Raw genomic sequence first — 72,089 nt, 5'->3', positions numbered from 1 at the left:
CCTCCCAATCGAAACAACGACCACATCGACTATACACCCATATAGTGATCCCACACTTATATATAAAAATTCTTCTCGAAATTCTTCCACCTTTACCGACACCTCCACCACCACCACCACCAGCTCTAAGAGGCGTAAAAAACCTCGAAGATCTGGCAACACTTCACGGAAGAAAAATACGTGAACGGCGAAGTTGTCACGAAGACTAGATCTGGATGCTTCCATTGGGGTTGCAGTTGGAAATTTGCTGTGCAAAAGGGAGGAGGAAACCGCCACATGATGAGGCAAATGTAGAGGCACCTCAAGCATATTGAACCTTTCCCATTAGCCACCAAGAACTCATCACTTAAGAACATGCAACGGCTACTAATGGGCTATTATTTACTTCCTCCGTATCGATTTAATAGGCGCGCACGCAGTTTAAGACAAAATTTGACCACTAATTTGGTCAATAAAATATAAATTATATGTATACAAAATATATACCATTAGATTCATATTCAAACAAGGTTTTCGACGATATAATTTTTGTAACATATATTTTATATTTTATTGACCAAAATAATGGTCAAAGCAAATTCTTGAACTACGTGCATACCGCGTGCCTGTTAAACCGATACGGAGGGAGTACTAGGGAAAATGACCAACACACAAACCGTCACCAAAGATGTGACTAGTAGGTCTGAAGATCTAGAACTGGAAAGACGCCTCCTTCTCTAGCGCCGGTGTGCCACCGCTGATCGAATTGCCAACCTTCCCGTCCATGGCTGGCGCGTTGCCGCGACCGCGATGCCTCACCGCCCTGCCCCGTCAAAGCTCCTTCTTCGCCGGTCCATCGCCGCCCCCGCCCCCGCCATCCCTCTAAGCTCCGCCCCCTTCTTCCCCGGTGCCGGCACCCCTCACCAGCACCCAAAAACCCTAAGATCCATCCTCGTCGTCGTCGTCTCTGCTGCGGCCAGCCGCGCCATCACCGGCTCCGACTCAGCGGATGTTCCCCCGCTCCCTCCCTCATCCCGCTTGGTGTGTGGACGGTAGAAGATGACCGCACGAATCTTGGCGCGATTCAATGACCGCAGATTTTGAGATGCAAGGTAAATCTCAATGTCGTTGCCTAATCGACGGTACCCCGGAGGAGGGATCCTCACGAGGGGGAGAAGAAGTAGGGGCCATAGGGCGGAGTGCTCTCGGGACGGTGGTACGCGATTTACCCAGCTTCGGAACACCTGCACGATGACAGGGCCTACTGCTGCTTGTCTGGAATTATCTGGGCGCTTTCGCGTTGTTACAATGAGTTGTCGTTCTGCCTCTAGGGCTCCCAGGATCCGGCTTATATAGGCGCACGGATCTAGGGTTTACATGGAGAGTCCTAGCCGGAATACAAGTTACCTAACTACGGTACAATATCCTGCCGTGTACGTCAAGGATCCGCCTTCCTTCTAGGCCGTGCTGGATCCGGATACTATATGGGCCTCCACGGATCCGGCCTCCTTCGTAGGTCGGTTAAGATCCGGCTCCTCGTTCCTGGGCTGGACTTCATCCTTCACGATCAACAGCAACTGGGCCGCCCGATGGGCCACATGCCTCACCACCAACTATGGGCCACCCGGGCTTGCCGGATCTAGGCCATGCCGTTGATATACCCATAAAGTATACCCACAACAGTAGCCCCCGAAGTTCTCCGAGATTCATCATTCCTCCGACTTCATTCAGCTCGGATCCGAAGAGAATCTTGAAGAGCTTCAAAACTTTTACTTGATTCCGGGTTCATTCACTCGAAAATCCTTCATCTTCAGATTGGGTATTGCAACGGAGATTCCGCTTTTCCCGCGTACAACCTCCTTATTTCCCGCGCTAAATTTTCGCAGATGCAAATCTTTAGCCGGAACTTTCGGGAGTGCATGGTTAAGTTACCTCCACGTCGTTTTACCGCACTTGACCTAAGACACGTGTCATCCATCCCACGGTGCGACCGTTCCGTTTCCACCATTGGATCCGAATCCCGAATCTCCGCGAGTGGCCTATAAATACCCCACGGCTCGGTAATTCTTCATTGTTTCACCGCATCTCACCACTTCATCTTCTTCCTCGCGCCGCGCCGCCCGACGGATCTCAACTCCGGCGAACCTTCCGCACGGGAGCTTCACGCGCCGCCGCCTCAAGCCTCTCCTCCAACCAAGATTGCCACGGTTGATCAAGAAATCAACTCCGCCATCGATTCGTGGTCATCGGAGGCTCAAAACCGCCAGTTCGTCGACCTCTACTTCGCCGGAACTTCGCCGGACCGTCGCGCCATTGCCGGTACGTGCACCGGTCTTGTAGAAGAAGAAGTAGCTGTAGCGTAGATTTTCCGGTTACTCAACTTAGCTCGCATGGGTGCAGCCGGAAGCATGTCTCACGGTTCTCCTCACTGCACTGGTAGTTCTCCGAGTAGCCCGGATCCCAGTGCCGTGGAACCATTTTGCCCGGATCCCATTGCGTATCTACCACCATATGTTTCCGACGTTAGGCTTGCTCAACCGTTCTCCGCCTCTTCCAGTACTTTACTAGGCCGGATCCCAACAGCCCAAGAGCTCGAAGAGGAGCTACAAGGCCAAGCTAGAATGGCAGCCAAAGTACAAGAGGTGGAAAACAAGAAAGCTTCCAAGGCCCGGAGCCGTGAGGGGGTGCGGGGTCAATGGTGGCCCTGCGAGACAACTGACGCGGAGCTCCGGGAGCTTCAAAACGAAGGCATGATCTCCGAGCATTGGAGTTTCACGCGCGACTCCGACATTCCCAATCCCGACGCGGACGAACGCGTCATGACAAAGGCGTGGGTCGAGCGCGGATTATCACTCCCTTGCTCGGAGTTTTTCCTCTCCGTCCTCGACACGTACGGGCTCCAGCCCCACAACATCTGCCCCAACTCCTACCTCCTGCTCTCGAACTTCGCAACTCTCTGCGAAGGGCATCTAGGGATCCGACCTGATGTCAAGCTGTGGCAGTTCTTTTTCCGAGTGAAGAAAGAGACGAAGGACAAGGCCATGCTGAACTGCGGGAGCATGACTTTCATGCTCCGACCTGGCCGTTTGTATCCGCCTCACGATTCCCACGAGTCCGTCCGGTACTGGAACGCCGGATGGTTTTATGTGAAGAACGCGTCAGTTCCGAACGTCCACGATGGACTCCCGCCTTTCAGCAACACGCCTCCGGAAGAATTGGCGAGCTGGAGCTTCATCCCCACGCTTGCCCAAACACCCATACTGGAGAAGGCCGCGCGGAGGATTTCCTGGTTAGTTCATGATGGACTAACCGGGGCCCAGCTCACCCTCAGCTGGTTTACCCGGAGGATCCAGCCCCTGCGCTACAACGCACGCCTGATGTGCGCTTACACTGGGGCGGACGATCTCCTCCGAGTCACTCGCCACGATCTTCCGGCCGACTCCCTCAAGAGAAGGTCCAAGACGTTGGTGAAAATTCCTAGGGGCCAACAGGTCCCGGAACTGATCAAGGATATTAGCACACACGACAAATGTCCTCCGGTAAGCACTTAATCCTTCGCATTCCTTTATCCTTTCACAATTTTCTAAGTGTTTAACTTGTTCTGCTCACCCTTTTCGCAGCTTGACTCTTTGGCGGAAGAAAACCTACGCACCATACTCCGAGTTCCCGTTAGCGGTGACTCGGTGGAAGAGGATCCGGAAGACCCTGAGGAGGAAGAAGAACGAGTGCCCCGAAAGGCTGCTCCTCGACCTTCAAAGCGTCCCCGCGCCAAAGTCTCTGGCTCCGACGCCGGAGGCAGCGGTGAGGCTTCCGCCAAGAAACCCAGGGTGGTCAAACCACCTCCGCTTGACTCCAGGAAGGCGGAGCGCCAGCGCCTGAAGATGCTTTCGACAGCAGGGAGACCCTCACGTCCCAACATTCCGGGCGCAGCGTAAGCTTCCGAGTAACATGCGCTGTTTATCTTGGTAAGATGTGTTATGTATACTTTCCTTTTACTTGCTCACAGGAATCCGAACCCTACCACCGCGCGGACCAATGTTCAGGAGCATATCACTAAGTATATGCAGAAGAAATCTCCCGCCGTTGGTCCTTCGACGCCAGTTCCGCCGAGCGCTCCACAAGCCCCCCTGCAGCCTTCTCCTCCTCCCGCGGACCAATCTCTGACTCCTGCCGCACCCACTCCACCAGAAGTAATTCCGGTTAGCAGCGACAGAGCGAGCGGAGATGGTTCCGGCGGCAAGGGTCCCATCAACGACGAAACTGAAGGACGAAAACAGGGGGATGCAGAAGTTAATTCTTCTGGCAAAGCTGAAGCCACCACAGGTGATATGGTCGTTTTCCCCAAAAACTTTGGAGATCCGGCTGATCTTACTTCCACCCCGAAAGCCTATGCCACGAAGTTTTTTAACAAACTAACGGAGGCGGAGAAGTGGGAGCTGGAGCAAGATTTGCTCAATGCTATGCTGAACAATGCCTGGGGCAAACCGGACGTTGAAACGTCGGAGATCCAGGACGTCAAGAAAAACATTGGCGAATTCTTCGACAAGCTTGTTTGCAAGCAAAAGGTAACTCCCTCAAGAGGCCCCCAAGTATTTAGGCGGAAACTTTATCAGTTAGCGTCTGAATACTTTTAGAGAACTTAATCTGAAAGGAAAATTTGAAATGTCGTGGTAGCCCCCAAGCATGATGGCGGAAAAAATTTCCAGCGACAAAACCATGATGGCGGAACTCACTCCATTTCTGACTGTGTTTGCAGGAACAAAAAGCCCTGCATTACGAGTTGCACAAAAACATTGCGCTGCAGCGTCGTGTGACCATCAGCCAGGCGGAGAAAATCCAATGCTTTCAGGCGGAGAATGCGGCTCTGAAGAAACAACTTTCAGAAGCTCAAGGTTGGTTTCCGATCATCTGACGATTGTTGGTTATGTCCCGCACTTTCTGACTTTGACGCTTTATAAAACTATGAGCAGGTGCCTCCTCTTCTCTCGCTGCAGCTTCCTCCGAGTTGGAGACTCTACGTGCTGCACACAAGAATCTCGAAGCAAAACTCGCAGTGGCAGAGCAGAAAATTTCTGAGAAGAACTCGGAGCTTATTCGGAAAACTGGTGAGTTTGAGCTGAAAAGACAAACTGACAGCGACATCATCCAGAAGCAGCAAAAGAAATTGGAGGTCTTCGCAAATATATGGAAACAGCAGAGAGCTGGGGACCTGCTCAACTCCGACGTCATGGGTACGTCCTCGAAACTTGTACGACAAAGCATGTGTGTAGCTTGTTGTTTTTAACAAAATTTGCGTCTTCCAGATCCACTCGGATATGACGAGGAACGTCGGAGCCAGTTCCCGCGCGATGACCTGCTTCAGCTGGCCGGAGAAGACTGCAAGGATCTCATCTCCGCCTCCAGGAAAATTTGTCACAACCTCAACATTAAGAAGAGCCGAATCTGCGATGTGCGCAAGCTCATCAAGAGGATGGATTTGCTTCCGGAGCTGGTTGTGGACCTGCAATCCTCTTCAGCACGGGGTGCAGCTGCCATGTCCTTGGCTATGTGCTTAGCACATAATCCGAGTTTGAACCTGGACCTGGTGACTTCTGGCGTTCCTCCGGAATGTGATGTCAATGCGCTGCTTGACGCGGTTAGCGGCTATGATACACGCATTGCTCGGAGGATCCGCCATGATGAATTTTATGAGAAGGTGGTTCTTCCTGCTGACGAACCTCTCGAAGCTGAGCATTTGGAGGATCGCGAAGCGGAAAACAGGCCCGCCCAATCCGGAAGCCAGTATACATGGACAAGCTCAAAGAACCAAGGTGGCGCTGCTTCTCCGACTGCAGCTGGAGCGGAAGAAGATGAAGATGTCTCTTCGCCTGCCAAAGACGCAGAGAAGGAAACTCCGACTTACGCAGGGGGAGCTGATGCCAACGTGGAAACTTCTCCGGTTGAGGAGAAGTAAAAACTTAGTCCTGCGGAAAAACAATGCATCATTTTGGCCCCAGCGAGGGTTTGTAATATAACTGTAATTCTTAAGTATCTAGGGACGAAACAAATATGCGTGGGCGGAAAACTTATCCTGCTATCCGTTAGAATTATTTGCATGTTTCGTTTGTTAAAAGCAAGTGCTGGTTTGTTAATTTTCCGGCTTACTCGTTTGACCTTCCACGAGCCGGAAAACCTTTGGCCGGAAACGCTCGCCTGCGGTGACGAAACCCAATGGCGTCCGTCCATAACCGCGGAAACAAGCCCCCCAGCCTAGGTGCCAGAAGTCGCTACCAGGAATCCGCGAGTTCGCAACGAAAATTTTTTCCACCAGAAAACTTTATGCTTACGTCCTAAAGGACGATTTTGAAAATCACAACTTTCATACACGCCTAGGCGGAAACATCCAGCTCTGCGGTTTTAGTCGGAAAAACATACACGATCTAAAATGAACAAGTAAAGGAGGTAAAAGACTCAAAGAGTGAACCATAAGCTTTATTTCATTGATCATGTATAACTATTACAGAGTTTGTAACTCGGAAAAAATATGCTAAGTGTAGAAAGGACGTAGCTGTGCGATGTTCCAAGGGCGATCTGTCTCGTCGTAGATATCATCCGGATCCTCACGCTTGCGTTTCCGGTGCCAATTAGCAGGTCTATCCTTCAGCTCGCGGAAATCAACAAGGTAGTACGACCCGTTATGAAGCACTTTGCTAACGGCATTTAAGGGTCCTTCCCAGGGAGATTGCAGCTTATGGTCTTTCACCTGTCGAAGGCGGAGGACCAGGTCTCCTGCCATGAAGGAGCGATTCCGAACTCGACGACTGTGATAGCGTCGGAGCTTCTGCTGGTAGATGGCGGAGCGCTGGTCAGCTAGGTTCCGAGCTTCCTCGATCAGGTCCACAGATAGCTGTCTGGCCTCGTCAGCTGTTTCTTCATTGTAGGCGGAAACTCGCGGTGAATCGTGGATGATGTCGGAGGGAAGCACGGCTTCGGATCCGTATACCAGGAAAAATGGGGTAAACCCTGTTGATCTGTTAGGGGTAGTTCGTAAACTCCACAAAACAGCTTCTAACTCATCAGCCCAAGCTCCAGCTGCTCATCGCAGCGGTTCTTCAAGGCGCGGTTTAATTCCTGATAATATTAGGCCGTTAGCCCTTTCAACCTGACCATTGGATTGTGGGTGAGCCACAGAAGCAAGGTCCAGCCGAATCCCTACTGTCTCACAATAATCCCTCAACTCTCCTTGAGCGAAGTTTGTGCCATTATCTGTGATTATGCTGTGTGGGATGCCGAATCTCATTACGAGGCTGCAGACAAATTTTAGTGCCGTAGCACCGTCGGCTTTCCTCACTGGCTTTGCTTCGATCCACTTGCTGAATTTGTCAACAGCGACCAGAAGGTATTCAAAACCGCCAGGAGATGATCTTTTTAACTTACCAACCATATCGAGCCCCCAGACCGCGAATGGCCAGGTGATAGGTATGGTCTTCAGCTCTTGGGCTGGAGCGTTTGGTTGAGTAGCGTAGTACTGACAACCTCGGCAGGTCTTGACTATTTTGTCAGCATCTTCTTTAGCTGTGAGCCAGTAAAAACCTAGCCGAAAAGCTTTTGCAACGAGTGACCTGGAGGCGGCATGATGCCCGCAGTCCCCTGCATGGATCTCTCTGAGGATTTCAATGCCATCTTGATTGGAGACACATTTGAGAAATACCCCTGTTGCACTTCGTTTGTAGAGCTGTCCATCAACAATTGTGTAGGATCTTGCTCGCCTGACGATCTGTCGCGCAAGGACCTCGTCCTCTGGCAACTTCTGATCGATGAGGTAGTCCAGGAAAGGCTGGGTCCAAGCCGGAATGATAACCATCACTTCCTTTGCCGGAGATACTGCCACCTCTGGGTTTTCCGGGTTAGCGCCCTTAACTGAGGGTATCCGTAGGTGCTCCAGGAAAATACCAGGCGGAATTTGCTTCCTGCCGGATCCGAGCTTGGATAGCATGTCTGCCGCTGTGTTATCGTCTCTCCTGACGTACTTGACTTCGTATCCGAGGAAGCACTTGGCAATCTCATCAACTTCGTCTCTGTAGGTCGCCATGACGGAATTTCTGGCGTTCCAGGTTCCGGCTACTTGTTGTGCCACCAGGTCGGAATCTCCACAGCATATAATGTGCTTGATCCCGATTTCCTTAGCGATGCGCAGACCGTGTAGTAGAGCCTCGTATTCCGCCATGTTGTTTGTAGCTTCGAAGTGGATCTGCAGAACATACTGCAGTTCTTCTCCGGTAGGGGACTTCAAGGTGACTCCGGCTCCTGAGCCTTGATGCTGCTTGGATCCATCGAAGTGCATGACCCATGTTTCTGGTTCCGGCTCCAGACTTGCATCCGGAGCTTCTGTCCAATCTGCGACGAAATCTGCCAAGACTTGGGATTTAACCACAGTCCTAGGCATGTAAGCGATGTCGAAGGCGGATAATTCGATGCCCCATTTAGCCGTACGTCCTGTTGCGTCAGCGTTGTTGAGAATTGTTGACAGCGGAGCCTTGCTCACAACTGTTACTGGGTGCTCTTGGAAGTAATGTCTCAGCTTCCGGCTGCCTAGGAACACTCCATAAGCTAGCTTCTGAAAGTGAGGGTATCTTTGCTTTGACTCTGTCAGTACTTCGCTAATGTAATAGACAGGTCTTTGGACGTCATATTCATGACCTTCTTCCTTTCGCTCCACCACGATGACGAGGCTGATGACTTTGTTGGTAGCTGCCAGATAAAGGAGCATTGGCTCTGACTCTGCTGGGGCTGCCAAGATAGGTGGGGAGGTGAGTATTTCCTTCAACCCCCGAAGAGCTGCGTCGGCTGCGTCGTCCTGCATTTAATTTGTCTGTTTTCTTCAGCAGCTTGTACAAAGGTAGCGCCTTCTCGCCAAGACGGCTAACAAACTCATCGATTGCTGCGACGCAACCAGTTAGTCGTTGCACATCTTTAAGACAAGTTGGCCGTTTGATACACAGGATTGCCTTGATTTTTTCCGGGTTAACCTCGATGCCTCTATGAGAGACTATGAAGCCAAGGAGTTTTCCGGCTGGCACGCCAAAGACGCACTTCAGCGGATTCAACATCATCTTGTACCTGCGGAGGTTGTCGAAGGTTTCTGTGAGGTCGCTGATCAAGTTGGATCCTTTCCGGGTCATGACTGCGATGTCGTCGACGTAAGCGTGCACGTTCCGGCCGATTTGGTCCTTCAGGCACCGCTGCATCGTACGTTGGTAGGTGGCACCTGCGTTTTTCAAACCAAAAGGCATAGTAACATAGCAGTAAGTACCAAACGGGGTAATGAATGAAGTCGCCTTTTGGTCGGATTCCTTCATCCGGATCTGATGATACCCGGAATACGCATCAAGAAAACACAGAAGTTCCGCCCCCACCGTCGAATCAATGACTTGGTCAATGCGCGGCAAGGGGAACGGATCCTTCGGACAATGCTTGTTCAAGCCGGAGTAATCGATGCACATTCTTAGTATTTCAGTGTTCTTTTTGGGTACAAGGACGGGATTTGCGACCCAATCGGTGTGGATAACTTCTATTACAAAACCTGCCTCTAGTAACTTAGCTAGTTCCATTCCTATGGCGCGGCGCTTCTTATCTCCAAAGCGTCGCATAGCTTGCTTCACCGGTTTAGCCCCCGGATTTATGTTGAGGTAGTGCTCGGCGAGTTCCCTAGGTACTCCGGACATGTCAGAAGGTTGCCATGCGAAGATATCCATGTTAGCGCGGAGGAACTCGACGAGCGCGTCTTCCTATTTGGGGTCCATGTTGGCTCCGACTGAAACCTGCTTGGAAGGGTCGCCTTTGATGAGGTCGTGCTTCTTGGTTTCTATCGCGGCCTTGAAGGAGGTTTTCTGCTCGGAGATCTGCTTCTTGGTGGTCTGCATCTCGCCGGATCCACCGCGGCTCAGAGCCTTGCAGCTCCTCTCCAGATATCACAGATTCTCGCGAAGGCGGCTTCGCCTAACTCGCACTCATGAGCCTTTTGTAGTCTCCGGATACGGTAATCATACCCTTAGGACCCGGAATCTTGAGCTTGTTGTAGATGTAGCACGCTCTCGCGTGGAACTTGTGGTAGGTGGGCCTGCCGAAGATGACGTGGTAGGAGCTCTTGAAGGGCACAACTTCAAACGTGATCTTCTCTTCGCGGAAATTATGAACATCGCCAAAAGCCACGGGAAGTGTGATGCTGCCGAGGGAATTCGCCTTCTTACCCGGAACCACGCCATGAAACTCAGTGTTGCTGTGTTTGAGCTGTTCCTTGGTGAGGTTCATCCGCTCTAGAGTCTCCAGGTACATGATGTTCAGGCTGGCTCCACCATCCATGAGGCACTTGGAGAAGTCATACCCGTCTATGCGGGGACTTACAACCAAGGCGTAGCATTCTTTTGGCACAATGGCAGGGTGATCCTCCCTATCAAATGTGCACGGAACTTCCGACCACGACATATCATGCGACACGGCCGGAATCGTGGCGTTCAGGATCCGGGTAGCTGACTTGGCAGCGCGGACTGTTGGGGTTCTGAGGAAAGTGTGGTAAGCCCCCACGCTCTTTTTCTCGAATGGGTTGGATTTACCTGTGGATCCTACCTTGGGATCCGGCGAGTTATCATCCTCATCCATCGCCTCGGAACTATCTTCCTCTTTGTCCTTGTTCTTGCCCTTGCCTCCCTTGCCGCGTGGGCGGTGCTTCCGTGCTCGCTTGTACCCTGCCTCCGGGTCGTTCTTTAGATCATTGACCCACTTGCAGTTGCGGTTGGTGTGAGTTGACTTCCTGTAACCGGATCCGTGGGCCGAGCAGGGCATGTCTCTGTACTCCTCGTAGGTCTGCGGGCGCGGGATCCGCCACCGTGTGACCTCGGTGGCATGCTGCTGACCCCTGCCGGCTCCGCCTCCACGGCCGCGTCCTCTTCCGCCTCCCGAACCTCCGCGTTGAAACGCCATGGCGACCATCTCGGATCCGCCACTCTTCCGGTCATCGTGGTTCTTGCGCTTATGGCTGCTGCGTTGCCGTTATCACGGTTCTTCTTTTGTTGATGTAGGGGATTGCTGTAGCTGAGATCACCGCCTGCGTCATCATCGGCGGCAGTATGATCACTGGCAATGGAGATCATTTCATCCAAAGTCAGCTTGTTTGAGTTAGCCAAACGAGTGAGCGTATGCCTCAGCAATCCTCCCCTCTGCAGTCCACCAATGAAGGCGTACATGGCGGTGGTGTGGTCGACGTTTTCGCACTCGTTCCTGCATGCCAACCATCGTGTGAGGTAGTTTCTTGAGGTTTCTCCCTTCTTCTGGATGCAGGCTTGCAGGTCGCTTGCCGTGGCAGGTCTTTTGTAGGTGCCTCTGAAGTGTTTCTCGAAAGCGGTCTTCAGGTCGAACCAGCAAAAGATGGAGTTCTTCTCGAGGTCACTGAGCCAGATCCGGGCTGGACCTACAAGGTACAACTGGAGCATGCGGCAGGCGATGTTAGGGGTTCCTCCGGCAAAGGTTACTGCATTATAGTAATCCTCAATCCAGGAATCCAGCCTTTCGGTGCCATCATAATGCTTCAGGTTTCCGGGTAGCTTGAGGTTCATCCTTGGCTTTGGTTCCTCTCGAATCATCCTGCCAAAGCACTTCGGACCAATGTAGTCGGTTCTGTATTCGTTAAGGCGTTCCCACGCGTCGCGCGGGCCGTGGCGAGGAGATTGTGAGCGAGAGCGAGATCTCCGGCCGTCGCCTCCGCCTCCACCTCCGCCGCCACCGCTAGGTGGTGGTGAGGGAGACCTGCGAGGTGGTCGGTCCGATTTCTTGCTTCCGCCTTCCGATTCTCCTCGGCCTTCCCGGTGCTGGCTCCGGCTTCTGTGGCTGCCTTCGCCATGGCGCTGGCTGCCCTGGTCGTTCCGGCTCCGGCGAGGCTCCGGGTCGCGGCTCCGGCGAGGCTCTGGGTCGCGCTCCTCGTTCCGACTCCTCCTGGGCTCGGGCTCACGATCGTTGTTCTGGTTCCGGCGAGGTTCCGGCGAGCGCTCCCTGTTTCTGTTTCTTGGCAGCACGTTGTCGCGGATAACAATCCCACCATGCCCTGGGGGCCTGGTGTTTCTGGCTGGACTACGGCGGCGAGGGGGTCGCGGGTAACCATTAGGCGGAGGAGAAGGGTTGCGATATTTGTCTCGTCCAGAGTACATTGCATCCTTTCCCTTTCTTGGATCTGACGAAGGCGTCTTTGACGGAACGGGGATCGGATTTGGGTGTTCCCTGGTTTTTCTTCTGCGCTCCGAGGACCCGGTGTGTGATTCATCGTCGGGATGCCGATCGGCGCGAGCGTCCTTCTGCGCGGTAGATACACAGTTATCCGGATTGGATTCTAACCTGCGCGAGGTATCCGCCTTGCTTTGCTGCTGCATTGCTGAAGCGACAAGTTGCGGAGGTAGTTGATATCAACCTCTTCGTCCTTCTTCTTCAATAGCTCCGCAGCTTTTAGCATGTTGTCCTTTGGGGTTTCCAGCGGCTGCTGCTCTGCGGGCGTGGCGAAGTTGATTCTGCGAGGCGGAATTGCTTCTCTAACGATTCGATCAGCCTCCGCCTGCGCATAAGTCATCTTTACTTCCCACTCTTGCCTCATGCTCTTGACATGCTCGAGTGTGTCAGCAATTTCGCGATCTTGTCTGTCGAAGTGGTCCATCAAACTTGCAGCTTCTGCCCTTTCATCCCTTAATGCGGCTGCGGTATTGGCGAGCTTCTTGGCTGTGGCCAGCATTTCCTTACTAGTGGCCTCTAGAGCCTCCGGATCTGCGGCGTCGCCCGAGGTTATAGGTTTGTTAAGAACTGCTCGTGCAACCATCTCTTCAGGTGACAGGAGTTCCTCCGAGGAAGAGTCCCTGCGGGGTCGCTCCCGTGACATTGGAGATCCTTGGCGGGATGGCTGAGGGTCAGATTGGTTGGTTACCTCTTCTGATCCAGGTTGTCCCAGCGCTGCTACGGTTGCGAGAACCTGCTTAGGCTGGGCGGAGTCGACTTCAGGCTGATCACTGAAACCGTACTCCCCTAGCTTGCGGTTAAACTCGTCAGTATCCATGGAGGGGGTATCTCCGGAGATTGGGCTCAGATTGCCCAAAATCGACTCTTCAACCGGAGTTTCGCTTTCTCCGACAGGCTCAGCCTGATCCGGATCCGCGTCGTTTTCCGGTGCCTCTACCTGCTCAGGACCAGCTCCGTCTTCTTGAGGGGCGGTTCCGGCGGTATGGGCCAAGAAGTGTACGAAGTGGCACCTCTGCTTTTCTAACACCTGGGAGACCCAGGCGGATCTGCATTGGTCTTCCACCGTTGTTTCCTGCTCAGGGGCGGATTGTAGGATAACGTTGCATAGAAAACAAAAAATTTCCTACCGCGAACACGCAATCCAAGCCAAGATGCAATCTAGAAGACGGTAGCAACGAGGGGGTATCGAGTCTCACCCTTGAAGAGATTCCAAAGCCTACAAGAGGAGGCTCTTGTTGCTGCGGTAGACGATCACTTGCCGCTTGCAAAAGCGCGTAGAAGATCTTGATCACGATCGGTTCCGGCGCCACGAACGGGCAGCACCTCCGTACTCGGTCACACGTTCGGTTGTTGATGAAGACGACGTCCACCTCCCGTTCCAGCGGGCAGCGGAAGTAGTAGCTCCTCTTGAATCCGACAGCACGACGGCGTGGTGTCGGTGGCGGTGGAGAAGTCCGGCGGAGCTTCGCTAAGCTACGCAGGAGATATGGAGGAGAGGGGGGCGGCTAGGGTTTGGGAGGGGGTGGCCGGCCACTTCAAGGGGGGCGGCCAGCTTGTGGTCTTGGGGTGGCCGGCCCCCTCCCTTGGCCCCTCATTATATAGGTGGATCCCCAAGTGTTGGTGTCCAAGTCTTCGAATAAGACCCGAACCAAAACCTTCCATAAGAGGGGAAACCTAGCCAAGCTAGGACTCCCACCAAAGGTGGGAGTTCCACCTCCCATATGGGGGGTGGCCGGCCCCCTAAGGGGAGTCCACTTGGGACTCCTCCCCCACTAGGGTTGGCCGGCCATGGAGGTGGAGTCCCATGTGGACTCCACCTTCCTTGGTGGTTTCTTCCGGACTTTTCTAGAACCTTCTAGAACCTTCCATAGAACCTTCCGCGACATTTTATTTCACATAAAATGACATCCTATATATGAATCTTATTCTCCGGACCATTTCGGAACTCTTCGTGATGTCCGGGATCTCATCCGGGACTCCGAACAAATATTCGAACTCCATTCCATATTCAAGTACTACCATTTCAACATCCAACTTTAAGTGTGTCACCCTACGGTTCGTGAACTATGCGGACATGGTTGAGTACTCACTCCGACCAATAACCAATAGCGGGATCTGGAGATCCATAATGGCTCCCACATATTCAACGATGAATTTAGTGATCGAATGAACCATTCACATACAATACCAATTCCCTTTGTCTCGCGATATTTTACTTGTCCGAGGTTTGATCTTCGGTATCACTCTATACCTTGTTCAACCTCGTCTCCTGACAAGTACTCTTTACTCGTACCGTGGTATGTGGTCTCTTATGAACTCATTCATATGCTTGCAAGACATTAGACGACATTCCACCGAGAGGGCCCAGAGTATATCTATCCGTCATCGGGATGGACAAATCCCACTGTTGATCCATATGCCTCAACTCATACTTTCCGGATACTTAATCGCACCTTTATAGCCACCCATTTACGCAGTGGTGTTTGGTGTAATCAAAGTACCTTTCCGGTATAAGTGATTTACATGATCTCATGGTCATAAGGACTAGGTAACTATGTATCGAAAGCTTATAGCAAATAACTTAATGACGAGATCTTATGCTACGCTTTAATTGGGTGTGTCCATTACATCATTCATACAATGACATAACCTTGTTATTAATAACATCCAATGTTCATGATTATGAAACTAATCATCCATTAATCAACAAGCTAGTTTAAGAGGCATACTAGGGACTTCTTGTTTGTCTACATATCACACATGTACTAATGTTTCGGTTAATACAATTATAGCATGATATATATACATTTATCATAAACATAAAGATATAAATAATAACCACTTTATTATTGCCTCTAGGGCATATCTCCTTGATCTCCCACTTGCACTAGAGTCAATAATCTAGATTACATTGTAATGTACCTAACACCCATGGCATTCTGGTGTTGGTCATGCTTAGCCCTAGGGAGAGCTTTAGTCAACGGATCTGCTACATTCAGATCAGTGTGTACTTTGTAAATATTTACTTCTCCATCTTCGATGTACTCGCGAATCGAGTGGTAACGCAGCTTGATATGCTTCAGCCTCTTGTGTGACCTTGGCTCTTGTGCATTGGCGATGGCACCCAGGTTATCCCAATAAATGATTCAGGGGTCCTATGCACTAGGAACCACACCGAGCTCTACACTGAACCTATTCATCCATACCGCTTCTGATGAAGCCTCTGAAAGCCGCTATGTACTACGATTCTGTTGAAGACTTCGCCACCGTGCACCGCTTTGAGCTTGCCCAGCTTCGCAGCACCATTCAATATAAACACGTACCCAGCATTGTGACTTAGAGTCATCGGGATCGGTGTTCCAACTTGCATCGGTGTAACCGTTTACAACGAGCTCTTGGTCACCTCCATAACAAAGAAACATATCCTTAGTTCTTTTCAAGTACTTCAGGATATTCTTGACCGCTGTCCAGTGTTCCATTCATGGATCACTTTGATATCTGCTAGTCAAACTAACAGCATGTGCTATATCCGGTCTAGTACATAGCATGGCATACATGATAGATCCTACTGCCGAGGCATAGGGGATATTACTCATCCTTTCTCTTTCTTCTGCCGTAGCCGGTCCTTGAGTCTTACTCAATACCTTGCCTGGTAACATAGGTAAGAACCCTTTCTTACTTTCGTCCATTCTAAACTTCTTTAGAATCTTGTCCAGATATGTACTCTGTGATAGCCCTATTAGGCGTTTTGATCTATCTCTATAAATCTTGATGCCTAATATATACGATGCTTCACCAAGGTCTTTCATTGAAAAACTATTATTCAAATAACCTTTAACACTGCTTAATAGTTCTATATCATTCCCGATCAATAATATGTCATCTACATATAATATCAGGAATGCTACAGAGCTCCCACTCACTTTCTTGTAAATACAGGCCTCTCCATGACACTGTATAAACCCGAAGTCTTTGATCACTTTATCAAAGTGTCGGTTCCAACTTCTTGATGCTTGCTTCAGTCCATAGATTGAACGCTGAAGTTTGCATACTTTGTCAGCATTTTTAGGATTGACAAAACCTTTGGGTTGTACCATATACAACTCTTCCTCAATGTCTCCATTAAGGAACGCCGTTTTGACATCCATCTGCCAAATCTCATAATCGAAAAATGCAGCTATTGCTAACAAAATCCTCACAGATTTTAGCTTCGCTACTGGTGAGAAAGTCTCATCGTAGTCAACTCCTTGAATTTGTCGGAAACCCTTTGCGACAAGTCGAGCTTTATAGACAGTAATATTACCATCAGCATCTGTTTTTCTCTTGAAGATCCATTTATTTTCGACAGCCTTTCGGCTATCAGGTAAGTCTACCAAAGTCCATACTTTGTTATCATACATGGATCCCATTTCGGATTTCATGGCTTCTTGCCATTTGTTGGAATCTGGGCTCATCATCGCTTCTTCATACGTCGCAGGGTCCTCATCATTGTTATCCACAATCATGACATTTAGACAAGGATCATACCAATCAGGAGTGGTACGTTCCCTTGTCGATCTGCGAGGTTCAGTAGTTTCCTCGTTCGAAGTTTCATGATCATTATCATTAGCTTCCTCTGTTGCCGGTGTAGGCGGTACAGGTACAACTTCCGGTACTGCGCTACTCTGATCAACGAGTATAGATTCATCAATCTCATCGAGTTCTACTTTTCTTCCAGTCACTTCTTTAGTGAGAAATTCTTTCTCAAGAAAGGTTCCGTTCTTAGCAACAAAGATTTTGCCTTCGGATCTGTGATAGAAAGTGTACCCTATAGTTTCCTTAGGGTATCCTATGAAGACGCATTTCTCCGCTTTGGGTTCTAGCTTGTCCGGTTGTAACTTCTTTACATAGGCTTCGCAACCCCAAACTTTCAGGAACGACAGCTTAGGTTTCTTATTAAACCATAATTCATACGGTGTCGTTTCTACGAATTTTGATGGTGCTCTATTCAAAGTGAATGCGGCTGTTTCTAATGCATAACTCCAAAATGATAACGGCAAATCAGTAAGAGACATCATACTACGAACCATATCTAAGAGAGTTCAATTACGACGTTCGGACACACCGTTACGTTGAGGTGTTCCCGGCGGTGTCAATTGTGAAAGTATTCCGCATTTCTTTAAATGCATGCCAAACTCATAACTCAGATATTCACCTCCACGATCAGATTGTAGAAATTTAATCTTCTTGTTACGTTGATTTTCTACTTCACTTTGGAATTCCTTAAACTTCTCGAAAGTTTCGGATTTATGTTTCATGAAATAGATATACCCATATCTACTCAGATCATCTGTGAAGGTTAGAACATAACGATAACCACCGCGCGATGCTACGCTCATTGGTCCACACACATCGGTATGTATGATTTCCAATAAGTCAGTAGCTCGCTCCATCATACCAGAAAATGGAGTCTTTGTCATTTTTCCCATTAGACATGCTTCGCATCTATCAAGTGACTCAAAGTCAAGTGATTCAAGTAATCCATCAGTATGGAGTTTCTTCATGCGTTTCACTCCAATATGACCAAGACGACAGTGCCACATATAAGTAGAATTATCATTCAATTTAATTCGCTTAGCATCAATGTTATGTATATGCGTATCACTACTATCGAGATCTAACAGAAATAAGCCATTCTTTTGTGGTGCTCGACCATAAAAGATATTATTCATAAAAATAGAACAACCATTATTCTCAGACTTGAATGAATAACCGTCTTGCATTAAACAAGATCCAGATATAATGTTCATGCTCAACGCAGGTACATAATAGCAATTATTTAGGCTTAAAACTAATCCTGAAGGTAGATGTAGAGGAAGTGTGCCGACTGCGATCACATTGACCTTGGATCCGTTTCCAACGCGCATCGTCACTTCATCTTTCAGCAGTTGTCGTTTATTCTTTAGTTCCTGTTTCGAGTTACAAATATGAGCAACCGAACCACTATCAAATACCCAGGTACTAGAACGAGAACCAGTGAAATGAACATCTATAACATGTATATCAGATATACCTTCTTTCTTCTTCTTGACAAGGCCGCTCTTTAGATCAGCCAGATACTTGGAGCAATTACGCTTCCAGTGTCCCTTCTCCTTGCAGTAATAGCACTCAGCATCAGGCTTAGGGCCGTTCTTAGGTTTCATAGGAGGCGTGGCAGCTTTCTTGCCACCCTTCTTGAATTTTCCCTTAGACTTGCCCTGTTTCTTGAAACTGGTGGTCTTGTTGACCATCAACACTTGGTGCTCTTTCTTGATCTCAATCTCAGCAGCTTTTAGCATGCCAAAGAGTTCGAGTAACTCCTTGTTCATGTTACGCATATTGTAGTTCATCACGAAGTTCTTGTAACTTGGTGGCAGTGATTGAAGGACACGATTAATCCCCAGTCTGTTAGGAATCACTATTCCCAAGTCACTGAGTTTCTTTGCATGCCCGGTCATGGCGAGCATGTGCTCACTAACGGAGCTGCCTTCTTCCATCATGCAGCTGAAGAAATGTTTCGATACTTCATAGCATTCCACGGCCGCATGAGTCTCGAATATAGCTTTCAGCTCATTCATCAACTCATGAGGATCGTGGTGCTCAAAACGTTTTTGAAGATCGGATTCCAGACTGCACAGGATGGCACACTGAACTTGAGAGTACCGAGTTTTCCAGTCGCGTAAACAGCTTTTACTTCATCGGTTTCGGTTTCGCAGAGGGTCACCTAGCGGTGCATCAAGCACAAATTGCAGATTTCCGCCGAGAGGAAGATCCTCACATGACGGAACCAGTCGGTGAAGTTGCTACCGTTGCTCTTAAGTTTCTCTTTCTCTAGGAACTGATTAAAATTGATTGAGGACGCCATCTCTACAACATATATTTGCAATAGTTTAGACTAAGTTTATGACAAATTGAGTTCAAATTTTAATTCAACATAATTAAAAATCTAGGTGAACTCCCACTCAAAACAATATCCCTCGCATTGTCTTAGTGATCACACGAACCAAATCCACCGCACCTAAACCCGATCATCACGAGAAAAGGTGTGATTTCAATGGCGAACACTCAAAGTGTTCATCATATCAACCATATGATTCATGCTCTACCTTTCGGTATCAAGTGTTCCGAGACCATGTCTGTACATGCTAGGCTCGTCAAGGCCACCTTAGTATCCGCATGTGCAAAACTGTCTTGCACCCGTTGTATGTACTTATTGAATCTATCACACCCGATCATCACGAGATGCTTCGAAACGACAAGACTTGGTAACGGTGCTACTAAGGATGAACACTTTATTATCTTGAGATTTTAGTGAGGGATCATCTTATAATGCTACCGTCGCGATCTAAGCAAAATAAGATGCATAAAAGGATTAACATCACATGCAGTTCATATGTGATATGATATGGCCCTTTTGTCTTTGTGCCTTTGATCTTCATCTCCAAAGCACGGACATGATCTCCATCATCTTCGGGCATGATCTCCATCATCGTCGGCGTAGCGTCAAGGTCAATGGCGCCGTCTTCATGATTGTCCTCCATGTAGCAACTATTACAACTACTTTGAAATACTACTCAACATGAAATTTAAAGACAACCATAAGGCTCCTGCCGGTTGCCACAATACAATAATGATCATCTCATACATATTCATCATCACATTATGGCCATATCACATCACCAAACCCTGCAAAAACAAGTTAGACTTCTCTAATTTGGTTTGAATATTTTACGTGGTTTAGGGTTTTCGAGAAAGATCTAATCTACCTACGAACATGAACCACAACGTTGATACTAATGTTTTCAATAGAAGAGTAAATTGAATCTTCACTATAGTAGGAGAGACAGACACCATAAAGCCTCTTATGCAATACAAGTTGCATGTCGAACGAGGAACAAGTCTCATGAACGCGGTCATGTAAAGTTAGTCTGAGCCGCTTCATCCCACTATGCCACAAAGATGCAAAGTACTCAAACTAAAGATAACAAGAGCATCAATGCCCACAAACCATTGTGTTCTACTCGTGCAACCATCTATGCATAGACACGGCTCTGATACCACTGTAGGATAACGTTGCATAGAAAACAAAAAATTTCCTACCGCGAACACGCAATCCAAGCCAAGATGCAATCTAGAAGACGGTAGCAACGAGGGGGTATCGAGTCTCACCCTTGAAGAGATTCCAAAGCCTACAAGAGGAGGCTCTTGTTGCTGCGGTAGACGATCACTTGCCGCTTGCAAAAGCGCGTAGAAGATCTTGATCACGATCGGTTCCGGCGCCACGAACGGGCAGCACCTCCGTACTCGGTCACACGTTCGGTTGTTGATGAAGACGACATCCACCTCCCGTTCCAGCGGGCAGCGGAAGTAGTAGCTCCTCTTGAATCCGACAGCACGACGGCGTGGTGTCGGTGGCGGTGGAGAAGTCCGGCGGAGCTTCGCTAAGCTACGCGTGAGATATGGAGGAGAGGGGGGCGGCTAGGGTTTGGGAGGGGGTGGCCGGCCACTTCAAGGGGGGCGGCCAGCTTGTGGTCTTGGGGTGGCCGGCCCCCTCCCTTGGCCCCTCATTATATAGGTGGATCCCCAAGTGTTGGTGTCCAAGTCTTCGAATAAGACCCGAACCAAAAACCTTCCATAAGAGGGGAAACCTAGCCAAGCTAGGACTCCCACCAAAGGTGGGAGTTCCACCTCCCATATGGGGGTGGCCGGCCGCGTAAGGGGGAGTCCACTTGGGACTCCTCCCCCACTAGGGTTGGCCGGCCATGGAGGTGGAGTCCCATGTGGACTCCACCTTCCTTGGTGGTTTCTTCCGGACTTTTCTAGAACCTTCTAGAACCTTCCATAGAACCTTCCGCGATATTTTATTTCACATAAAATGACATCCTATATATGAATCTTATTCTCCGGACCATTCCGGAACTCCTCGTGATGTCCGGGATCTCATCCGGGACTCCGAACAAATATTCGAACTCCATTCCATATTCAAGTACTACCATTTCAACATCCAACTTTAAGTGTGTCACCCTACGGTTCGTGAACTATGCGGACTTGGTTGAGTACTCACTCCGACCAATAACCAATAGCGGGATCTGGAGATCCATAATGGCTCCCACATATTCAACGATGACTTTAGTGATCGAATGAACCATTCACATACAATACCAATTCCCTTTGTCTCGCGATATTTTACTTGTCCGAGGTTTGATCTTCGGTATCACTCTATACCTTGTTCAACCTCGTCTCCTGACAAGTACTCTTTACTCGTACCGTGGTATGTGGTCTCTTATGAACTCATTCATATGCTTGCAAGACATTAGACGACATTCCACCGAGAGGGCCCCAGTATATCTATCCGTCATCGGGATGGACAAATCCCAATTTGTTGATCCATATGCCTCAACTCATACTTTCCGGATACTTAATCGCACCTTTATAGCCACCCATTTACGCAGTGGTGTTTGGTGTAATCAAAGTACCTTTCCGGTATAAGTGATTTACATGATCTCATGGTCATAAGGACTAGGTAACTATGTATCGAAAGCTTATAGCAAATAACTTAATGACGAGATCTTATGCTACGCTTAATTGGGTGTGTCCATTACATCATTCATACAATGACATAACCTTGTTATTAATAACATCCAATGTTCATGATTATGAAACTAATCATCCATTAATCAACAAGCTAGTTTAAGAGGCATACTAGGGACTTCTTGTTTGTCTACATATCACACATGTACTAATGTTTCGGTTAATACAATTATAGCATGATATATATACATTTATCATAAACATAAAGATATAAATAATAACCACTTTATTATTGCCTCTAGGGCATATCTCCTTCACGGATTGGGTGGGCTTTGAAAATTCCAGATCCGAGGCGGAATCTTCCTTGGGAAGCTCCGCATCTCGTATCGGATCTTCGCGACGGCGTCCAGCTCTGCGGCGGTCGCGTCATGCGTTACTTACCCGTGGGTGTCCGTCGGAATCGACGGTTTCCCCGATGAAGATGTGTATGCCGCCAATTGGGACGATGGAGAGCTTGACGGGGTTTGTCCTAGCCGGAATCCAACACTCATCCGGAGGGACGATCGGCAGATTTCCGGCGTAGAGGACGCGCCGCACAGCGATGGTGTCATCGTAGCTTCCCATGGCGGAACCCTCCCGGTTCCGGCCTCCAGACGCCACAGGCCCCACGGTGGGCGCCAACCTGTCGTTGCCTGTCGACGGTACCCCGGAGGAGGGATCCTCACGAGGGGGAGAAGAAGTAGGGGCCATAGGGCGGAGTGCTCTCGGGACGGTGGTACGCGATTTACCCAGCTTCGGAACACCCGCACGATGACAAAGGCCTACCGCTGCTTGTCCAGGAATTATCTGGGCGCTTTCGCGTTGTTACAATGAGTTGTCGTTCTGCCTCTAGGGCTCCCAGGATCCGGCTTATATAGGCGCACGGATCTAGGGTTTACATGGAGAGTCCTAGCCGGAATACAAGTTACCTAACTACGGTACAATATCCTGCCGTGTACGTCAAGGATCCGCCTTCCTTCTAGGCCGTGCTGGATCCGGATACTATATGGGCCTCCATGGATCCGGCCTCCTTCGTAGGTCGGTTAAGATCCGGCTCCTCGTTCCTGGGCTGGACTTCATCCTTCACGATCAACAGCAACTGGGCCGCCCGATGGGCCACATGCCTCACTACCAACTATGGGCCACCCGGGCTTGCCGGATCTAGGCCATGCCGTTGATATACCCATAAAGTATACCCACAACACTCAATTTACTGAGAATTAGCAAAATCGATTTAATTACTACCTCTCGTCCGGTTTAGAGGACCTACGCGTATCCCAAGATCATCAATTTGATCAATATAATATAAATTTTGCACTATAAAAATTATACCATTAGAAAATATAAGATCTAAATTTTCTAATGATATATATTTTTTGTAGTACATATTTTATATTACGTTGGCAAAATTAGCAACGTAGAGATATGTGCAAGACCTGTAAACCGGGACGGAGGGAGTACTTCCTAGCCGACTTAGCATTACTAGCAAAAACGATGACATTTGTACCATCCCACGATTAGAACCTCACACGCTATTACACAACTCCACTCAAAATTATGCAAACACTAGGGAAAAAATAAACACGGGACAGAAGTTGCCAAATTCTGGCACGTCTCACCGACAAAAGAGGCCCACCAGGCCACCATACATGAATACGAGTTCCCGCTGCTCTGTTCTCCGCGTTTCTTTCTTTCTTTCTTGCCCATCCCGTTTCCTGAATCCCAATCCTGAATCCCAATCCAGCAGACTCGATTTCTTGCCCTAAGTTCTGATCCCGTCTTCTTCCTCGCTCCCGCTCCCCTGGTTCCTGCCCTCGCGCTTTCGATTCACTCGCGACCATGGGCGCCACCGCGGTGCTCCCGCCGCCTCTGCTCCCGCGCCGTACCGCCGCCATCGCCGACCTGTACTCTCGCACTACCTGCCTAAGCATAAATCCCTCCTGTATGGCGATGGCGAGTGCCGCCGCCCACAAGCAACCGAAGCGGCCCGCATCCACCTGCAGCGGGGAGCCTCCGGCGAAGCGCGTATGCGCCGCCCCGCCCCTTCTCGCGGCGGCCGCCGCCAACGTCAGCAGCAAGAAACGCCCGTGTCCGAGCAGCGTCAGGGATCAGAAATGCTCGACACTCCCCGCCGCCGCCGCCGTTGTGATCGAGAATCGGTCCACGGACTCGCGCTCGAACAGCACCGCGGCGCAACCAAAGCCTGCTTCAACTGGCTGCAGCATGCGCGAGCTCATCGAGAAGGCCCGTCTGGCCAAGGCTGCAGAAGGGGCCGTCGAACGGAGCGAGATCGAGCGTCGCAGGTCCGAGGAACGTCGGAAGCTGGAGCAGATGGTGGCCACGGCGGACTTCAACGACCCGTTCATCGATCCGGCGGACGTGTCCATGTCCAGTCAGCAGCTCAGGGAGACGCGAGAAGCAGCATGGGATGCCCAAGCTCGAATCGTCGCTGCGGCTCGTCAACGTCAGAGGGAGGCGCTCAGGTGCAGTGTGCTCGGCTGATCGAAGCATGACAACCGGCAGCGTGTACCCAAGCTCGAATCATTGCCATGGCTGGCCGTGGCAGATGTGACAGGGAGGCGATCAAGTGAAGCAATCCCAGGAATTGATGTGCTCAAGTGACCGGAGCACAAGAAAACCTGTCAAGAATGTAGCTTTTCGACTGATTACTGCATGTTGCAATCTGCAGTCTTACTATTGCTTTAGCTGACAAAAACAGAGGAAGGGAAGGTAGAAAAAAGGATATATAAGTTGGTTGCAACTTATCAACTTTCGTAGCTAGTCTTACTGTCTTAGTTGCAAGTGTCTAGGACTATGAGTATCACTGGCATGTTTTCTCCTAGTGCGAGTGAGGATCTTAATTTTGTTATTTACTAATGTCTGCTAATTATGATCACAGTTGATGCATTAATGTAATGGATTTGCTTGTAATGTAAGAGTGTTAAATCTGCTTTATGCAAGCATCTGCCACCAGCTATGTTTCTCTCTTTTCAGTGATGTATCTTGCCTCCAATTACCATTACCATGAAGTCATGAACAATAACAGACACACTATTCCGCAACAAAAAGTTGCTTGTAGTTGAACTATTCTAAGTGACTGTTTTTCAGAAGAGGAACAGATACCTGTGGGTGCCCCCTCATGAAAAAAATCACCTCAAATAAAGAAAACCGAAATTATGCAGAATTTATTTATTGCATCAGGAAGGCGCCAAAAATCAGCTTTTTTTTATCACCAAAGATCAACAATATCAGCTCCTTATTACAAACATATCAGATGACAGCAAAGGCTGTAACTTATGCCAGTTGAACAAATTAAGCAGAGTATCCTCCGCTAGTAGTAGTACCAAAAATATATACTCGTCGAATTCCTCTTATCGGCAGTAGTGTGGAGTATTGTTCTTGCCAGTGCAGAGGGAGATCAATGGAATAGGGAGCTCCGCTCTGCTGCCCTCCTCATGCTAGGAGTCCAGTCAGTCATTAGCTTCAGTGACGTTATGTCAGTTCGCTAGCACTGAACCTGTACAAAACTAACACACGTGACTTCCTGTTCATACTGTCAAATTCCTCTGACCAATCGTGTGAAGTATTTTCTTGCCAATGTAGACAGAGGTCAACCGATTATGGATAGCATCTATTCAAGGACAGTCCTCAATGTCTTTGAAGGACCCCCTTTTCCCTTTCACAGGTAGCAGCAGAGATTCGTGGTGATCCTTACAACTCACGGGTGCATTTTATACCACCAGGCATCATCTGGTAACTGCCATTTTTTGACATCTTGTTAGTGAGTAGATTCTTGTTTATTCATATGTTGTCTCTCCTTCAGTGCTAGCTCTACAGTTTGAGATTTCAAGTACCCTGCCTGCGTGCTAAATAAAGCACTTGGGTGTACCATTAGGCAACCTCATTTCATAACAGACTTACAGGCTTACATCACAAAATGTGATACACTGTTTTCCATATGTAACCGTCGTCGTGCATTGTAACTGAATCAGTGTCTCGATTTTGCTAAATACTGCTGATGCCTGGGCATCAAACAAGTCATTTTTGGCTCCAGAAAATTAACTGGGGCGAACGCATGGCAAGCTTTGACTATGGATACAGACATACAGCTATTGTGCAGTTTGAATCCTTCATATAGTTGATTGAAAGAAACTGTGTGAGCCGAGCCAGTCACCAAGTCCATAATTCAGAGAGCATTTGTTTATGACAGAGTCAGTAAGGAGCAGTGTAAGACTGCTGGATTTGGATTGCTCCTGTATATACTCCTGATACACGAGTTCATATCTTTACCAGTCAAAAAGGAGTTCATATCTTGAGTTTGAACCATGATGCATCAAGACAGACATATGTAACCAGTTGATATCTAGTCACTAGCATTACATCACGCAGCCATGACCGGGCCATCAGGGTACATATTTTCTCTGAACATTTGGAAGCATCTGAGGAGCATGACCATCTGGCAGGAGTAGCACTACTGCATCACACGACAGTTAAGAACTACAACAATCAGTTCTGACTGGCATTTTGCCTTCCTCTGCCGCCAGCTCAAGTCGCTGCATGGTTTCGCTTTTTTTTTTATTTTTTTATTTTTTCTTTTCTTTTCAGCCTTTTCTTTTTTATGTTTTTTCGAAAATTTAATAATTTTTATGTATGAACAATTTAAAATTTGAATATTTTTAAAACTTGAACAATTTTCAAATTTGAACAATTTTTATATTTTGACCAATTTTCGAATTCCAAAAATTTCATATTTGAACAATTTTCGGGGTTGAACAAATTTTTATTTGAACAATTATTTTAAAAACTAAATTTTTTATTCTGAATATTTTTCAAAAATATCTATTTTTAAATTTTATTTCAGTTTTTTAAATTTTAAGATGAACATTTTTAATTTGAATAAATTTTAAATTAAACATTTTTGTGATATGAACAAATTTTAAAATAAACATTTTTTAATTTGAATATATTTAAAAAATTCTATTTTTCGAATCTAAAAAATAAAAGTAACAAAAAGAAACGAAAAAAAGAACAAAAGAAAAATAAAACAAAAAACAAAAATAGGAAAAACAAAACAGAAATAAGAGAAATAAAAAATAAAAGAAAAAACGAAAAATAGTGGAAGCCCGCACCTAACTGGGCCGGCCCATACCGCGGCGCGGGGTGTGCGGCGCGCGGTACGCGCCGACCTGGTTGGTGTATAGGGTTTACCCGGACGGGGTGCCGCACACCCCTCTAACCCGGAGGCTGTTAATTGGGCCGCGGCCCATCACGTAAACTCCTTATTTCTTTTTTATTCTTTTTTTCGTTATGTTTTTTAAAACTAACCTTTTTTCTGTTTCTTTTATGTTTTCAAATTTTGTTCAAAATTTTATGTATATAGATTTTAGAAATGTACGACTTTAAAATTGGTTCAAAATTCGGAAATCGTTCAAATTTCTAAAAATTCGTTCAAAACTCGAAATTCGTTCAAAATTTGAAATTCATTCAAATTCTAAAATTGTTCAACGAATATGAACAATTTTTCAATTTGAACATCTTTTCAGAGGCGAACATTTTTCAAAAATTGATTTTTTAATAGAAAAATAAAACGAGAAAACAGAAAAAAGAAACACGGAAAAAGAAAACAGAAAAAGGGGAAAAGAAAGACAAAAAGAGAAATAACATGAAAAAAGCCAGACCGGGCAGGCCCTCACCACGGACGGGCTAGGTCGGCATATGGGGATGGCGTGCGGCCACCCCAAGGGGAATTCCTATATGCCGACCAGGTCGGTGCCTGCACCGCGCCGCACACCCCCGCGCGGTGTGGGCCGGCCCGGTTGGGCGATTTTTACTGTTTTTTTCTTCTTTTTCTTTTCCTTTCCTTTTCTGTTTTCTGTTTTCTGTTTTTTTTGTTTTTTCTTTTCTTTTTCAGTGTTTCTTTTTTGTTCTCTCGTTTTTTTTCTATTCAAAAATATTTTTCGATAATTATCAAATTTGAAAAATGTTTAAGTATGATAAAATTTGAACAAATTTTTAATCTTGAACGAATCTTTGAAATTTGAACAAATTTTAAATTTTGAACGATTTTTAAATTTGAACGAATTTCAAAAATTTGAACAAATTTTTCATCTTGAACGAATTTCCAAATTTTGGAAGAATTTTGAATTTTGAACGATTTTTAAAATTTGAACGAATTTCAAATTTTGAACAAAATTTTAATTCTGAACAATTTTTGAGCTGTGGACGATTTCCAAATTTTGAACGAATTTAAAATCGAACGCAAAAACAAAAAATAAATGAAAAAAACCATTATTGGGCCGGCCCACAGGCTGGGGAGGGTGTGCGGTGGGTGCACCGCACCGACCAGGTCGGTGTATATCACCCCCACCCCAAGTGTCAGCACCAAGTCGGGAGCTAACTAACGACACAACCGGCCTGCACGGGCCTAAGAGCATCTCCACTCGTCCCCCCGAGGAGGCCCCCGGCGAGCGTTTTTTCCATCCGGACGGCGTAATTCGGCCCAGTCGCGCCCCCGGTTCCTCGTTTTCGTCCGGATTTGGGCCTAAATTCATCCGGCGATCCCACGCCCCGGCCCCCCGGGGAGCGCTCGGGGACTCCGGACGAGTGAAAAGCGGGGAAGGGCCCGATCTGTCGGTGACTCGACGCACGAACCCCACCGCCACGTCGCTCAAAATCTCCCCCACCCCTCGTATCTCTCTCGCCGCCGGAACCACCCCGCCGGCTTGTTGCCCAGATTGCGCCGCCACTCCTTCCCCACCTGCCTATATTCCGCCGTGTTTGGACGACGGCCTATCTGGCTGCTCTTCCGGCGGCCTGTTTTCCGGCCTGCTTGCTCGTCGTCGCTCGCGGCTCGGGTTGCCTCGACCACGCCCGTCAGGTGTTCGTCCATTTGCCTCGCCGGCCATGGACTCGGACGAAGAGGAGGAGCAGATGTTCGTCGAGCTTATGCAAGAAGAGATGGCAGCAGCCGCCCAAGACGACGAGCACATGATGATCCTTGGTTGCTTGGCAAGCATGTACGCCGGACTGGCACCTCGTCGGCGTGGTGGGTCGGCACGAGGTCGCCGGAAGTGCAAGCCGAGACAGCGAATGGAGGGCTACTGCATGTTGTACGCCGACTACTTCGCCGACAATCCAGGGCCCGGTGAGACAGTTGTCCGGCGTCGTTTCAGGCTGAGCGAAAGCTATTTCGCAAATTGTGTATGCCATCCGCCACTTTGATCCCTACTTCAGATGCAAGGCGGATTGCACTTTGGTTTGGTTGGATTTTCGTCACTGCGAAGTGCACGGTGGCTATGAGGATCTTGGCGTATGGAGCTCCCGGTGATACTGCAGATGACTATCTTCGGATGGCGGAGTCCACCGCCCTTGATTGTTTCTACCGGTTCTGCAGGGCCGTCATAGCAGTGTTCGGGGACTATTACTTGAGATCACCCACTGTCGAAGACACTCAGAGGATCCTTGCAACAAATGAAGCTAGAGGTTTTCCAGGGATGCTTGGAAGCATTGACTGCATGCATTGGCAATGGAAGAACGCCGACGCCAACTAGTCTGTCTTAATTTGTTTGAAAAATTGTGAAATTTGTGTGCTTCATTTGTTTCAGCACTTGTTAAACATTGTACTGTTATCGCCGAATTTGTTTCAGCAATTTTCGTCCTCTTGTTTGCCGAACTTGTTAAATTTTATGTTGAATTTGTTTGAAATATGTCAAATGGTCGAGGTTGGGGGTTTCCTGCCGGGGGGACGGCTGGAACTTCGGCGCTCCCCACGCCAAATCTTCATCCAATCCGGACGAAAATTTCGCCGGATTTGGGCGTGGGGAGCGCCAACGAGTGGGGATGCTCTAACATCCCGGCCCATATAGTTTTGGACCGTGTCGGTGCTTGCAGGCTAGGCCCAATCCCGGCCCATGTAGTAACTCTGAAAGCAAGATATGCTTCAAAAAAAAACTCTGAAAGCAAGATATTGATTAATTTTTAGAAAATATTTTTTACAACATAATAAATGTCAGAACACAATACATGCCAACAACACGAGCTCCTTGTAGCCTGTACGCTTTCAAAAAAGAATGTGCCACAACATCGACCCTTGTCTGTTCATACAAAAGCTACTGGTCCACGACTAAGCACACCAACATTGTTTGATCCTATCAATGACCATATCACCACACATGCCTTGGTACGACGAACCCTCATCAAACGGCGGTCAACATCACTCCTTAGATACTCCTAGCAAACCATGTAAAATGCCAAAAAGGATAAAATATTAACAAACAAAAAAGATGCCTTGATGACAAGTAAAACAACCAATACGGGGAGAAAGGCGTGCAAAACCGCAATCAAAACAAGAAGAGTCAACTGCCATACAACGATGTGGCACCGGCAAATACATCCACCTGCATGCCGCCACCATTTGCCAAAGTCACAAGCGGTTGCAAATCTCCAATACGACCGTGAAATCCCACATGGTCTCCACGTGTCGGTGCCGGCGGTGCCACCGGGTCGATCCAATCTGTCGGATCACAAGTATTCTAATAATTAGAATACTGCTTTTGTAAAGAGAAAACTTCGGAGAAAAGAGAGAAGAAGAAAAAAACGAATGAGGATTAAACAGGCCGGCCGGCTTGCACAACAAAAAGATTGTTTGGCCTTCCAGAGAAAGAGAGAGGCAAGACGAAGGATCGGCAGAGCTTCCTCGAAATAGGCTTTCGCCCCGCTATATTAATATAGCAACCACACGATACAACTACACGATACAACTGCCAACTGCTAGGGCATCAGCACAATCAAGCCCAAAAGAAAACATAAAAGAAAGAAAAGAGAAAGAAAGCCAAAGAGGCCGGATCGATGAAAACGAAGGTGTCTCGCAGCCACTGCGCCCTCCGGAGAATTCCACCACGCGCCTAGCATTTTGGAGCGCCGCGTACCAAGCAGCACCTTCAAGAAGGAATGCGACGATGACGACGCTGCTGCCCGGACTAGTCCTAGGGTTTCCCCCGGTACGCGCAGGGACAGGGAGGAGAGCTTCACCAACGCCCTTCAGGAAGGAGGGGTGGCACCCGCGAGCGTCACCGCGTCGGTGTCGGCCAACCGATAGAGATTTCTCCCGACCCTCGTCACCCCGCCCCGAGCGCTCCATCCTGCTCCACCAACCTCACCACCCACCAGCGTGCGCCACCACGGCTTAAGAGACACCAACGCCATCTCCCCGCAGCCAGCAAACCGAAGCCAGCGAGACGAGAAAGGAACACGAAAACGAGGGGCTGCGAGGGAAAGGCACCACGGGAGGGAACTGCCTCCACCGCCAATGGCGGTACCCGTCCGGACATGCCGACAAGGGGCAAACCAGGCCCTCCTGGCCTGGCCGAGCATAGACCCACCTGGTCCGTGCTCGTGAAGCCCGCCGTCGGATGCTGCAGGAGTGGCGCCTCCACCCCAGCTGCCTCCGCTCCGGTCTCCTACCCCATCGGCCAGAAGCAGCACGGATGCACCCGGCCGGCCCGCCAAAACCCAGATGGGCCCCAAAGGGCCAGGATCTGGGCCGGGGGAACGCCGCCGCACCCCGCTCCGCCCCGCCGCCAATCGGCAACGGCAACGCCAGCTCGCCGCCTGGCTGCGCCGCCCAGGGAGACTGCGCCGTGCCGGAGACCATCCGTGCCCGAGGAGCACCGCCGCCAGAAGGAGAGGACCCCGCGCCCCTCTTCCAACGCACGGGGAAGAGCCGCTCCGCCGCCGCCGGCACCGCGCGGGCTTTGCCCGGCGGCCTGCGCCGGCGGCGGCGGCTGGGGAAGGTCGGGGACGGATGCGGAGGGCCGAAGCGTTTTTTTTCCGAGACGAGAAGGATCGGTAGAGCTTACACATGTATCAAGAGATGTGGATCGATGTTAGTGGCGGTTGGACTTTGAAGATCCGTACAAACACCTGTGGGAAGCAAGTGTGATCAGCTCGCTGCTCCCGTGAATGATCCGGATGATATGATAACACAGCCTGATGCATTGCTGGCTTCGTTTGCTCCTTGTGCAGTCAACGAACAGAGAGAGATCAATTCAGAGCAGAATTCTACCTCAGCCATTTTTTGTGTGGGGAGAACACGTCTACAAAAAATATCAGGGTCAACACTACCATGAAACTGACGTGCAGCAAAAGAAAATCCCACTAGATGCGACCAGAAGATTTGGGAAAGAAACTCCTTGCACATTGACAGTGTCTGAGATTTTCTACAAGTACTACTCCTTTCATCCTTTGCTTGATGTATATCTCTTTGGAACACTGAAAGTGTTTAGTAGCATAATAATGGTTTTGTTTACAGCTACTTGCATGATAAATATCTCTAGGAACAATGACGGTGCTTAGCATAAAACATTAATTTTTGGCTGTCCGAGCGCTGATACGGTTGTCTGATCTCTACGAACATTGGGGGCCAGGATCCTGATGTTGACAACGCTGGTAAATAACAGGGTGTGGGTAATATCCAGCGATAGAGATGGATGGGCAGAAAACAAGTACTATAAACTGAAAAATCGGATCAAGAGGCGACGCGAATCCGAAGGTCTGCAAACCAATTCCCAATCTCGACTTCTCCCCCTCTGTCTCGCTGCCTGTCTCCTCTCCATTGAATTCGCCGTCAATCTCGCCACCTATGCGTAATCCCACGGCCGGTTTCCCCCCAACCCCCCCTCTCATGGCAGCCGACGTCTCTATCCGCGCACCGCTTCTCTGCCTTCAACCACGCACCCAGTAACCACCGCCGATTCTCACTCCCCCTTCGTCTTCTCCCTTTCCAGGTGAAAAATCCGTAACCTTTTCGTCGATTAGTTATGTTTCTTGGTATACAGCGATTAGATTCGAACGATTAGGGCTATTTTGGTAGCTCGTGTTGCAAAATTAGTTTTTTTTTCGGGTGAATTCGAGCTGTAGGTGCTATCTGTTAGCCGGACTGTTCTTGTCTCTTATTCCAATACTATCAATTCGGGATAGTAGTTATTGGATGGTGATTCCGGAGCTGCGGATCGGTCATAATATGGGAGTCTACTGAGGCTTTGGACCCAGGTTGGGTCTCCCCATGTTCCCATGAATAAACTGTTCTATTGTCCAAATTTCAGAGGTTCCCCCCTTCTGTGCTGCATTTAGGTGCTACGACTGCAAATATTTTTCGCACTACTGCACGGTTACACTGTTCCTGCTCTTTGGTTTGCTGCCTTGAACTTAGGAATGCTATTGCAGGGTTTGCAGCCAATTTGTGCTCTAGAGTTCTCGATTAGAGCATCGGTGTTTGGTGACAAGATGAACTGTTCAAGGGGAGGGAGATTATTCCCCCTCTTGTTATGTGCAGTGGTTTACATCATGGCTCAGCCGGGAGCTTGCAATGTGGTGCTGATAGCAAATAACACAACCTTGTCATTCAGTGATGTCGAGGCAACCTTTAGTAAGCGCTATACCTTACCCATTATCCTTGTCGTTTAGTTATCAACTTGTGGCTACTTTCTTTAGTTGTTATTATTGTAGCTTATTGAGTTTTTATGCTTAGTTGATAATTTGAGTCATCACCGATGAATGGATTAATTGCTTGTCCTGTGCTGTGCTGTGCTAAAAAAGAACGCACTGTAGCGCTGCTTTTGTTAGCTCATGTGCGACAACATGTTTAAGAACTATTGTTCTTGATTCAAACTATCTGTGTTAAGAAGAATTTATTAAAATTTCAATCTTTTGCAGCTCCTGCGGTGGAAGGTTCAGGTGTAAATGGTGTAATTTACACCGTGGAGCCTCTGGATGCATGCAGTCCTCTGAGTAAGAGGGCAGTTGAAGGACCTATATCACCATTTGCACTGATTTTAAGAGGTGGCTGCCAGTTTGATGATAAAGTTAGAAATGCTCAGGATGCCGGATTCAAGGCTGTGATAGTATATGATAACAAAGACCATGGTGTCCTTGTTTCAAGTAATGTTCCTTGACTCTTCCTTTTGGTCTTGTCTTCATTCTTCTTTTTATGGTGTATATATTTCTAATAACGCATTGCTCTGATCATCTCATATAAAAGAGTCTATGGTGCATTGATTTAAATATTTACAATTCATGATATTTGATAGATAAACAGTAGAGGTGAGTGGAATTAAGAGGAGATATGCAAAATTCTAATCCTGTGTCATAAAATTTAAATGGTTTGAATCATTAGCAACCTGATGCAGATTCCACCTCACGATACAGAGCAGAAATACTTCTAAATAAAAAAAAAAACATAGAGAGCAGAAATCGATGATAAACTGTGATGCATAAAATTGTTAAGATGTGTGATTTCCTATTAGCTGACTGTCTCCTCCAATATTATGCATTCAGTGCACATATTTGCAATGGTATTTAACTAACAAGTGTTAACAGTGGCTGGAAGCTCATTTGGAATCGACATATATGCTGTCTTCATCTCTAAGGCCTCAGGAGAGGTGTTGAAGAAATATTCAGGTCAAAGTGATGCTCAGTTGTGGATAATATCAACGCATGTGAACTCAGCTTTGTCAATTATGGCAATTTCTTTCACAGCACTGCTTGCTATGTCTGCTGTCCTAGCCACTTGTTTCTTTGTGAGAAGACACCAGATAAGAAGGGACATAGCTCGAATGCCTGCAGCACGAGAATTTCATGGAATGAGCAGTCAATTAGTTAAGGCAATGCCAAGTCTTATTTTTACGGAAGTCCAAGAAGACAACTGTACGTCAGCAACATGTGCCATTTGCTTAGAGGACTACAGTGTTGGTGAAAAGATAAGGGTGCTGCCTTGTCGTCACAGTATGTTCTTCTCACACCTAACAATTATTTTCTAGTTAGCATAATAATATTACTTTCATTGTTTGGGATCTCAATGATGTGCACTTTCTGCACAACCAGATTAATCAATCTGTACTAGCCATTACTGGTTTAATGACCGGAAATAGAATTACACTTATATTACTACTAGAATGGAGCAAAGAAATGGTGTCACTGATAAAAACTTCCATCATAATGACCATAACCCCACATATCCCCTTTTCTGGTTTGAGATATAAACTCAATTAAATACGGTCTTCCTAAATTTCATTTGTTTCCCGGTATCCTGGCGTAGATAGAGATCTACACTATGAGATCAGAAACTAGTGTTGCAGTGGTACTGACCCCTATGTTATGTGAAGCTTTTTTTAGCCAGTGCACTGATACTTGGCTGTGTCATCTTACAGAGTTCCATGCTGCCTGTGTGGACCTGTGGCTCACTTCATGGAGAACATTCTGCCCTGTATGCAAGCGGGATGCAAATGCTGGAGCGCCAAACCTCCCTGCATCAGAGTCTACCCCTTTGCTTTCTTCTATCATCCACTTGCCTGCTGAATCGACGGCTTTGGCTTCTTTTCGGTCAATGGTGGCAGCATCTCCTCCCAGGTCGATAAGTCGGCATCCATCATCACAGTCCATATCCCGCACACACTCCAATTCCAGAATGCACCGCAGTCATAATCCATGCAGATCTTATTCCAACTCACCTACCATCAGTACAAGTAGGAGCAATGTAGACCTTGCAAACATGTCATCCCCATGGTCTCACACTTCACACCTTGCATCTGCAAACTCTCTTGGTGGAGGGCATTTGTCTCCGCCAATCAGCATCAGATGTACATCACACTCTCGTTCCAGCTACGGTATTTCAGGGCAGTACTTAGGTTCACCCCACATACCTCGTTCCAGCTATGGGTCTCCAACCTATTATCCTGGCTCTTCAGGGCAGCAGTACCCTTACATTAGGCAACGCACGGAGTCAGGGCCAAGCCTATTTACCATGGTGCCCCAGTCACCACAACACACCCAGCTGCAGCACGGTGGCGACTCGGGGACGAGTCTATCAGCTTCAACGTCGACTCAGTCACTGCATCAGGCCTACCTACAGCATTGCCCTGATTCTGATGCAAGCTTATCGGCTCAGTCACTACCAGGCTGCTGATAGAGCTAACGAAGTTTACCATTGAAATCCAGTTAGACCTCTTTCACGCAAAAAAACTGACTGTTCAGGGCGGCCGGCAAGCAAAGCTGAGCTTGCCTGGAAGAAGAGAGAATCGGTGACCTTTAATCTGACCAACTACTTGCTGGGAATCTTGAAGCTGAAAATGACTCTGCTGACCATATTTGAGTGTGCAAGGATTGTCTTGACATGCATACGTTTTGAGGCGTGCCATTTTCTGGTACTTTTATATCATGGGTGTATATTATTACGGCTTAATAGTGATCTATTAGTTGCAGCCAGAAAGGCCTTGAGCTAGTAATAAAATGGCATGTATTGCGGCCATGAGTACTTCAGAGAAATATATATTCTTGATCGTTCATACATCTTACTTTGTCCTCAAGGATATATTGGTGTTACGTCGGATCTGTAATCATGTTCTTCAAATGCTTTTTGTTTATTATTCCTTTCTCGCCAAAATGTAGTGCGTACACTTTTTTTAAAAGTTAAACGATATCAAGTTTGATCAAAGATGTAGAGAAAATTGTGAGAATCTATAATATGAAATCACCGTGAAATCATCGTGATATATACATTTGCTATTGCAGATATAGATACTTTTTTCAATAAATTTGGTCAAACTAATTGTACGTACATAGTTTGACTTCTGAAAAAACTTATATGTACAAGCATTGCACCTTGGAGAAAGACTGATTTCACACAACAATGGCTTTGTTCACCAAGGTAACCTTGGATTTTGATCCTGGAAATTGCGACTCGGTGAAGAGCACCACCAAAAATACAGTTTACCTGTGCGTGCTCCCACCTTTTTTTGCCAAAGCTGTTGCTGCAAGTCGCCAAACACCCGAACTTGCGCACCAAGTCTTCATCACAACCAATACAATACACCTCTCCATCATTGCAAACCTCCGATCGCATACACCACGGGTTTCTCCACCTCTGCCAATATCTCTTATTTTCATATTGTTGAAATGCATACATAAATATTTCTTTTGATATACATCAATGCATCTTTTAACATAGATGGACAATACTTCTAAAAGAAATAGAAAACAAAAGTACACTTACTATTCGAGTTCTATATATATTTTCTGAAACTGCTATGTATTAATGGACATTGCCGATTGCGAGTTATTAGCATTAAACCAACAACCAGTTTGCAGTTCAAATTTACCAAATACTCATGTTTGCACTCATAAATCCACAACTTTTTCATAAGTTATTTTTTGGCAAGAAGCACAAAAAAATGAATTGACACAAAACTGATAGATGGGACCTACCTGTAAGGCTAACATGGGAGAAACATGAGCAATATAAATGTAAATACCAAAAAAATCAAGTTTCATGCATGGTCGTCCCGTTCCTGCCTAGCTAGCTGGTCCTCCTCCCGCCGCCGGGCCATGGACGAGGGCCTGCCCGCCCTCCTCCTCAGCCATGTCCCCGTCCTCGCACTTGGGCGAGCATCCCCTGCTACGTAGCTACGAGGAGCCTAACAAGTGGCTGCAAAAGGACCAGATGGTCGCCAGACGTCAACCCCGGTGACCACCGGAGTGGCGAAGCATGGCAGTAAGCAGTGGAGGCTCCCTACAGAGCACACGAGGACGAACTGAAGTGTCTAGGAGGACAATAAGCTCACCCTGGTCAAGATGGTGTGCTCGTACGAGATAGGAGGAGCGGAGGTGACGATACAGTCCAACGATGTTGCGGTCGAATGCGTGGAAGAAGTGGACGACGACGATGATTCACTGCAACCCGTGTCGGTTCCTTCTGCTAGGAGAACATGGACGGCAAGGCGGAGTTGGTGGTGTGGTCGGAGGAGCTCAGGGAGGTCTAGAACTGTGGATCTAGGTGGAACCCAAAGTGGTCGCGCGCGTTCGTTTACATTGGCCCGCAGACAACAAAATGGTTGTATAGGGCCACGGAGATCGTTCACATCGAAGACATCCCAGTGGACCATCGCATTTTTTTTGGCTGACAACGTCACGGTCGGTAATGACGGTTAACGTCCCATCGAGGCCTGTGGCCAGCGATTACCGGTTCACGCACAAAGGCGGTGCTTCCCGCGAGCCGCCAATACATTGACGTGTTTCGCCGCCGCTTCGCGCGCGGGAAACGTCTTGCACGCGGTCAGCGTTTCCCGCCCTATCGTGGCTATATATGGTGCAAGCCGGAGGTCGAGGAGGGCACACCCCAACCCAACCGTAGAAATCATCCATGGCCGAGCATGACCCCGCCTGGGCTCGCATTGTTCACATGGCCTGTGGCGTCTTCCCCGATGATCCTGACCTTGCCTCTGTCCACGCGACTGAGGAGTTCGACACGGAGCAGAAGGCCGCGTACGCGGCCGAGTAGCTGGAGGCGGAGGTGGCGGAGGCCTTTGCGGAGGAGGCGGCGATGGAAGCGACGACGATGGAGGCGGTGGAGACCAGGGCGTAAGAGGTGGCGGTGCAGGCGACGACCATGGCCGACCTCCAGGCGCAGCTCACGGAGGACAGGGCAGAGCTCGCGGCGGCGACCGCGTATGCTAGGGCGCGCCGAGCGGCAGGCGGCAACCATGGCGGACGTCGTCCTCGAAGACATGGATGACGAGGACGAGCACGACATTGACTTCATCCCGTATGATGATGAAGAGGGCGTGTTTGTACGCGCCGAGCAGGCGTTGCTCGCGTCGTTCGAGAGCCTCTCCGAGGGACGTTGATCGCCGTCGGGTTCTTGCGGCGGAGGCACAAGCTCGCGGCGATGCGATGTCCATGAGGCAGGCCGTGCGCTCCCACGGTGGCGGTGGCGTGGGCAGGGATGGACCACGCACGGATCGACGGGTTGAACCGCGAGCTGCAGGGCGCCATCACGGCAAGGGAGGAAGCGGCGGTGGCAATGGCGAGGGACAGGGCCCGCTACCGCGAGGACCTGACACACATCACGGCGGACGAGACGGCTACGCAGTTAGCCCGCCGGGCCTCCTCTGGCGGAGGCTGTCGAACGGCGGCAGCGGGAAGACGTTTCCTCCTTCCGGGAGCAGAACCACCTTCGAAGGAGCGCCGCGTGGCTGGCCAAGCCCGCATGTGCTCCGACGACGGCGCCGACCCGTCGAGATCACGCCGACAGCCGCAGTAGTAGGCCGCACGACTACGAGTAAACCTGGTCGTAGTAGGCCACGCGACGACGAGTAGGTACGACCGTCGTAGTTGTAGGTTAACTCTAACCATCTCTGCAAAAATTATGGTCCTTTTAGCCATCAATAGGAATGACAAACATTTTTCTTACATGTGTCATTCACCGGCGGGCCCTGATCCGACCAATCAATTTTTCTTATGTTTCTTTCCAAAAATTCATGAAAAAGGGTGTATTTATGTACGGTAAGCTCGTAATAAAATAGAAATTTGAGCACTAAATGGAAATGGTAAATTTAAGTACTACATGAAAAAAAATGGTGAGCTTATATCGTTGAGTAGCGAAGTTTAATGGCGTCTATATTTTTAGGACGGAGAGGGAGTATCAAACATTCAAACTTATGGCCTTATGCTACGTACTCTGCCCGTGGTTGTCCATAATGAAACACTTGGGACGTCGCTACTCCAATTAGGTCCTAGGATTGGTACAAGAATCGACGCCGACTCTGTTCAAGTGTTAGATTCAGAGCCAGCAGGAATACGAAACTCGTTCGTCTCCGTTTGGTTTCAGCCTTTCCGGGTCCGATTCCGATACCACCTGCACGAGTACGGGGCATGCAGGGATCCTCCACAAATATATACAGCGGCCGCAATTCGATCGATCCCGTAGCAAGCAGGACCCGCCCCTTTCTCGTGTGCTTCCTTTTTGCCTTTGCTACGCCCTTCGCCCTAGCTCTGCTTGAACCGATCGTCATCGGCATGGCGACGAAGGGAGCGGGCGCCACCTCGATCGATCGCCGGCGCCGTGCACACAACATGCTGGACTCCGCCTGCGCCGACCCTGGCTACGCTCTGCGCTGGTGCGAGCAGGCGCGGACCGACGGCGACATGAAGGAGGCGCGCCTCCTCCTGCGCAGCGCCCTGGGATGCAGCAAGGTCGCCGACTACGCCTCCATCTACAAAGCGTGGATCGCCATGGAGCTTCGCGCAGGCAACGTCGACGCCGCCAGGGGCCTGTTCCACGAGTGGGGCAGCCGCATATACGCCGGCGAGGACGACAGCGGCGTCAACTTCTGGTGCATGTTCATCAACTTCGAGGTCTGGAACGGAGGTGCCGACTGCACGCGAGCCGTCGCCAGGGCGGCCGCGGAGGCCTGCCCCAGCGATCCAACCATCTACGCCAAGAGCCTCAAGGTGGAGGTGCTCTTCAGGCACGGCGACCGCGTGCTCGCCCACAATCTCGACAACTTCGCCATGGACGCCGACTGCAAGGATTGGCTGCTTCATTACCAGTACCAGGTGGGAGCATGCCACGGCCACAACAACTCTAGGGCCAAACTGCTCGGCGGCGGCTTCTTCCTGGGCAAGATGTGCCGCGGCATCAGGCGGCTCGTGCAGCCACATGGATTCCGGCCGCTTCATGCATCATCCACGACGACATGCCTATCCGTCTAGAGATCATTGATCCATATGCCTCGCTATTTGCCGTGTAATCTCCAGATTAAAACTCTCAAAAATTGTATTGATACACAATTGTATATTGTAAACAGTACTGCAATGTTACGTCAATGCATGGTGATCACTTTAGCATCGATGCTACATCTCGCTCATTTACCCACTTGATTGTCTTGTCTCTTTTCTTTAAGTTTACCAGGGCTCGTGGCACCGTGCATTTCTTTTATCTTGGTTAATAAGTGTTTGACTTGCGGAAAACCAAAACTGATCTCGGGTGCATATGCACCCTAACTTGCAAGTTTAGATTCGGAAGAGTTTAACTCATACCCATAGAGCCGCAGTTCAATTGGCACAATCTTCTTTTCCTAAACACTCATTGGTACCCAAGTCATATATGTAGATATACTGTATATAATAAGACTAGGTGATTTCCCGTACCTTGCTCATGGGGCATAAAGAAATATTGCCTTTGCTACCATCAACAATATATTGTAAATAAGTATTTTTCTAAACTAAATTAACTTGCTAATAACGCTTATATTTCGGAACGGGAGTAATAATTTTTATTTTTAGGATCTTGATGAATTCGTGGGAAATTTTATAAGAATAATTGCAGAGGAAATTGGTTAAACCGATGATGCTATTATTTTTTTCTAATTTTCCAAAAGAAATATGAAAAATGGTGATATTTTTTTTCTAATTCTACTGGTAAAAGGGCAACATATTTTACCATCTCATAAATAAACTTTGAATTTAAAAATATCCAAACAATATGAACTTCCATGAAAAAATACTACTGGGGTACTTATATTGGTACCAATCATTGGTTTTTGTGAGAAGTAACTAATCATAGGAAGAAAATATGGTGAGACCAGAAACATTATATTGAAGGAAAAGTCTAACTAATATTCGGCTGTAGCTACGTCTAGCCTTTACTACGGGACTAGCACGTGGTGCCGACGAAATTTCATCGGGCCGTCGGCATAGGTCCCCAACCGTGTATGTCAACACCCCTCTATGGATCGCGACCGCCTTCTTAAGTTTCAAGATTTTAGTATGTTAGGAAACCTACTATTAGGGGATATTAATAAATTTGAATTTCGACATTTTTTGCAAAAAAAGTTTATTTCTCGGTAAAATAGCATCATCTTTTGCATACAACGTCGGGAAAAAAATGTATAACCTATCAAAATAACTGTTTCAAAAAGTACATCCGATTCTAAGGACATTCAGCCATTTGCAATATTTTAAGATTGTCAAAATTCCAAAGGAAAATATAAAAGTATGAGATTTTTATTTTTGCTAGAAATTGTTTATTTTATATTTTTCATTTTATAAAAAAATAAAATCAATAATTGAATTGTGCCTAAAGATTATTATTTCTTAGTCGTTGAAGTTTATATAAATAATTGTTTAAAATACAAAATAATAAAAGTCGTGGCATCACTGTCTAAAGGTTAATAGAATTAATATGACATCACCGTGAAATCATCGTGATATATACATTTGTTATTGCAGATATAGATATATTTTCAATAAATTTGGTCAAACTAATTGTACATAGTTTGACTTCTGAAAAAACTTATACGTACAAGAATTGCACCTTGGAGAAAGCCTGATTTCACAAAACAATGGCTTCACCAAGATAATCTTGAATTTCATCCTGAAAATCGCGACTCGGTGAAGAGCACCATCAAAAATACAGTCTACCTGTGCTGCAATTCTTTTTTTCCAAGGCGCTGCAAGTCGCCAAACACCTGAACGTGTGCACCAAGTATTTATCACAACCAATTGGTTGGGGAGGAACGGAACGGGGATGGCTGCAACTCCACCCTGCTCGAGGAGAGAGCAAGCAAGGGGAAATGGCCAGAGGCGGCGGCGGCCAGAAAATCAATAGAGGCGGAGGCTTGGGGGGCTGGGGGCCTGGCTCCTTCGCCATGCGCCGACGTGCGAGGGAGGCATCAGCGCGTCCAGCCGCTCGCGGGGAGGAGGAATGCGATTGGGGAGGAGTGAAAGGAAGGGGATTGGGGAGAGAGATGGGACGCATTTGGAATGGGCAGAGGCGGCTAGGGTTTCGTACATTCGAAGACGAGACTACCCCGCTATCTACCCAAGCGCGTGAGATATTTCTGGTCACCATCGCGAGGCGATACCAGCCCGCTAGCGAGCCTTAGCGGCTGACACGCGGACCCAGCTGACCGTGGGGCCTAGATGCACCCAGAGGCGGGTAGGGAATGGCTGCTCCATTTCTTTTTACCACGCGGGGCAAACGGTAATTACACATTGGAGGCTCCTCAGCCAACCACAAGGCACACGCGTGGAACGAAGGGACGGCCAAGATAAACTCATTGTGCAAATCCAATGGCTAGCATGCTCAAAACGTTGTGAAGCCCCCTATGGGGGGGCATCGTTTATACCTTTAGATACACCTCTCCATCGTTGTGAACCTCCAATCGCATACACCACGAGTTTCTCCACCTCTGCCAATAACTCCTTTTACATATTGTTGAAATGCATACATAAATATTTCTTTTGATATACATCCATGCATCTTTTAATATACATGGATACTTCTAAAAGAAATAGAAAACAAAAGTAAACTTACTACTTCCACCGTCTCAGTATTCGAGTTCTATATATATTATCTGAAACTACTATGTATTAATGGACATTGCCGGTTGCGAGTTATTAGCATTAAACCCTGATTAAACCAACCACCATTTTGAAGTTCAAATTTACCAAATAGTACTACTCCCTCCGTCCTAAAATGTAAGGCATCTAAGGACTGATCAAAAGTCAAACTTTACTAACATTGACTCAATATTTAGAAAAATATATGTACATCTACAATATCGAATGACCATATTAAGAAAATATATTTTATGGTGAATCTATTCATATTGATTCAGTACTGTAAATATTTATATTTTTGTGTATAAACTTGGTCAAATTTAAAAACAACGTTGACTTTTGACTAACCCTTACAGGCCTTACATTTTGGGACGGAGAGAGTACTAGTTTATGTTTGCATGTCATAAATCCACGCCTAGCAAGCTATTCCTCCTCCCGCCGTTGGGCCATGGATGAGGGCATGGCTGCCCCTCCTCCTCAGCCATGTCCCCGCCCTCGCGCCTGGGCGAGCATCCCCTGCTACGTCCTCCACGAAGCTACGGGGAGCCTAACATGATGCTGCAAAAGCACCAGATGGTCACCAGACGTGAACCCCGCCCGAAACAGGTGGTAGCTCCCTACAGAGCACACGAGGACGAACTGAAGTGTCTAGGATCAGGACAATAAGCTCACCCTGGTCAAGATGTTGTGGTCGTATAACATATGAGGAGCGGAGGCGATGACACGGTCCAACGATGTTGCGGTCGAATGCGGGGAAGAAGTGGACGACGACGATTCATTGCACCCGTGCCGATTCCTTCTGCTAGGAGAACATGGACGGCAAGGCGGAGTTGGTGGTGTGGTCGGAGGAGCTCAGGGAGGTCTAGAACTGTGGATCTAGGTGGAACCCAAAGTGGTCGCGCGTTCGTTTACATTGGCCCGTAGACAACAAAATGGTTGTATAGGGCCACGGAGATCGTTCACATCGAAGACATCCCAGTGGACCATCGCATTTTTTTTGGCTGACAACGTCACGGTCGGTAATGACGGTTAACGTCCCATCGAGGCCTGGCCAGCGATTACCGGTTCACGCACAAAGGCGGTGCTTCCCGCGAGCCGCCAATACATTGACGTGTTTCGCCGCCGCGCGCGAAACGTCTTGCACGCGGTCAGCGTTTCCCGCCCTATCGTGGCTATATATGGTGCAAGCCGGAGGTCGAGGAGGGCACACCCCAACCCAACCGTAGAAATCATCCATGGCCGAGCATGACCCCGCCTGGGCTCGCATTGTTCACATGGCCTGTGGCGTCTTCCCCGATGATCCCGACCTTGCCTCCGTCCACGCGACCGAGGAGTTCGACACGGAGCGTGGCTGGGCCGCGCACGCGGCCGAGTAGCTGGAGGCGGAGGTGGCGGAGGCCTTTGCGGAGGAGGCGGCGATGGAAGCGACGACGATGGAGGCGGTGGAGACCAGGGCGTAAGAGGTGGCGGTGCGGCGACGACCATGGCCGACCTCGGTGCGCAGCTCACGGAGGACAGGGCAGAGCTCGCGGGCGGCGACCGCGTATGCTAGGGGGCGCCGAGCGGCAGGCGGCAACCATGGCGGACGTCGTCCTCGAAGACATGGATGACGAGGACGAGCACGACATTGACTTCATCCCGTATGATGATGAAGAGGGCGTGTTTGTACGCGCCGAGCAGGGGGCGTTGCTCGCGTCGTTCGAGAGCCTCTCCGAGGACGTTGATCGCCGTCGGGTTCTTGCGGCGGAGGCACAAGCTCGCGGCGATGCGATGTCCATGAGGCAGGCTTTCGTGCGCTCCCACCTGGTGGCGGTGGCGTGGGCAGGGATGGACCACGCACGGATCGACGGGTTGAACCGCGAGCTGCAGGGCGCCATCACGGCAAGGGAGGAAGCGGCGGTGGCAATGGCGAGGGACAGGGCCCGCTACCGCGAGGACTGACACACATCACGGCGGACGAGACGGCTACGCAGTTAGCCCGCCGGGCCTCCTCTCTCGGCGGAGGCTGTCGAACGCCGGCAGCGGGAAGACGTTTCCTCCTTCCGGGAGCAGAACCACCTTCGAAGGAGCGCCGCGTGGCTGGCCAAGCCCGCATGTGCTCCGACGACGGCGCCGACCCGTCAGATCACGCCGACAGCCAGTAGTAGGCCGCACGACTACGAGTAAACCTGGTCGTAGTAGGCCACGCGACGACGAGTAGGTACGACCGTCGTAGTTGTAGGTTAACTCTAACCATCTCTGCAAAAATTATGGTCCTTTTAGCCATCAATAGGAATGACAAACATTTTTCTTACATGTGTCATTCACCGGCGGGCCCTGATCCGACCAATCAATTTTTCTTATGTTTCTTTCCAAAAATTCATGAAAAAGGGTGTATTTATGTACCGTAAGCTCGTAATAAAATAGAAATTTGAGCACTAAATGGAAATGGTAAATTTAAGTACTACATGAAAAAAAATGGTGAGCTTATATCGTTGAGTAGCGAAGTTTAATGGCGTCTATATTTTTAGGACGGAGAGGGAGTATCAAACATTCAAACTTATGGCCTTATGCTACGTACTCTGCCCGTGGTTGTCCATAATGAAACACTTGGGACGTCGCTACTCCAATTAGGTCCTAGGATTGGTACAAGAATCGACGCCGACTCTGTTCAAGTGTTAGATTCAGAGCCAGCAGGAATACGAAACTCGTTCGTCTCCGTTTGGTTTCAGCCTTTCCGGGTCCGATTCCGATACCACCTGCACGAGTACGGGGCATGCAGGGATCCTCCACAAATATATACAGCGGCCGCAATTCGATCGATCCCGTAGCAAGCAGGACCCGCCCCTTTCTCGTGTGCTTCCTTTTGCCTTTGCTACGCCCTTCGCCCTAGCTCTGCTTGAACCGATCGTCATCGGCATGGCGACGAAGGGAGCGGGCGCCACCTCGATCGATCGCCGGCGCCGTGCACACAACATGCTGGACTCCGCCTGCGCCGACCCTGGCTACGCTCTGCGCTGGTGCGAGCAGGCGCGGACCGACGGCGACATGAAGGAGGCGCGCCTCCTCCTGCGCAGCGCCCTGGGATGCAGCAAGGTCGCCGACTACGCCTCCATCTACAAAGCGTGGATCGCCATGGAGCTTCGCGCAGGCAACGTCGACGCCGCCAGGGGCCTGTTCCACGAGTGGGGCAGCCGCATATACGCCGGCGAGGACGACAGCGGCGTCAACTTCTGGTGCATGTTCATCAACTTCGAGGTCTGGAACGGAGGTGCCGACTGCACGCGAGCCGTCGCCAGGGCGGCCGCGGAGGCCTGCCCCAGCGATCCAACCATCTACGCCAAGAGCCTCAAGGTGGAGGTGCTCTTCAGGCACGGCGACCGCGTGCTCGCCCACAATCTCGACAACTTCGCCATGGACGCCGACTGCAAGGATTGGCTGCTTCATTACCAGTACCAGGTGGGAGCATGCCACGGCCACAACAACTCTAGGGCCAAACTGCTCGGCGGCGGCTTCTTCCTGGGCAAGATGTGCCGCGGCATCAGGCGGCTCGTGCAGCCACATGGATTCCGGCCGCTTCATGCATCATCCACGACGACATGCCTATCCGTCTAGAGATCATTGATCCATATGCCTCGCTATTTGCCGTGTAATCTCCAGATTAAAACTCTCAAAAATTGTATTGATACACAATTGTATATTGTAAACAGTATTGCAATGTTACGTCAATGCATGGTGATCACTTTAGCATCGATGCTACATCTCGCTCATTTACCCACTTGATTGTCTTGTCTCTTTTCTTTAAGTTTACCAGGGCTCGTGGCACCGTGCATTTCTTTTATCTTGGTTAATAAGTGTTTGACTTGCGGAAAACCAAAACTGATCTCGGGTGCATATGCACCCTAACTTGCAAGTTTAGATTCGGAAGAGTTTAACTCATACCCATAGAGCCGCAGTTCAATTGGCACAATCTTCTTTTCCTAAACACTCATTGGTACCCGAGTCATATATGTAGATATACTGTATATAATAAGACTAGGTGATTTCCCGTACCTTGCTGCGGGGCATAAAGAAATATTGCCTTTGCTACCATCAACAATATATTGTAAATAAGTATTTTTCTAAACTAAATTAACTTGCTAATAACGCTTATATTTCGGAACGGGAGTAATAATTTTTATTTTTAGGATCTTGATGAATTCGTGGGAAATTTTATAAGAATAATTGCAGAGGAAATTGGTTAAACCGATGATGCTATTATTTTTTCTAATTTTCCAAAAGAAATATGAAAAATGGTGATATTTTTTTTCTAATTCTACTGGTAAAAGGGCAACATATTTTACCATCTCATAAATAAACTTTGAATTTAAAAATATCCAAACAATATGAACTTCCATGAAAAAATACTACTTTGGGGTACTTATATTGGTACCAATCATTGGTTTTTGTGAGAAGTAACTAATCATAGGAAGAAAATATGGTGAGACCAGAAACATTATATTGAAGGAAAAGTCTAACTAATATTCGGCTGTAGCCACGTCTAGCCTTTACTACGGGACTAGCACGTGGTGCCGACGAAATTTCATCGGGCCGTCGGCATAGGTCCCCAACCGTGTATGTCAACACCCCTCTATGGATCGCGACCGCCTTCTTAAGTTTCAAGATTTTAGTATGTTAGGAAACCTACTATTAGGGGATATTAATAAATTTGAATTTCGACATTTTTTGCAAAAAAAGTTTATTTCTCGGTAAAATAGCATCATCTTTTGCATACAACGTCGGGACAAAATGTATAACCTATCAAAATAACTGTTTCAAAAAGTACATCCGATTCTAAGGACATTCAGCCATTTGCAATATTTTAAGATTGTCAAAATTCCAAAGGAAAATATAAAAGTATGAGATTTTTATTTTTGCTAGAAATTGTTTATTTTATATTTTTCATTTTATAAAAAAATAAAATCAATAATTGAATTGTGCATAAAGATTATTATTTCTTAGTCGTTGAAGTTTATATAAATAATTGTTTAAAATACAAAATAATAAAAGTCGTGGCATCACTGTCTAAAGGTTAATAGAATTAATATGACATCACCGTGAAATCATCGTGATATATACATTTGTTATTGCAGATATAGATATATTTTCAATAAATTTGGTCAAACTAATTGTACATAGTTTGACTTCTGAAAAAACTTATACGTACAAGAATTGCACCTTGGAGAAAGCCTGATTTCACAAAACAATGGCTTCACCAAGATAACCTTGAATTTCATCCTGAAAATCGCGACTCGGTGAAGAGCACCATAAAAAATACAGTCTACCTGTGCTGCAATTCTTTTTTTCCAAGGCGCTGCAAGTCGCCAAACACCTGAACGTGTGCACCAAGTATTTATCACAACCAATTGGTTGGGGAGGAACGGAACGGGGATGGCTGCAACTCCACCCTGCTCGAGGAGAGAGCAAGCAAGGGGAAATGGCCAGAGGCGGCGGCGGCCAGAAAATCAATAGAGGCGGAGGCTTGGGGGGCTGGGGGCCTGGCTCCTTCGCCATGCGCCGACGTGCAGGGAGGCATCAGCGCGTCCAGCCGCTCGCGGGGAGGAGGAATGCGATTGGGGAGGAGTGAAAGGAAGGGGATTGGGGAGAGAGATGGGACGCACGCTGGAATGGGCAGAGGCGGCTAGGGTTTCGTCTGTTCGATGACGAGACTACCCCGCTATCTACCCAAGCGCGTGAGATATTTCTGGTCACCATCGCGAGGCGATACCAGCCCGCTAGCGAGCCTTAGCGGCTGACACGCGGACCCAGCTGACCGTGGGGCCTAGATGCACCCAGAGGCGGGTAGGGAATGGCTGCTCCATTTCTTTTTACCACGCGGGGCAAACGGTAATTACACATTGGAGGCTCCTCAGCCAACCACAAGGTACACGCGTGGAACGAAGGGATGGCCAAGATAAACTCATTGTGCAAATCCAATGGCTAGCATGCTCAAAACGTTGTGAAGCCCCCTATAGGGGGCATCGTTTATACCTTTAGATACACCTCTTCATCGTTGTGAACCTCCAATCGCATACACCACGAGTTTCTCCACCTCTGCCAATAACTCCTTTTACATATTGTTGAAATGCATACATAAATATTTCTTTTGATATACATCCATGCATCTTTTAATATACATGGATACTTCTAAAAGAAATAGAAAACAAAAGTAAACTTACTACTTCCATAGTCTCAGTATTCGAGTTCTATATATATTATCTGAAACTACTATGTATTAATGGACATTGCCGGTTGCGAGTTATTAGCATTAAACCCTGATTAAACCAACCACCATTTTGAAGTTCAAATTTACCAAATAGTACTACTCCCTCCGTCCCAAAATGTAAGGCATCTAAGGACTGGTCAAAAGTCAAACTTTACTAACATTGACTCAATATTTAGAAAAATATATGTACATCTACAATATCGAATGACCATATTAAGAAAATATATTTTATGGTGAATCTATTCATATTGATTCAGTACTGTAAATATTTATATTTTTGTGTATAAACTTGGTCAAATTTAAAAAAACAACGTTGACTTTTGACTAACCCTTACAGGTCTTACATTTTGGGACGGAGAGAGTACTAGTTTATGTTTGCATGTCATAAATCCACGCCTAGCAAGCTATTCCTCCTCCCGCCGTTGGGCCATGGATGAGGGCATGGCTGCCCCTCCTCCTCAGCCATGTCCCCGCCCTCGCGCACAGGCGAGCATCCCCTGCTACGTCCTCCACGAAGCTACGGGGAGCCTAACATGATGCTGCAAAAGCACCAGATGGTCACCAGACGTGAACCCCGCCAGTAAACAGTGGTAGCTCCCTACAGAGCACACGAGGACGAACTGAAGTGTCTAGGATCAGGACAATAAGCTCACCCTGGTCAAGATGTTGTGGTCGTATAACATATGAGGAGCGGAGGCGATGACACGGTCCAACGATGTTGCGGTCGAATGCGGGGAAGAAGTGGACGACGACGATTCATTGCACCCGTGCCGATTCCTTCTGCTAGGAGAACATGGACGGCAAGGCGGAGTTGGTGGTGTGGTCGGAGGAGCTCAGGGAGGTCTAGAACTGTGGATCTAGGTGGAACCCAAAGTGGTCGCGCGCGTTCGTTTACATTGGCCCGCAGACAACAAAATGGTTGTATAGGGCCACGGAGATCGTTCACATCGAAGACATCCCAGTGGACCATCGCATTTTTTTTGGCTGACAACGTCACGGTCGGTAATGACGGTTAACGTCCCATCGAGGCCTGTGGCCAGCGATTACCGGTTCACGCACAAAGGCGGTGCTTCCCGCGAGCCGCCAATACATTGACGTGTTTCGCCGCCGCTTCGCGCGCGGGAAACGTCTTGCACGCGGTCAGCGTTTCCCGCCCTATCGTGGCTATATATGGTGCAAGCCGGAGGTCGAGGAGGGCACACCCCAACCCAACCGTAGAAATCATCCATGGCCGAGCATGACCCCGCCTGGGCTCGCATTGTTCACATGGCCTGTGGCGTCTTCCCCGATGATCCTGACCTTGCCTCTGTCCACGCGACTGAGGAGTTCGACACGGAGCAGAAGGCCGCGTACGCGGCCGAGTAGCTGGAGGCGGAGGTGGCGGAGGCCTTTGCGGAGGAGGCGGCGATGGAAGCGACGACGATGGAGGCGGTGGAGACCAGGGCGTAAGAGGTGGCGGTGCGGCGGCGACCATGGCCGACCTCCAGGCGCAGCTCACGGAGGACAGGGCAGAGCTCGCGGCGGCGACCGCGTATGCTAGGGCGCGCCGAGCGGCAGGCGGCAACCATGGCGGACGTCGTCCTCGAAGACATGGATGACGAGGACGAGCACGACATTGACTTCATCCCGTATGATGATGAAGAGGGCGTGTTTGTACGCGCCGAGCAGGGGGCGTTGCTCGCGTCGTTCGAGAGCCTCTCCGAGGACGTTGATCGCCGTCGGGTTCTTGCGGCGGAGGCACAAGCTCGCGGCGATGCGATGTCCATGAGGCAGGCTTTCGTGCGCTCCCACCTGGTGGCGGTGGCGTGGGCAGGGATGGACCACGCACGGATCGACGGGTTGAACCGCGAGCTGCAGGGCGCCATCACGGCAAGGGAGGAAGCGGCGGTGGCAATGGCGAGGGACAGGGCCCGCTACCGCGAGGACCTGACACACATCACGGCGGACGAGACGGCTACGCAGTTAGCCCGCCGGGCCTCCTCTCTGGCGGAGGCTGTCGAACGCCGGCAGCGGGAAGACGTTTCCTCCTTCCGGGAGCAGAACCACCTTCGAAGGGAGCGCCGCGTGGCTGGCCAAGCCCGCATGTGCTCCGACGACGGCGCCGACCCGTCAGATCACGCCGACAGCCAGTAGTAGGCCGCACGACTACGAGTAAACCTGGTCGTAGTAGGCCACGCGACGACGAGTAGGTACGACCGTCGTAGTTGTAGGTTAACTCTAACCATCTCTGCAAAAATTATGGTCCTTTTAGCCATCAATAGGAATGACAAACATTTTTCTTACATGTGTCATTCACCGGCGGGCCCTGATCCGACCAATCAATTTTTCTTATGTTTCTTTCCAAAAATTCATGAAAAAGGGTGTATTTATGTACGGTAAGCTCGTAATAAAATAGAAATTTGAGCACTAAATGGAAATGGTAAATTTAAGTACTACATGAAAAAAAATGGTGAGCTTATATCGTTGAGTAGCGAAGTTTAATGGCGTCTATATTTTTAGGACGGAGAGGGAGTATCAAACATTCAAACTTATGGCCTTATGCTACGTACTCTGCCCGTGGTTGTCCATAATGAAACACTTGGGACGTCGCTACTCCAATTAGGTCCTAGGATTGGTACAAGAATCGACGCCGACTCTGTTCAAGTGTTAGATTCAGAGCCAGCAGGAATACGAAACTCGTTCGTCTCCGTTTGGTTTCAGCCTTTCCGGGTCCGATTCCGATACCACCTGCACGAGTACGGGGCATGCAGGGATCCTCCACAAATATATACAGCGGCCGCAATTCGATCGATCCCGTAGCAAGCAGGACCCGCCCCTTTCTCGTGTGCTTCCTTTTTGCCTTTGCTACGCCCTTCGCCCTAGCTCTGCTTGAACCGATCGTCATCGGCATGGCGACGAAGGGAGCGGGCGCCACCTCGATCGATCGCCGGCGCCGTGCACACAACATGCTGGACTCCGCCTGCGCCGACCCTGGCTACGCTCTGCGCTGGTGCGAGCAGGCGCGGACCGACGGCGACATGAAGGAGGCGCGCCTCCTCCTGCGCAGCGCCCTGGGATGCAGCAAGGTCGCCGACTACGCCTCCATCTACAAAGCGTGGATCGCCATGGAGCTTCGCGCAGGCAACGTCGACGCCGCCAGGGGCCTGTTCCACGAGTGGGGCAGCCGCATATACGCCGGCGAGGACGACAGCGGCGTCAACTTCTGGTGCATGTTCATCAACTTCGAGGTCTGGAACGGAGGTGCCGACTGCACGCGAGCCGTCGCCAGGGCGGCCGCGGAGGCCTGCCCCAGCGATCCAACCATCTACGCCAAGAGCCTCAAGGTGGAGGTGCTCTTCAGGCACGGCGACCGCGTGCTCGCCCACAATCTCGACAACTTCGCCATGGACGCCGACTGCAAGGATTGGCTGCTTCATTACCAGTACCAGGTGGGAGCATGCCACGGCCACAACAACTCTAGGGCCAAACTGCTCGGCGGCGGCTTCTTCCTGGGCAAGATGTGCCGCGGCATCAGGCGGCTCGTGCAGCCACATGGATTCCGGCCGCTTCATGCATCATCCACGACGACATGCCTATCCGTCTAGAGATCATTGATCCATATGCCTCGCTATTTGCCGTGTAATCTCCAGATTAAAACTCTCAAAAATTGTATTGATACACAATTGTATATTGTAAACAGTACTGCAATGTTACGTCAATGCATGGTGATCACTTTAGCATCGATGCTACATCTCGCTCATTTACCCACTTGATTGTCTTGTCTCTTTTCTTTAAGTTTACCAGGGCTCGTGGCACCGTGCATTTCTTTTATCTTGGTTAATAAGTGTTTGACTTGCGGAAAACCAAAACTGATCTCGGGTGCATATGCACCCTAACTTGCAAGTTTAGATTCGGAAGAGTTTAACTCATACCCATAGAGCCGCAGTTCAATTGGCACAATCTTCTTTTCCTAAACACTCATTGGTACCCAAGTCATATATGTAGATATACTGTATATAATAAGACTAGGTGATTTCCCGTACCTTGCTGCGGGGCATAAAGAAATATTGCCTTTGCTACCATCAACAATATATTGTAAATAAGTATTTTTCTAAACTAAATTAACTTGCTAATAACGCTTATATTTCGGAACGGGAGTAATAATTTTTATTTTTAGGATCTTGATGAATTCGTGGGAAATTTTATAAGAATAATTGCAGAGGAAATTGGTTAAACCGATGATGCTATTATTTTTTCTAATTTTCCAAAAGAAATATGAAAAATGGTGATATTTTTTTTCTAATTCTACTGGTAAAAGGGCAACATATTTTACCATCTCATAAATAAACTTTGAATTTAAAAATATCCAAACAATATGAACTTCCATGAAAAAATACTACTGGGGTACTTATATTGGTACCAATCATTGGTTTTTGTGAGAAGTAACTAATCATAGGAAGAAAATATGGTGAGACCAGAAACATTATATTGAAGGAAAAGTCTAACTAATATTCGGCTGTAGCTACGTCTAGCCTTTACTACGGGACTAGCACGTGGTGCCGACGAAATTTCATCGGGCCGTCGGCATAGGTCCCCAACCGTGTATGTCAACACCCCTCTATGGATCGCGACCGCCTTCTTAAGTTTCAAGATTTTAGTATGTTAGGAAACCTACTATTAGGGGATATTAATAAATTTGAATTTCGACATTTTTTGCAAAAAAAGTTTATTTCTCGGTAAAATAGCATCATCTTTTGCATACAACGTCGGGACAAAATGTATAACCTATCAAAATAACTGTTTCAAAAAGTACATCCGATTCTAAGGACATTCAGCCATTTGCAATATTTTAAGATTGTCAAAATTCCAAAGGAAAATATAAAAGTATGAGATTTTTATTTTTGCTAGAAATTGTTTATTTTATATTTTTCATTTTATAAAAAAATAAAATCAATAATTGAATTGTGCATAAAGATTATTATTTCTTAGTCGTTGAAGTTTATATAAATAATTGTTTAAAATACAAAATAATAAAAGTCGTGGCATCACTGTCTAAAGGTTAATAGAATTAATATGACATCACCGTGAAATCATCGTGATATATACATTTGTTATTGCAGATATAGATATATTTTCAATAAATTTGGTCAAACTAATTGTACATAGTTTGACTTCTGAAAAAACTTATACGTACAAGAATTGCACCTTGGAGAAAGCCTGATTTCACAAAACAATGGCTTCACCAAGATAATCTTGAATTTCATCCTGAAAATCGCGACTCGGTGAAGAGCACCATCAAAAATACAGTCTACCTGTGCTGCAATTCTTTTTTTCCAAGGCGCTGCAAGTCGCCAAACACCTGAACGTGTGCACCAAGTATTTATCACAACCAATTGGTTGGGGAGGAGCAGGCAGGGATGGCTGCAACTCCACCCTGCTCGAGGAGAGAGCAAGCAAGGGAAATGGCCGGAGCGGCGGCGGCAGAAAATCAATAGAGGCGGAGGCTTGGGGGGCTGGGGGCCTGGCTCCTTCGCCATGCGCCGACGTGCAGGGAGGCATCAGCGCGTCCAGCCGCTCGCGGGGAGGAGGAATGCGATTGGGGAGGAGTGAAAGGAAGGGGATTGGGGAGAGAGATGGGACGCACGCTGGAATGGGCAGAGGCGGCTAGGGTTTCGTCTGTTCGATGACGAGACTACCCCGCTATCTACCCAAGCGCGTGAGATATTTCTGGTCACCATCGCGAGGCGATACCAGCCCGCTAGCGAGCCTTAGCGGCTGACACGCGGACCCAGCTGACCGTGGGGCCTAGATGCACCCAGAGGCGGGTAGGGAATGGCTGCTCCATTTCTTTTTACCACGCGGGGCAAACGGTAATTACACATTGGAGGCTCCTCAGCCAACCACAAGGCACACGCGTGGAACGAAGGGACGGCCAAGATAAACTCATTGTGCAAATCCAATGGCTAGCATGCTCAAAACGTTGTGAAGCCCCCTATAGGGGGCATCGTTTATACCTTTAGATACACCTCTCCATCGTTGTGAACCTCCAATCGCATACACCACGAGTTTCTCCACCTCTGCCAATAACTCCTTTTACATATTGTTGAAATGCATACATAAATATTTCTTTTGATATACATCCATGCATCTTTTAATATACATGGATACTTCTAAAAGAAATAGAAAACAAAAGTAAACTTACTACTTCCACCGTCTCAGTATTCGAGTTCTATATATATTATCTGAAACTACTATGTATTAATGGACATTGCCGGTTGCGAGTTATTAGCATTAAACCCTGATTAAACCAACCACCATTTTGAAGTTCAAATTTACCAAATAGTACTACTCCCTCCGTCCTAAAATGTAAGGCATCTAAGGACTGATCAAAAGTCAAACTTTACTAACATTGACTCAATATTTAGAAAAATATATGTACATCTACAATATCGAATGACCATATTAAGAAAATATATTTTATGGTGAATCTATTCATATTGATTCAGTACTGTAAATATTTATATTTTTGTGTATAAACTTGGTCAAATTTAAAAAAACAACGTTGACTTTTGACTAACCCTTACAGGCCTTACATTTTGGGACGGAGAGAGTACTAGTTTATGTTTGCATGTCATAAATCCACGCCTAGCAAGCTATTCCTCCTCCCGCCGTTGGGCCATGGATGAGGGCATGGCTGCCCCTCCTCCTCAGCCATGTCCCCGCCCTCGCGCCTGGGCGAGCATCCCCTGCTACGTCCTCCACGAAGCTACGGGGAGCCTAACATGATGCTGCAAAAGCACCAGATGGTCACCAGACGTGAACCCCGCCAGTAAACAGTGGTAGCTCCCTACAGAGCACACGAGGACGAACTGAAGTGTCTAGGATCAGGACAATAAGCTCACCCTGGTCAAGATGTTGTGGTCGTATAACATATGAGGAGCGGAGGCGATGACATGGTCCAACGATGTTGCGGTCGAATGCGGGGAAGAAGTGGACGACGACGATTCATTGCACCCGTGCCGATTCCTTCTGCTAGGAGAACATGGACGGCAAGGCGGAGTTGGTGGTGTGGTCGGAGGAGCTCAGGGAGGTCTAGAACTGTGGATCTAGGTGGAACCCAAAGTGGTCGCGCGCGTTCGTTTACATTGGCCCGCAGACAACAAAATGGTTGTATAGGGCCACGGAGATCGTTCACATCGAAGACATCCCAGTGGACCATCGCATTTTTTTTGGCTGACAACGTCACGGTCGGTAATGACGGTTAACGTCCCATCGAGGCCTGTGGCCAGCGATTACCGGTTCACGCACAAAGGCGGTGCTTCCCGCGAGCCGCCAATACATTGACGTGTTTCGCCGCCGCTTCGCGCGCGGGAAACGTCTTGCACGCGGTCAGCGTTTCCCGCCCTATCGTGGCTATATATGGTGCAAGCCGGAGGTCGAGGAGGGCACACCCCAACCCAACCGTAGAAATCATCCATGGCCGAGCATGACCCCGCCTGGGCTCGCATTGTTCACATGGCCTGTGGCGTCTTCCCCGATGATCCTGACCTTGCCTCTGTCCACGCGACTGAGGAGTTCGACACGGAGCAGAAGGCCGCGTACGCGGCCGAGTAGCTGGAGGCGGAGGTGGCGGAGGCCTTTGCGGAGGAGGCGGCGATGGAAGCGACGACGATGGAGGCGGTGGAGACCAGGGCGTAAGAGGTGGCGGTGCAGGCGACGACCATGGCCGACCTCCAGGCGCAGCTCACGGAGGACAGGGCAGAGCTCGCGGCGGCGACCGCGTATGCTAGGGCGCGCCGAGCGGCAGGCGGCAACCATGGCGGACGTCGTCCTCGAAGACATGGATGACGAGGACGAGCACGACATTGACTTCATCCCGTATGATGATGAAGAGGGCGTGTTTGTACGCGCCGAGCAGGGGGCGTTGCTCGCGTCGTTCGAGAGCCTCTCCGAGGACGTTGATCGCCGTCGGGTTCTTGCGGCGGAGGCACAAGCTCGCGGCGATGCGATGTCCATGAGGCAGGCTTTCGTGCGCTCCCACCTGGTGGCGGTGGCGTGGGCAGGGATGGACCACGCACGGATCGACGGGTTGAACCGCGAGCTGCAGGGCGCCATCACGGCAAGGGAGGAAGCGGCGGTGGCAATGGCGAGGGACAGGGCCCGCTACCGCGAGGACCTGACACACATCACGGCGGACGAGACGGCTACGCAGTTAGCCCGCCGGGCCTCCTCTCTGGCGGAGGCTGTCGAACGCCGGCAGCGGGAAGACGTTTCCTCCTTCCGGGAGCAGAACCACCTTCGAAGGGAGCGCCGCGTGGCTGGCCAAGCCCGCATGTGCTCCGACGACGGCGCCGACCCGTCAGATCACGCCGACAGCCAGTAGTAGGCCGCACGACTACGAGTAAACCTGGTCGTAGTAGGCCACGCGACGACGAGTAGGTACGACCGTCGTAGTTGTAGGTTAACTCTAACCATCTCTGCAAAAATTATGGTCCTTTTAGCCATCAATAGGAATGACAAACATTTTTCTTACATGTGTCATTCACCTGCGGGCCCTGATCCGACCAATCAATTTTTCTTATGTTTCTTTCCAAAAATTCATGAAAAAGGGTGTATTTATGTACGGTAAGCTCGTAATAAAATAGAAATTTGAGCACTAAATGGAAATGGTAAATTTAAGTACTACATGAAAAAAAATGGTGAGCTTATATCGTTGAGTAGCGAAGTTTAATGGCGTCTATATTTTTAGGACGGAGAGGGAGTATCAAACATTCAAACTTATGGCCTTATGCTACGTACTCTGCCCGTGGTTGTCCATAATGAAACACTTGGGACGTCGCTACTCCAATTAGGTCCTAGGATTGGTACAAGAATCGACGCCGACTCTGTTCAAGTGTTAGATTCAGAGCCAGCAGGAATACGAAACTCGTTCGTCTCCGTTTGGTTTCAGCCTTTCCGGGTCCGATTCCGATACCACCTGCACGAGTACGGGGCATGCAGGGATCCTCCACAAATATATACAGCGGCCGCAATTCGATCGATCCCGTAGCAAGCAGGACCCGCCCCTTTCTCGTGTGCTTCCTTTTGCCTTTGCTACGCCCTTCGCCCTAGCTCTGCTTGAACCGATCGTCATCGGCATGGCGACGAAGGGAGCGGGCGCCACCTCGATCGATCGCCGGCGCCGTGCACACAACATGCTGGACTCCGCCTGCGCCGACCCTGGCTACGCTCTGCGCTGGTGCGAGCAGGCGCGGACCGACGGCGACATGAAGGAGGCGCGCCTCCTCCTGCGCAGCGCCCTGGGATGCAGCAAGGTCGCCGACTACGCCTCCATCTACAAAGCGTGGATCGCCATGGAGCTTCGCGCAGGCAACGTCGACGCCGCCAGGGGCCTGTTCCACGAGTGGGGCAGCCGCATATACGCCGGCGAGGACGACAGCGGCGTCAACTTCTGGTGCATGTTCATCAACTTCGAGGTCTGGAACGGAGGTGCCGACTGCACGCGAGCCGTCGCCAGGGCGGCCGCGGAGGCCTGCCCCAGCGATCCAACCATCTACGCCAAGAGCCTCAAGGTGGAGGTGCTCTTCAGGCACGGCGACCGCGTGCTCGCCCACAATCTCGACAACTTCGCCATGGACGCCGACTGCAAGGATTGGCTGCTTCATTACCAGTACCAGGTGGGAGCATGCCACGGCCACAACAACTCTAGGGCCAAACTGCTCGGCGGCGGCTTCTTCCTGGGCAAGATGTGCCGCGGCATCAGGCGGCTCGTGCAGCCACATGGATTCCGGCCGCTTCATGCATCATCCACGACGACATGCCTATCCGTCTAGAGATCATTGATCCATATGCCTCGCTATTTGCCGTGTAATCTCCAGATTAAAACTCTCAAAAATTGTATTGATACACAATTGTATATTGTAAACAGTACTGCAATGTTACGTCAATGCATGGTGATCACTTTAGCATCGATGCTACATCTCGCTCATTTACCCACTTGATTGTCTTGTCTCTTTTCTTTAAGTTTACCAGGGCTCGTGGCACCGTGCATTTCTTTTATCTTGGTTAATAAGTGTTTGACTTGCGGAAAACCAAAACTGATCTCGGGTGCATATGCACCCTAACTTGCAAGTTTAGATTCGGAAGAGTTTAACTCATACCCATAGAGCCGCAGTTCAATTGGCACAATCTTCTTTTCCTAAACACTCATTGGTACCCAAGTCATATATGTAGATATACTGTATATAATAAGACTAGGTGATTTCCCGTACCTTGCTGCGGGGCATAAAGAAATATTGCCTTTTCTACCATCAACAATATATTGTAAATAAGTATTTTTCTAAACTAAATTAACTTGCTAATAACGCTTATATTTCGGAACGGGAGTAATAATTTTTATTTTTAGGATCTTGATGAATTCGTGGGAAATTTTATAAGAATAATTGCAGAGGAAATTGGTTAAACCGATGATGCTATTATTTTTTCTAATTTTCCAAAAGAAATATGAAAAATGGTGATATTTTTTTTCTAATTCTACTGGTAAAAGGGCAACATATTTTACCATCTCATAAATAAACTTTGAATTTAAAAATATCCAAACAATATGAACTTCCATGAAAAAATACTACTGGGGTACTTATATTGGTACCAATCATTGGTTTTTGTGAGAAGTAACTAATCATAGGAAGAAAATATGGTGAGACCAGAAACATTATATTGAAGGAAAAGTCTAACTAATATTCGGCTGTAGCTACGTCTAGCCTTTACTACGGGACTAGCACGTGGTGCCGACGAAATTTCATCGGGCCGTCGGCATAGGTCCCCAACCGTGTATGTCAACACCCCTCTATGGATCGCGACCGCCTTCTTAAGTTTCAAGATTTTAGTATGTTAGGAAACCTACTATTAGGGGATATTAATAAATTTGAATTTCGACATTTTTTGCAAAAAAAGTTTATTTCTCGGTAAAATAGCATCATCTTTTGCATACAACGTCGGGAAAAAAATGTATAACCTATCAAAATAACTGTTTCAAAAAGTACATCCGATTCTAAGGACATTCAGCCATTTGCAATATTTTAAGATTGTCAAAATTCCAAAGGAAAATATAAAAGTATGAGATTTTTATTTTTGCTAGAAATTGTTTATTTTATATTTTTCATTTTATAAAAAAATAAAATCAATAATTGAATTGTGCATAAAGATTATTATTTCTTAGTCGTTGAAGTTTATATAAATAATTGTTTAAAATACAAAATAATAAAAGTCGTGGCATCACTGTCTAAAGGTTAATAGAATTAATATGACATCACCGTGAAATCATCGTGATATATACATTTGTTATTGCAGATATAGATATATTTTCAATAAATTTGGTCAAACTAATTGTACATAGTTTGACTTCTGAAAAAACTTATACGTACAAGAATTGCACCTTGGAGAAAGCCTGATTTCACAAAACAATGGCTTCACCAAGATAACCTTGAATTTCATCCTGAAAATCGCGACTCGGTGAAGAGCACCATCAAAAATACAGTCTACCTGTGCTGCAATTCTTTTTTTCCAAGGCGCTGCAAGTCGCCAAACACCTGAACGTGTGCACCAAGTATTTATCACAACCAATTGGTTGGGGAGGAACGGAACGGGGATGGCTGCAACTCCACCCTGCTCGAGGAGAGAGCAAGCAAGGGGAAATGGCCAGAGGCGGCGGCGGCCAGAAAATCAATAGAGGCGGAGGCTTGGGGGGCTGGGGGCCTGGCTCCTTCGCCATGCGCCGACGTGCAGGGAGGCATCAGCGCGTCCAGCCGCTCGCGGGGAGGAGGAATGCGATTGGGGAGGAGTGAAAGGAAGGGGATTGGGGAGAGAGATGGGACGCACGCTGGAATGGGCAGAGGCGGCTAGGGTTTCGTCTGTTCGATGACGAGACTACCCCGCTATCTACCCAAGCGCGTGAGATATTTCTGGTCACCATCGCGAGGCGATACCAGCCCGCTAGCGAGCCTTAGCGGCTGACACGCGGACCCAGCTGACCGTGGGGCCTAGATGCACCCAGAGGCGGGTAGGGAATGGCTGCTCCATTTCTTTTTACCACGCGGGGCAAACGGTAATTACACATTGGAGGCTCCTCAGCCAACCACAAGGCACACGCGTGGAACGAAGGGACGGCCAAGATAAACTCATTGTGCAAATCCAATGGCTAGCATGCTCAAAACGTTGTGAAGCCCCTATGGGGGGCATCGTTTATACCTTTAGATACACCTCTCCATCGTTGTGAACCTCCAATCGCATACACCACGAGTTTCTCCACCTCTGCCAATAACTCCTTTTACATATTGTTGAAATGCATACATAAATATTTCTTTTGATATACATCCATGCATCTTTTAATATACATGGATACTTCTAAAAGAAATAGAAAACAAAAGTAAACTTACTACTTCCACCGTCTCAGTATTCGAGTTCTATATATATTATCTGAAACTACTATGTATTAATGGACATTGCCGGTTGCGAGTTATTAGCATTAAACCCTGATTAAACCAACCACCATTTTGAAGTTCAAATTTACCAAATAGTACTACTCCCTCCGTCCTAAAATGTAAGGCATCTAAGGACTGATCAAAAGTCAAACTTTACTAACATTGACTCAATATTTAGAAAAATATATGTACATCTACAATATCGAATGACCATATTAAGAAAATATATTTTATGGTGAATCTATTCATATTGATTCAGTACTGTAAATATTTATATTTTTGTGTATAAACTTGGTCAAATTTTAAAAAACAACGTTGACTTTTGACTAACCCTTACAGGCCTTACATTTTGGGACGGAGAGAGTACTAGTTTATGTTTGCATGTCATAAATCCACGCCTAGCAAGCTATTCCTCCTCCCGCCGTTGGGCCATGGATGAGGGCATGGCTGCCCCTCCTCCTCAGCCATGTCCCCGCCCTCGCGCCTGGGCGAGCATCCCCTGCTACGTCCTCCACGAAGCTACGGGGAGCCTAACATGATGCTGCAAAAGCACCAGATGGTCACCAGACGTGAACCCCGCCAGTAAACAGTGGTAGCTCCCTACAGAGCACACGAGGACGAACTGAAGTGTCTAGGATCAGGACAATAAGCTCACCCTGGTCAAGATGTTGTGGTCGTATAACATATGAGGAGCGGAGGCGATGACACGGTCCAACGATGTTGCGGTCGAATGCGGGGAAGAAGTGGACGACGACGATTCATTGCACCCGTGCCGATTCCTTCTGCTAGGAGAACATGGACGGCAAGGCGGAGTTGGTGGTGTGGTCGGAGGAGCTCAGGGAGGTCTAGAACTGTGGATCTAGGTGGAACCCAAAGTGGTCGCGCGCGTTCGTTTACATTGGCCCGCAGACAACAAAATGGTTGTATAGGGCCACGGAGATCGTTCACATCGAAGACATCCCAGTGGACCATCGCATTTTTTTTGGCTGACAACGTCACGGTCGGTAATGACGGTTAACGTCCCATCGAGGCCTGTGGCCAGCGATTACCGGTTCACGCACAAAGGCGGTGCTTCCCGCGAGCCGCCAATACATTGACGTGTTTCGCCGCCGCTTCGCGCGCGGGAAACGTCTTGCACGCGGTCAGCGTTTCCCGCCCTATCGTGGCTATATATGGTGCAAGCCGGAGGTCGAGGAGGGCACACCCCAACCCAACCGTAGAAATCATCCATGGCCGAGCATGACCCCGCCTGGGCTCGCATTGTTCACATGGCCTGTGGCGTCTTCCCCGATGATCCTGACCTTGCCTCTGTCCACGCGACTGAGGAGTTCGACACGGAGCAGAAGGCCGCGTACGCGGCCGAGTAGCTGGAGGCGGAGGTGGCGGAGGCCTTTGCGGAGGAGGCGGCGATGGAAGCGACGACGATGGAGGCGGTGGAGACCAGGGCGTAAGAGGTGGCGGTGCAGGCGACGACCATGGCCGACCTCCAGGCGCAGCTCACGGAGGACAGGGCAGAGCTCGCGGCGGCGACCGCGTATGCTAGGGCGCGCCGAGCGGCAGGCGGCAACCATGGCGGACGTCGTCCTCGAAGACATGGATGACGAGGACGAGCACGACATTGACTTCATCCCGTATGATGATGAAGAGGGCGTGTTTGTACGCGCCGAGCAGGGGGCGTTGCTCGCGTCGTTCGAGAGCCTCTCCGAGGACGTTGATCGCCGTCGGGTTCTTGCGGCGGAGGCACAAGCTCGCGGCGATGCGATGTCCATGAGGCAGGCTTTCGTGCGCTCCCACCTGGTGGCGGTGGCGTGGGCAGGGATGGACCACGCACGGATCGACGGGTTGAACCGCGAGCTGCAGGGCGCCATCACGGCAAGGGAGGAAGCGGCGGTGGCAATGGCGAGGGACAGGGCCCGCTACCGCGAGGACCTGACACACATCACGGCGGACGAGACGGCTACGCAGTTAGCCCGCCGGGCCTCCTCTCTGGCGGAGGCTGTCGAACGCCGGCAGCGGGAAGACGTTTCCTCCTTCCGGGAGCAGAACCACCTTCGAAGGGAGCGCCGCGTGGCTGGCCAAGCCCGCATGTGCTCCGACGACGGCGCCGACCCGTCAGATCACGCCGACAGCCAGTAGTAGGCCGCACGACTACGAGTAAACCTGGTCGTAGTAGGCCACGCGACGACGAGTAGGTACGACCGTCGTAGTTGTAGGTTAACTCTAACCATCTCTGCAAAAATTATGGTCCTTTTAGCCATCAATAGGAATGACAAACATTTTTCTTACATGTGTCATTCACCGGCGGGCCCTGATCCGACCAATCAATTTTTCTTATGTTTCTTTCCAAAAATTCATGAAAAAGGGTGTATTTATGTACCGTAAGCTCGTAATAAAATAGAAATTTGAGCACTAAATGGAAATGGTAAATTTAAGTACTACATGAAAAAAAATGGTGAGCTTATATCGTTGAGTAGCGAAGTTTAATGGCGTCTATATTTTTAGGACGGAGAGGGAGTATCAAACATTCAAACTTATGGCCTTATGCTACGTACTCTGCCCGTGGTTGTCCATAATGAAACACTTGGGACGTCGCTACTCCAATTAGGTCCTAGGATTGGTACAAGAATCGACGCCGACTCTGTTCAAGTGTTAGATTCAGAGCCAGCAGGAATACGAAACTCGTTCGTCTCCGTTTGGTTTCAGCCTTTCCGGGTCCGATTCCGATACCACCTGCACGAGTACGGGGCATGCAGGGATCCTCCACAAATATATACAGCGGCCGCAATTCGATCGATCCCGTAGCAAGCAGGACCCGCCCCTTTCTCGTGTGCTTCCTTTTTGCCTTTGCTACGCCCTTCGCCCTAGCTCTGCTTGAACCGATCGTCATCGGCATGGCGACGAAGGGAGCGGGCGCCACCTCGATCGATCGCCGGCGCCGTGCACACAACATGCTGGACTCCGCCTGCGCCGACCCTGGCTACGCTCTGCGCTGGTGCGAGCAGGCGCGGACCGACGGCGACATGAAGGAGGCGCGCCTCCTCCTGCGCAGCGCCCTGGGATGCAGCAAGGTCGCCGACTACGCCTCCATCTACAAAGCGTGGATCGCCATGGAGCTTCGCGCAGGCAACGTCGACGCCGCCAGGGGCCTGTTCCACGAGTGGGGCAGCCGCATATACGCCGGCGAGGACGACAGCGGCGTCAACTTCTGGTGCATGTTCATCAACTTCGAGGTCTGGAACGGAGGTGCCGACTGCACGCGAGCCGTCGCCAGGGCGGCCGCGGAGGCCTGCCCCAGCGATCCAACCATCTACGCCAAGAGCCTCAAGGTGGAGGTGCTCTTCAGGCACGGCGACCGCGTGCTCGCCCACAATCTCGACAACTTCGCCATGGACGCCGACTGCAAGGATTGGCTGCTTCATTACCAGTACCAGGTGGGAGCATGCCACGGCCACAACAACTCTAGGGCCAAACTGCTCGGCGGCGGCTTCTTCCTGGGCAAGATGTGCCGCGGCATCAGGCGGCTCGTGCAGCCACATGGATTCCGGCCGCTTCATGCATCATCCACGACGACATGCCTATCCGTCTAGAGATCATTGATCCATATGCCTCGCTATTTGCCGTGTAATCTCCAGATTAAAACTCTCAAAAATTGTATTGATACACAATTGTATATTGTAAACAGTACTGCAATGTTACGTCAATGCATGGTGATCACTTTAGCATCGATGCTACATCTCGCTCATTTACCCACTTGATTGTCTTGTCTCTTTTCTTTAAGTTTACCAGGGCTCGTGGCACCGTGCATTTCTTTTATCTTGGTTAATAAGTGTTTGACTTGCGGAAAACCAAAACTGATCTCGGGTGCATATGCACCCTAACTTGCAAGTTTAGATTCGGAAGAGTTTAACTCATACCCATAGAGCCGCAGTTCAATTGGCACAATCTTCTTTTCCTAAACACTCATTGGTACCCAAGTCATATATGTAGATATACTGTATATAATAAGACTAGGTGATTTCCCGTACCTTGCTGCGGGGCATAAAGAAATATTGCCTTTGCTACCATCAACAATATATTGTAAATAAGTATTTTTCTAAACTAAATTAACTTGCTAATAACGCTTATATTTCGGAACGGGAGTAATAATTTTTATTTTTAGGATCTTGATGAATTCGTGGGAAATTTTATAAGAATAATTGCAGAGGAAATTGGTTAAACCGATGATGCTATTATTTTTTCTAATTTTCCAAAAGAAATATGAAAAATGGTGATATTTTTTTTCTAATTCTACTGGTAAAAGGGCAACATATTTTACCATCTCATAAATAAACTTTGAATTTAAAAATATCCAAACAATATGAACTTCCATGAAAAAATACTACTGGGGTACTTATATTGGTACCAATCATTGGTTTTTGTGAGAAGTAACTAATCATAGGAAGAAAATATGGTGAGACCAGAAACATTATATTGAAGGAAAAGTCTAACTAATATTCGGCTGTAGCTACGTCTAGCCTTTACTACGGGACTAGCACGTGGTGCCGACGAAATTTCATCGGGCCGTCGGCATAGGTCCCCAACCGTGTATGTCAACACCCCTCTATGGATCGCGACCGCCTTCTTAAGTTTCAAGATTTTAGTATGTTAGGAAACCTACTATTAGGGGATATTAATAAATTTGAATTTCGACATTTTTTGCAAAAAAAGTTTATTTCTCGGTAAAATAGCATCATCTTTTGCATACAACGTCGGAAAAAATGTATAACCTATCAAAATAACTGTTTCAAAAAGTACATCCGATTCTAAGGACATTCAGCCATTTGCAATATTTTAAGATTGTCAAAATTCCAAAGGAAAATATAAAAGTATGAGATTTTTATTTTTGCTAGAAATTGTTTATTTTATATTTTTCATTTTATAAAAAAATAAAATCAATAATTGAATTGTGCATAAAGATTATTATTTCTTAGTCGTTGAAGTTTATATAAATAATTGTTTAAAATACAAAATAATAAAAGTCGTGGCATCACTGTCTAAAGGTTAATAGAATTAATATGACATCACCGTGAAATCATCGTGATATATACATTTGTTATTGCAGATATAGATATATTTTCAATAAATTTGGTCAAACTAATTGTACATAGTTTGACTTCTGAAAAAACTTATACGTACAAGAATTGCACCTTGGAGAAAGCCTGATTTCACAAAACAATGGCTTCACCAAGATAACCTTGAATTTCATCCTGAAAATCGCGACTAGGTGAAGAGCACCATCAAAAATACAGTCTACCTGTGCTGCAATTCTTTTTTTCCAAGGCGCTGCAAGTCGCCAAACACCTGAACGTGTGCACCAAGTATTTATCATAACCAATTGGTTGGGGAGGAACGGAACGGGGATGGCTGCAACTCCACCCTGCTCGAGGAGAGAGCAAGCAAGGGGAAATGGCCAGAGGCGGCGGCGGCCAGAAAATCAATAGAGGCGGAGGCTTGGGGGGCTGGGGGCCTGGCTCCTTCGCCATGCGCCGACGTGCAGGGAGGCATCAGCGCGTCCAGCCGCTCGCGGGGAGGAGGAATGCGATTGGGGAGGAGTGAAAGGAAGGGGATTGGGGAGAGAGATGGGACGCACGCTGGAATGGGCAGAGGCGGCTAGGGTTTCGTCTGTTCGATGACGAGACTACCCCGCTATCTACCCAAGCGCGTGAGATATTTCTGGTCACCATCGCGAGGCGATACCAGCCCGCTAGCGAGCCTTAGCGGCTGACACGCGGACCCAGCTGACCGTGGGGCCTAGATGCACCCAGAGGCGGGTAGGGAATGGCTGCTCCATTTCTTTTTACCACGCGGGGCAAACGGTAATTACACATTGGAGGCTCCTCAGCCAACCACAAGGCACACGCGTGGAACGAAGGGACGGCCAAGATAAACTCATTGTGCAAATCCAATGGCTAGCATGCTCAAAACGTTGTGAAGCCCCCTATGGGGGGGCATCGTTTATACCTTTAGATACACCTCTCCATCGTTGTGAACCTCCAATCGCATACACCACGAGTTTCTCCACCTCTGCCAATAACTCCTTTTACATATTGTTGAAATGCATACATAAATATTTCTTTTGATATACATCCATGCATCTTTTAATATACATGGATACTTCTAAAAGAAATAGAAAACAAAAGTAAACTTACTACTTCCACCGTCTCAGTATTCGAGTTCTATATATATTATCTGAAACTACTATGTATTAATGGACATTGCCGGTTGCGAGTTATTAGCATTAAACCCTGATTAAACCAACCACCATTTTGAAGTTCAAATTTACCAAATAGTACTACTCCCTCCGTCCTAAAATGTAAGGCATCTAAGGACTGATCAAAAGTCAAACTTTACTAACATTGACTCAATATTTAGAAAAATATATGTACATCTACAATATCGAATGACCATATTAAGAAAATATATTTTATGGTGAATCTATTCATATTGATTCAGTACTGTAAATATTTATATTTTTGTGTATAAACTTGGTCAAATTTTAAAAAACAACGTTGACTTTTGACTAACCCTTACAGGCCTTACATTTTGGGACGGAGAGAGTACTAGTTTATGTTTGCATGTCATAAATCCACGCCTAGCAAGCTATTCCTCCTCCCGCCGTCGGGCCATGGATGAGGGCATGGCTGCCCCTCCTCCTCAGCCATGTCCCCGCCCTCGCGCCTGGGCGAGCATCCCCTGCTACGTCCTCCACGAAGCTACGGGGAGCCTAACATGATGCTGCAAAAGCACCAGATGGTCACCAGACGTGAACCCCGCCAGTAAACAGTGGTAGCTCCCTACAGAGCACACGAGGACGAACTGAAGTGTCTAGGATCAGGACAATAAGCTCACCCTGGTCAAGATGTTGTGGTCGTATAACATATGAGGAGCGGAGGCGATGACACGGTCCAACGATGTTGCGGTCGAATGCGGGGAAGAAGTGGACGACGACGATTCATTGCACCCGTGCCGGTTCCTTCTGCTAGGAGAACATGGACGGCAAGGCGGAGTTGGTGGTGTGGTCGGAGGAGCTCAGGGAGGTCTAGAACTGTGGATGTAGGTGGAACCCAAAGTGGTCGCGCGCGTTCGTTTACATTGGCCCGCAGACAACAAAATGGTTGTATAGGGCCACGGAGATCGTTCACATCGGAGACATCCCAGTGGACCATCGCATTTTTTTTGGCTGACAACGTCACGGTCGGTAATGACGGTTAACGTCCCATCGAGGCCTGTGGCCAGCGATTACCGGTTCACGCACAAAGGCGGTGCTTCCCGCGAGCCGCCAATACATTGACGTGTTTCGCCGCCGCTTCGCGCGCGGGAAACGTGTTGCACGCGGTCAGCGTTTCCCGCCCTATCGTGGCTATATATGGTGCAAGCACTACAAGAGATGGGGGATTTGTTGACGAAAACCCTGGTGACAAAAATGCATACCGTCATGGATGTGTCCTTATAGGTGACGAATTCATCTTTCGTCAAGCATTTAAGGTAATGCTTGACGGTATGATTTTTCGTCAAGAAAAAATCGTCACCCATTACCCAAGCGGGAAGGGCTTCCATCGTGTCTGTTAATAGGTGACGAAATCAAAGATCGAGGTGACGAAATAACACTAAGTTACTTTATTAAATGTTATTAGTTTTATATATCATGCGTGACCCACTTGTCAGGAACATATTTAATTAAGTAAAAATTGTGGTTTGGAAGAATCGAACAAGGGCTTCGGCGTGACCGACGCGGAGTCTTACCGCTAAGGTAGATATGGAATTTTGATCTGGATCCGTAAGTAGTCTATTCTACATATTTATTTCAATGGTGTGATCTAGATGTTACGACATAATAATTCCCTTATTAATATTTATGTCGGCCGAGGGTGCCTCGTTTAAGTCACGCCGCTAGCAGACACGGCCTATATAGGTGCTCTTGCTAACAGTCGAATCGACTAGGGTTCTCGTCGAGGTGAGAAGAATTCCGTGAAGGCTCCATTGTGGTGGCGGCGAGACGCATCATCGGTGAGTTCTCCTGATTGTTCGTTAGGTCTAGATTTTTTAATCAGTTGTCAAGATCTGTTCTGAAGAACGTTGGCATGTTCTTAACTGAATTGTAGGCAATGGATCGAAGTTGGATAACTGATGGCACCAAGAAGTTCACAACAAAGTACATGGCAGGTGTTAGGGATTTCATCAAGTTTGCGCGAGAACACTTGGACAATACAAATGAACCAATCTTGTGCCCTTGCAAGGACTGCCTAAATCTGATACGTCAGGATATAAAAACAGTCGAGGATCACTGCAATTGTTCAGGTATGTCCATGACGTATACAAGATGGACTAGACATGGGGAAGATTTTAGTGATGACGAAGGGCGGGATAGAAACGATGATGGTGCGTATGATAGTGACAATGATGAAGAGGAAGACAATGGTAATTGTTATGTTGATGATTCATCTAGTATGATCGATGAACTGCAGAAGTCTGGAAATAAAGGTCCTGACCTGCCAAATCTGTATGCTAATCTAATTGAGTCAGCGAAAAAAGAACTTTATGAGGGATGCACCTCTTTCACTAGGTTGTCGTTTATTATTAAGCTCCTTCATGTCAAATCATACAGCCGGATAACAAACAGAGGATTTGATCTCTTACTTCAGCTTTTACGTACAACTTTGCCAGATGTGGACTTTCCCAAATCATATGCTGATGCTAAGAGTGTTCTTTCTGATGTTGGGCTTGGTTATGAGACAATTCATGCATGCAAGTTTGATTGTTCTTTATTTTGGGGAGATCACAAGGACGATACGAACTGCCATGTTTGTGGATTATCAAGATATAGAGACCCTCTTGGAAAAAGAAAATCCCTCACAAGGTGTTAAGGTACTTTCCTATAATTAAAAGGTTGCGAGAGACTATTTGTTAAAAAGGAAATGTCGACACATACTAGATGGCACAAAGAGAAGAGGGTTGTTGAGCCCAATGTCTTGAGGCACCTGCTGATGGTGAGGCATGGAAGCACTTTGATGGCAAGTTTGATTGGTTTGCTAAAGATCCTCGTAACATAAGACTAGGTTTTGCCACAGACGGCTTCAGTCCTTTTGGAAGTATGAGTAATCCTTACAGTATGTGGCCTGTTTTTGTGATTCCTTACAACTTCCCACCATGGATGTGCATGGATCAATCGAATTACATGATGGCATTGCTAATCCCTGGAAAGTATTCCCAGGGAAAGATTTTCATGTATTTATGCAGCCACTGATAAAAGATATGATGCAGCTATGGAGTGGTGTGGAGACATTTGATGCATGCACAGAGGAATATTTCCCATTGCATGCTGCGTTTCTTTGGTCTATTCATGATTATCCTGGATATGCCACTATGTCAGGCCGAAGCACAAGAGGATTTCATGCGTGTGTGCATTGCGATGAGAATCCTTGCGCTGAACCTTTGAAAAACAAAATTGGATATATTGGGCATCGGCGATTTCTTGATAAAGATCACCCATACAGGAAAAGCAGACTTTTCAATGGTACAACTGAGACTAGAGATCCACCAAGGAAGTACACACCCAAAGAGGTAGCTGCGAAGGTAGAAAGGGTTAAGGATTTTGAACATGGGAAAAATCCAATAAGTAGAAAGCGGAAGTGTGCAACTGTACCCGGTGAACCAACATGGCACCTGAAAGTCAGCTTACATCATCTACCGTCTTGGCGTAACTTAAGATAGTCACAACTTAGATGTGATGCATATTGAGAAGAACATATGTGACAATATTGTTGGTACACTACTTGAACTTGAGGGCAGGAATAAGGACACAGTTAGTGCTAGAATTGATTTGAAGAAATTCAAAATGTGGAAGAAGTATTGGTTGAAGAAAATTGTGAAGGATGATGATGATGCAGCAGTAACTTATGCGAAGCCCCCTGCACCGTGGACGCTTTCGAAGGAACAGAAGAGACATTTGTGTAGGTATTTGGCAAACACTAGGTTCCCAGATGGTTATTGCGCAAACTGGGGAAGATGTGTGAATATTGATGGTTGTAAGGTTACCGGTATGAAGACGCATGATTGCCACATACTTCTGCAGCGAGTGTTGCTTACTGGGCTCAAGGGAATTGCATCTAAGGAAATGTATGTGGCTATTGCAGAGCTAGGAAGATTTTTTAGGGAGCTGTGTGCCAAAACCCTGAAAGTTGATGTGCTGAATCGATTGAAGGTTGAAATTGTTGTGATCCTATGCAAACTTGAGAAGCTCTTCCCCCCAGCTTTTTTGATGTAATGGTGCACTTAGCTATTCATGTTCCTGAGGAGGCTCTTTTGAGGGGTCCTGTTCATTATGGTTGGATGTATCCAGTTGAGAGAATATTAGG

General features: G+C 48.2%; 1 protein-coding gene across 3 annotated transcripts; it reads left to right on the top strand.

The window, feature by feature from the left end:
* Nucleotides 1–32,309: 32,309 nt before the first annotated feature.
* LOC127313562 (receptor homology region, transmembrane domain- and RING domain-containing protein 2) lies at nucleotides 32,310–36,239 on the top strand. 3 transcript variants are annotated; one of them, XM_051344047.2, is made up of 5 exons: nucleotides 32,310–32,603; nucleotides 33,052–33,244; nucleotides 33,532–33,756; nucleotides 34,195–34,599; nucleotides 35,025–36,239. In XM_051344047.2, the coding sequence occupies exons 2-5, from the start codon at nucleotides 33,103–33,105 to the stop codon at nucleotides 35,777–35,779; spliced, it is 1,527 nt and encodes a 508-aa protein (XP_051200007.1). In that variant the 5' UTR covers nucleotides 32,310–32,603; nucleotides 33,052–33,102; the 3' UTR covers nucleotides 35,780–36,239. The 3 variants fall into 3 exon arrangements, with proteins under 3 accessions (XP_051200007.1, XP_051200006.1, XP_051200008.1); XM_051344046.2 differs by having other exon boundaries at nucleotides 33,043–33,244; XM_051344048.2 differs by lacking the exon at nucleotides 33,052–33,244 and having other exon boundaries at nucleotides 32,312–32,603.
* The last annotated feature ends 35,850 nt before the right edge of the window (nucleotides 36,240–72,089 follow it).

The sequence above is a fragment of the Lolium perenne genome, chromosome 7 (genome assembly GCF_019359855.2).
Source record: "Lolium perenne isolate Kyuss_39 chromosome 7, Kyuss_2.0, whole genome shotgun sequence".
In the NCBI taxonomy this organism is placed as follows: Eukaryota; Viridiplantae; Streptophyta; class Magnoliopsida; order Poales; family Poaceae; genus Lolium; species Lolium perenne.
This window is presented reverse-complemented; position numbering and strand designations above follow the sequence as displayed.

What these genes read in the sequence shown, in the direction of transcription:
- LOC127313562 (XM_051344047.2), top strand. Translation starts at nt 33,103, where the DNA reads ATGAACTGTTCAAGGGGAGGGAGATTATTCCCCCTCTTGTTATGTGCA. An exon ending in CCATGGTGTCCTTGTTTCAA is followed by an intron (nt 33,757 to 34,194) that starts GTAATGTTCCTT and finishes AAGTGTTAACAG; the next exon opens with TGGCTGGAAGCTCATTTGGA. An exon ending in GGTGCTGCCTTGTCGTCACA is followed by an intron (nt 34,600 to 35,024) that starts GTATGTTCTTCT and finishes GTCATCTTACAG; the next exon opens with AGTTCCATGCTGCCTGTGTG.